This window comes from Mya arenaria, chromosome 16 (assembly GCF_026914265.1).
Source record: "Mya arenaria isolate MELC-2E11 chromosome 16, ASM2691426v1".
In the NCBI taxonomy this organism is placed as follows: domain Eukaryota; kingdom Metazoa; phylum Mollusca; class Bivalvia; order Myida; family Myidae; genus Mya; species Mya arenaria.
Window position 1 is genome coordinate 42,620,172 of NC_069137.1, and position 72,089 is coordinate 42,692,260.

General features: G+C 33.9%; 2 protein-coding genes across 5 annotated transcripts in view; both read left to right on the forward strand.

The window, feature by feature from the left end:
* Positions 1-5,540: 5,540 nt before the first annotated feature.
* Positions 5,541-53,375, forward strand: LOC128222131 (colorectal mutant cancer protein-like). Of its 2 annotated transcripts, XM_052931000.1 has the most exons (20): positions 5,541-5,793; positions 8,436-8,562; positions 8,969-9,113; positions 9,746-9,921; positions 30,982-31,095; positions 31,990-32,132; positions 32,791-32,885; positions 34,275-34,423; positions 35,025-35,201; positions 36,192-36,281; positions 38,651-38,757; positions 39,250-39,379; positions 40,269-40,665; positions 41,811-42,027; positions 43,222-43,456; positions 43,736-43,897; positions 44,485-44,616; positions 45,498-45,598; positions 45,956-46,058; positions 46,486-53,375. In XM_052931000.1, exons 1-20 carry the CDS (start codon positions 5,642-5,644, stop codon positions 46,561-46,563), a joined length of 3,030 nt encoding a protein of 1,009 aa, XP_052786960.1. In that variant the 5' UTR covers positions 5,541-5,641; the 3' UTR covers positions 46,564-53,375. The 2 variants fall into 2 exon arrangements, with proteins under 2 accessions (XP_052786960.1, XP_052786961.1); XM_052931001.1 differs by lacking the exons at positions 5,541-5,793; positions 8,436-8,562; positions 8,969-9,113; positions 9,746-9,921 and adding an exon at positions 24,487-24,914.
* An 11,853-nt stretch (positions 53,376-65,228) lies between these two features.
* Positions 65,229-72,089, forward strand: part of LOC128221245 (uncharacterized) — a 69,551-nt gene continuing 62,690 nt past the window's right edge. For 2 of the 3 annotated variants that reach the window (XM_052929786.1, XM_052929783.1), the window contains exon 1: positions 65,333-65,510. The gene's annotated coding sequence lies outside the window, so the exon portion shown is untranslated. Of the gene's footprint in view, positions 65,511-72,089 lie in introns of all 3 variants that reach the window. The other variant, XM_052929784.1, reaches the window with a different exon arrangement.

The following is a 72,089-nucleotide window of genomic DNA, read 5'->3' on the forward strand; positions in this document are numbered from 1 at the left end:
GGTTTCCTGCGCCCCGTATATCCTATATAAGGTCACCTACTAACCCCGTAACGTATATATCACGTCGAAAACCTGTTTAAATGTTTAAATGTAATTTATTTATCGGAATATTATTCGGAATAGAAAAATAGACGATACGATATAAATGGTAATATATAAATTTGGTGACCCAATATGGAAAAATATAGGTCACCGCGAGACCAGTCATGGACCAATGGCGTTGCGTCATTCATGTTTGAGGCGTGATATAATAGCGTTATTTGTACTGCGTTTTGATCCGGGAGATTGTATACGACTCGGATGTATTTTTGCAGATTTTGCTTTCACTCGGCGCATTTATACACATTGTTGGTTAGATGATTACTTAGAAGCCACATGTTTTCATAATAAATAGCATTTTAACGACGCATTATTTTGTTTTTACGGCGTCATTTTAATACGATACTTGTTATGACGTGGCGTCACAAGAGTGGAATACGGCCATATTGCATTGGAGTGGAACTACCGTATTTTGCGATATAAAATAAAATAAAATGCTATACAGTATATGCAAGCGATGTTTTGTATGTACGTTGGGCTAACCCTATACCAGTCGTTTCTCAGTATTGCATGGACCTCAATGCCCAACAAGGTTAAATAAATAAAATATATTATTTATTTATTATATATATTTTATATAGATAATTATTATTTCCCTTACAAATATATAATTTATTTTTTATTATATTAAACGCTAAAATATAGAAAACTGTGATAAAACATTTTTAGAATTGTATCTCTTGTTTTATGTATTGAAAAATATGTTTAACTTTATGTGTAATTGAACGTTAAGAAACATATTCACATTACCAACTAATATATCACGAAACACATCAACCTATAATTCGGTTGGTGAGGAACAATTTGAAACACCGACTTTAACAGTCGGTAATTAAACCTGCTGATAATCTATCCCATAATCCTTAAAAATAATAGGGAAAATATAGGAAGATGCAATGTGTAGTTTCTTAAAAATAATGATGAAAAAAGCAATATAATTTAAAACACACACACACGCGCACGCGCGCACGCACACACAGAGAGAAACACACACACCTTATAATTCCTGTTTGTACGCGTTTGATGTAAAGTAAACATATCATAGTTAAAGTGTTGGAAGCCAATCTAACTTTTACAAATAAAGCTCCACTCTCACTCGATATGGTTTCCCTTATATACAATATCGGGTCACCTTCTAACCACGTTACTGATTATGCTTTCCCTCATGAAAAATATTGAGTAGATTATTATTAGCAGATATAACCGGCTGGTTAAGTCGGTTTTCAAATTTATCCCCATCAACCGAGTTATAGGTCGATGTGTTTCGTGATATGAAACTTGGTAATGTAAATACGTTTCTTAACATTTAAATACACATATTGTTAAACAAATTGTTTCAATAGTAAAATAAGAAATAAGATTATAATAATGATTTATTACAGTTTTGTATGTTTTAGCGTTTAACATAATAAAAAATAAAATAAGTATATGTAAGGGAAATAATAATTATTTATCGCTTTGTAACAATCTGCATACAGCGGCTACCTCCCTTCGCTATCAACACAAGGGTGAAAACCCTCTATGAGTGCATTCGGAACTCCTTGGTCATTTCTATCGAAAACAACCTCGGATGTATGCCGGTACATCATTAGAAGTAGTTTATAAAATTTTGAATTATATTAATAATTAAATGTAGTGTTTAGGCTTGAATTTGTAGATCTAAGTTTAAATTGATTCCCAGTGAAGTATGTTATTGCAAACATAATTAGATTTTCAAGAGCTAAGTCATTAAGTTTAACTGCTAAATTGAAATTACTATGCGATCTACTTGCAGCGTAGTTAAAGTGTACCGATAGCTGACAGCGTAAACCGTCCATATACATCCGAGGTTGTTTTCGATAAAAATTGCCGAGGAGTTCCGAATGAAATGAGTGATGTGTTTTCGACATAAAAAGTAATATGTATATCAAATATATGAACTAAAATCTGCCATGATAATAGTGAAAAAGCGATACTAACTCGATCGGATTAATATTTAAATGTGAACAATGTTTTATTGTACAGATTGACAGCAAAAACTGAACATGAGAATAATTTCTACGCGGCCTGTAAACGACTTTGCTTCTTATTTCCCGACCCTATTGTGAACGGCAGTTTTAAGATTATGCCTTGTTGGGTATGGAAGTCCGCGCAATCAGTGGCTGAGAAACGAATAGTATAGGATGAGCATGTGTCGCGGTACTAGTGGTACGCGGTGCTCGGGGTATAAGGGTTCACACACAGGCGTGCTGAATAAAATCCACGCAAAGAATAGGTTTTTTGGAGGAAAACAAAACACGCATACATTACAACTCATGTACTGTTCAGATTTCTAATCACGAGTGCCTTGCTACAAATACACAATATATTACATAATACAAACATAACGTGAAGTTTACCTAAATAAAGGCCAAGGTTTTGGAGGCCTTGAAAACGAAAACACGTCTGTACAGTTCAGATTTCTATTAACGAATTCGCGGACTCCTCGTGCAAATCATGGTAAGAGGTTAACGTCAATTAATGTTATTTACGTAATACGTAAGTAAAAATGAAAGTGAAAGTAGGATTAAGAAAGTGAAAGAATGAATACAAATAGCAGGCTGAAAGTGAAAGCTGAAGGTTAGTTGTGAGATTAGACACATAAAGAGACAAATAACAATGACAAACACATAGACAAAGACACTGCGATACAAACAAACTATCAAATACATAGCATAATATGCCCCAGGGTACGATATGATCGAGGCACGCCCCAATTATTTTTCTTTAAAATCCGTAGAACCAAATATTAATGGTGTGTAGCCTAACTTGCATTATATACTAAAATAATGTTATTATGTGTGTATTCATGGTATGTGTATTATGTTTTGCGTAATTTAACGATGAGCTGTTCAGGCTTTAATGAAAATGAATATTATGTTCTGTATTGTTCTGTAGAATAATGAAATAGAATGCCGGTTCCTTCAATGAGTGAGTACACGACAAGAATATAAATTGATAACTTCTTCATTCATGTTTATTTATCAAAGGCGCACAATACTGTATAGGTTGATGATTTTTTTTTAATTCAGTCTCATCATTATCTCATTCGGTTTTCATGATTAAAACAAAAAAAGCATATGATTTTGGTACAGATAAAAAAATAACCACTATAAGGTTGTTGTTTTTTTTTTATTAATAGCTACGTGGCTTCCAAGTTAAAAATCTCCCAAACATCGCTAAATTAATGTTCTTTTTCATTCAGCTGCTGTACCTTAATTAATCATATGCACTTTTTCGTTTTGATCATTAAAGTCAAACGAGAAGAACACGATAATGCATTGAAATAAATTTAAAAAAAATGCATCAGACTTTATTGTGTGCCTTTAAAGGAAGTTAACATTCGTGTACCGATTTTTAGCTGGAATTTAATTAATCAAGTCCGTCATGGTTGTCGGTATTATCTCCCTTAAATATATTGTACTTTTTTGCTCAAAAGATATTTTATGATATAAAAAGAGATAATAATTAACCGTATAACTTAATCTAACTGCGTCTTTTCTTTTTTGCAAAATGGTATATAAAAAGTTATACTTATACTTACAGAACTATAGAATCGTTACCAAGTTTGAGAAACGAAACACGTCAACCTTCATCTCGGTTGATGATGATAAATTTAGAACCAGCTTTACAAGCGGGTGTTTGATTGACAATTATATTTAAATTACACGTGTTTAACATAATCAGGCTGGCGAAAAACAAGTGATATTATCAAATATGTGATGTTAAAGTTTAAAACGGCTTATAAAATTTGTAAATGACAATTTCATTATGAATAGTTTTTGATATTTTTTTATTTAAAAATATGTAAGGTGACCAACTAGAATTGCATTTGAAATGTATAGCTGTTCATAAGGAACTTGCCGTTAGTTTTCTTGTTAGAAAATTCAACACCTTGGCTCATATAATTGCTAAGTATTCTATTGATAACAACAAACAGAGTAACTTATACTTGCTTCTTATATTTTATTTCTGCCATGTCATAATGATTTTATCCAAAAAATTGAAACAACCGGAATAAAATGCAAATGCAATTCAGACAAAGACTATACATATCAAATAGAAAATGCATGAAACAGCAATATAAATATTTGAAAATAACATTGTATGGTACTTTTCATTCATTAAGATTTATGCATTCTTTTGCCTCATAATTAAAAACCCCCACAAAAACCAAGACATTTTATGATGCTTTAATTGTGAGGATTTTTTGCAATTTCGATATCATAGAGTAAAATAATGATGACATAAGTGTTTCAGATCCATTAACGGCAAAACAAAGTTTTCGTCCAAAAACATGAGCGAGTCCCTGTTATATCGATATGAAAGAAAACTTTAATGTTAACATGGTATTTTAACATTGCTTACAGTTGCGTTTGTTTAAAGCTACTTGCAGTGTCACTGAGGACATGGGGAATTCGATTCTGGCGGAAATGAATCAATGAATCCATTGTCAATTTACGCAAACTTGTCAACACAATTGTTATAAGTTACTGGTTGATCAAACTTTATAACAGTTCATTCTTTATTCATTTACCGGTTGCACTCATGACTTTTCTTGACTATCGTTACTTTAGCAACTTCAGTGATTTGATTAAATTATGCATACCGTCTCCGTGGCCAAGTGGTTATGGCGTCCGCCTACGGAGCGGGAGGTCGTGGGTCCTATCCCTGGCCGCGTCATACCAAAATACGTTAAAAGTTGGTACAAGTAGCTCCCTTGCCTGGCGCTCGGCAATTAAAGGGTAGTGCTTGGAAAAGTGGTGTACTCAGTACTGGTTTAATCCAGGAAAGTTGTACTCCGTGTATCGGTGCTTTACACCGAGCACGTGAAAAGAACCAAGGGGTCTCTATTTGAAAGGAGCTAGGGTATCGCAACCGGACTTCCTTGTATCCCACCACTGTACGAGTCTTCCGCGTGCTGTCCCTTCGGCAAAAACAAAGGACCCCGTTGGAAATAAGTGCTTGCACTTTTACGGGTTATCCTTGACCGCAAGGTATAAAGAAATACATACATACATTCAATTTGTATTTTAAAATGCAAATTAATTTTTATCTTATGAACTGCTGTCACTATAAACTGATGTCTTGTTGTTGTATGTTTATTTGACTTCAATATCGCATTGCGTGGTCAGGCCATAATGCAGCCAATTGGCGCGAGAAAATCTTTATAAACACTTTTTAAACTACAACATCTACTGCAATTTAGCGACAGTTTGTAGCAATTTGAAACGTTAAGGCGTTAAATATTTCAAAAAATAAAGAGGCCAAACTGCTCCCAAATTACGTTTCTCATTCGCCTATATGAAAAAAGCATAGTGTTGTATAACCAAGGTTTATCAAAATCAGTTGAATGTAACCTAACACTGGTTCTTGATTTTAGCTATACAAGCTTACGGTAAAGCCGAGACCCAAAATAAAAAGCCATTTCCGGAATTTGGAAGCTGCAAAAATGGAAATGCTTTAATAAAAAAACTTCACGCAACAGGCAACGCATTCGTAAGAAGATGAGGTTTTTAGTATTATGGAGTCCTTGTGCAAAACAACAACCACTCGGGACAGGTCACAGGATTCTTGCTCAAGCTCAGACTCTAATTCAAGCAGTACGAGTGAATCTGAAAGATTGAGAAAACTATTTGAAAGTTGTGACGATGATGGAGATGGATTTTTAAACAGGTACTGTATTGACAACCTTTTGTGCTATTATAAGAGGTTCAAACAGGGTTTCTACTTTTTTTGTAGAGGATTAGGTGGAAGGTGTATATTTATTTACCATACAGAGGGAAATTCATCGACTGACCTAGTGTAGTCTGAAATAATAGACGTGTTATATGGGATTCTTCTAATCCCTAACGTCTAAAAGGGTTTGTGCAAAAAAAATGGGGGATGGGGGAGTTGAAAAATATTGAAATTGTATTTAGAGAATTATTTTATGTTTGAAAGAGATAATAAAGGTTTATATTCATATTTTACTTTGTAAGTTCAAAGATATGTTGCACAAAACAAGCATTAAATGCATTAAAACACAGGATTTACCTTTCCAATAAAACTAAACTTGACTGACACAGACAACAATTATGCAGAGCATAAACACTCGACCATCTCCGGCAAGCTTCGATAGACCTCGTGAATACAACCATAACAACTAGGCCATGGCCGAAGTGTTCCGATTGTTGTAAAACTGTGCAGGGCTTTTTCTATAGTACCCACGGGTCCGACTATCGGACCCATTCCCAAAGCAAAATATAAGATATTTTTCCCAATTTTCATAAAAAAATGTCCCAATCAAAATTAATTTTTTTTTTTTTTTTTTTTTTTTTTTTAGAAAGTCTTTTTACATGTACTGGATCATTTACAACATCATATCAATTATGTGATGTTAAGTTTTTTTGATAATTGAATTCGGAAATCATTGATTTTCATCACATTCAGATATCTGTATGAAATATTATCTGTCATGATCGATTTATTGCAATAGATATTTACACCCAAGGATTGATATTTCAGCCATTTTGGGTCTTTTAAAGGGAAATAAACTAATATAAACCCTTTCCTAATTCGCTGGAGACTAGACAGATTTTTCTTTTAACTGTAAAATTTCCCAATTTCGGCATTTTCACGACGCAAAATTTCCCAAAATGTCTAGGGTCTTTTTCCCAAATTGGGCAGAAAAAGCCCTGCTGTGAACCGCAGCCTTGCAGGTGCCCTTCATGTATATATCGTTACATTTTGTCAGTATGAAATGAAGAAAAAATGCATCAAACTCATTATAATTTGTTGGGTATTTATTTTTTTGTGTACGGAACTTATATAAATTAACATTATCTGGTAAAATTTCTTGTTTTTATGATATTTTATAGACGCAATATGCTTTAACCAAGAATCCCAATCGGAATAACTACCCACTTTTGGTACAAAACAATTTGTACGTGAAGGATTTGCCCAATCAAAAATTGTAAAAAAAAGTCTGTCAACGTACAATTATTTGGACTAGACCTAGTGAGAGTATTAGAACCCCCTTGAAGTCATGTGGTTCCTCACCCTGGAATTGTTTTCTATGTAATTTCTTACAATCGAAACTTCAACTTGAATTAGCACTCTTGACTTCGGATACTCAATTGCATTGTGCAAATAGTATCAATTTTACAAGCACTGTCAAGAAATGTAGGTTATAAACACTGTTTATTTATTCATATTAAACTAATTATTTTACGTAAAGGTTTTTTTTTTTTAAAGGTTGTTTTTAAAAAAAACAAAGACAGGTTTCATGACGACATCACGTTATATTATATATCTGGCTCTATAGGGACTATACACCAGATTGGCACCAAAATTATTTTTTTCTGTAACGAAACTCGAGACAAGTATTTAATGAAATGTTTTACTCTTTGATATCATAATTGTAAAAAAAAATACCAAAATGTAAAATAAAACCAGTCAGAGACCGGGTTCGAACCAGTGTCGCCAAAATTGCAGTCCAGTGTTGTATCCACTGTGCAACGAAGGCTTACCCTACTGTTGGAATATTTAAGCTATATACCTTACTTGGTAATATCACGGACCTATAAACCATGGATTGGCAACTCTCGTCTGTTTTAATGCGATTTGCTCAAACTCACGCGTGCAGCGCTATTTCATTCTGAGATCTTACCGTGTGGTCGTTTTCGAGATGTCCGACATCGGCCGAATATATACATGTAGGAAAACATTAATTAAAACTAAATATAAATTTAATCAGGAACATATTAGGTCCTGATTAATACTTCGATAATTGGAGAAAATACAATAACAACAATCTACAAACATATTACATGCGACATGTCGATCGGTGTTAAAGATAATTATCAGCCGTGAGAGCTGGTGGAAATAACTGAAGATCGCCATTAATCACCGATCGGAGATTCGGCAGAATTTGCCGAGCCCGCGCTAACGATTGTGGGTTAATTATTATTTCTTATCGTTTCACCGATATCGGGCAGTTGCCAATCCATGGTTTATAGGTCCGTGGTAATATCACATGATAACATTGACTAGTCAATCAGGCATAAGGAATGAATTCTACAAGGTAGACATACCTAGTAATCGTTTTTAATGGCAAAAAAATGAAAAACTGCGAAAAATATATTAATTGTAAACTATGTGGTACTTCAGTTAGTAAGTTTTAATGCATTGTACACATCGATACCAAGTTTTTGTCAGTTTCAACAATTTTCTTTTTTTGCTATTTCATCATACGGAGTACAGCCCCTTTAACCAATCTCAATTACTCAAATTTTCACTCCAAATTTGATATATAAATCAATATATATTATTTTCAGAGACAATTTTGCTTTTATGTGCAAGCAGCTCAGTTTGGAAGAGTGGACATCTGACATTCTCGACCAGCTTGGAATAAACACAACCTCCCGCATATCATTTGAAGATTTTCTGCGCTTCAGAGCTCAGGTAATGATATAGGTTATTACAGGATACAGAGTGGTCCAGCCTAAAAATAATACTTATGGTTCAGGTAACCTGACCAAGCTTACGAAATAGGCGCTGACCCTAACGTTTTAATTGTCAGTCTGTAAAAAATTCAAAAAAAATTGATTTTTGTTAGTGTGTGCTTTATAATGAAGATAACTTAAATGCCATTTCCCAATGATGAGAATAATATTCTTACAATACATATATGGCATAAATAAAAATAAAGCGTATCTTTCCTACCTGTATCTGGACAAGATGTAACCCTAGCATCGTGAACACTGCACTTGGTTATCAGCTGGATACCTAAATAACACAATTAGTGATGTTTGCTGGCACAACACAACATTTAATTATGCTCGCTGACAAATGTGTTTCTTAAAAACAGGTGTTGGTTCCTGACACGGTTATCCCTGAAGATAAGGACACGGGGCTTGTTACCCAAGACGAAACAGACACAGGGATTGACCTTAATATGAGTCGGCCGCATACGCAAGTTACATCATGGCCAACAATGAGCAGCGACAGTATCGGTATGTTATATATATATACCCATCATAAATCCATGTGCAATAAATATTGCAATATGGTAGTAAGTATTCCACTCTGCTGAAGTCACCAGCAATTTACATTTATAATACAGGGTTTATACACCTATATGTCATGTAAGTGCTTTTTGGTCTAAAAAGTTGTATTCAATTCTCTTGGATTTTTGTCCAATTTGATTTCACGAGGCACTAGCCAATCAGAATCTAAGGAAATTTACTTAAATTTGAAAAAACACCTCCCAGATCAAAATGCAGTACTAAAAACCCAATTATTATTTTTAAGCAGGCGAAGATCAGTGTTTTTCAATCAATTTTGAGACATTCTGATTGGTTTTAACATTTTTATTGACAAAAAGTATGCAAGTAAATATAATAACGTATTGCAATATCCAGAATAAGATTGGTAGAAATTAACTTATAAAGTTTGTCTTGTTTTATCCTTGTTACTCTTAACTTAATAATATAATTATAGCTATTTCACTGATTTGTAGAATCAAGTTAAAATAAATAATTTTGTTTGTAATGACATAAGATACTTAAACAAGTTTTTTTTTTTTTTTTGGGCCAAGTACTCACATACCTTCATTCTTACCAACTATCATCACCTCTATCTCCAGGTGCGTTATCCGGCCGCCCAGATAGTCTAGATTATGACAGTGGAGCCCGGGACCTCCAGAGCCCCGACCCTGCCCCAAGTCTGCTCCGATTGGTTGAGGCTCATGACCCAGCCCTGTACCGTGAGGTCAGCGAGATGTCACCTGTCACTCAACAGTTCCTAGACCTGGCTAATAGGGTAAGCAAACTTGTGGCTTGGTCTTCGTGCAACCTGTATAGCATGGCAAATACATATGGATTACTTTGGGATTAGTTATAGTGTAAGTCTTCAAAGTTGGTAGTCAAGTTAGACATGGTTGAAAGATGACCCCTTTATTTTTAGGATCAGTACTGAGTAGGTCAAAGGTTAAGTTGACCCTCACATCCAGAAGAAAATGAGTGCTTTTAACTGGAGACAAGTCCAGTTTGCAGGATTTAAGTTTTACCTGTAGTTTCACAACCTTTAATGATACGATTAATGACCACAGGCCACCAGACTTGAGTACTGCAAGTTTAATTAAATATTGTCGGGTTTACTTTATTACATCACACGTTAAAAGAATTAATGCACCAGGGTAACAAAATGGGATGTATTGTTTTATGTGGATTTGAATAGAGTGAATTAAAATCCCGCTTTATTTTGTATACGTTTAAATGATTGCAACGTTAATGTGAAAAGCAAGCATGCCTTTTGAAAGCAAGCCAAAGAATCTTGGCGAAGAAGAGAAGGGAATAGATTATTATGTGAAATAACAAAGAAAATGGAAACGTGTTGACTAAAAGACCATGACTTGACCTATTACAACTAGATGAAATGTCCTCGGCCAATATCGTGTATCATTTAATGAAGTTTACGCTAGCAATACACTGGCGAGATGAAAGCAATGTTCATATATCCTAGTTCATAATAGGTGTATCAGCAACTGTTATGAAACTAGCTAATTGTATTAAAAATCTTTAATTAATATTACCCATTCCAGGGCTTTTTCTATAGTACCCACGGGTCCGACTATCGGACCCATTCCCAAAGCAAAATATAAGATATTTTTCCCAATCTTCAGAAAAATAGCCAAACCAGAAATTCTTTTAACCTGTACTGGTGCATTTTCAGCATCCTAACAAATTATGTTATGTGAAGTTTTTTTTGGTAATTGAACTCAGAAATCATTGATTTTCATCACTTTCATGATCGGAAATATGAAATATTATCTGTCATGATTTATTGATATTCACACCCCAAGGATTGATATTTCAGCCATTGTGGGTCTTTTGAAGGGAAAATAAACTAATATTAAATCATTTCCTAATTCGCAGGAGACTAGACAGCTTTTTCTTTTAACTGTAAAATTTCCCAATTTCGGCATTTTCACGACGCAAAATTTCCCAAAATGGGCAGAAAAAGCCCTGCATTCTAAGGACAGGCACTTATTGCTTTGAGATAGGTGCCACTCAAAATTTTAATATTTAGATTTGATTTTTATTGCCTGTAAACTGTTTTGTAAAAAATGTAAAATCACTCTTGTCAAGCCTTCAAATGTCAGTAATTTTATTATAGACATGTGACATGCAAGTCTCATTATCCTAAAGCTATAATAATTTTCAATTAATTTAGAAAGTGCTCTTGACAATTGGAAAAAATCAAGTTTAAATCTTCACAATAACTGTTCATGCTGCAAACTTTTCATTGTAAGGGAAACAACAATATTTGGAAATAAGCAGATAGATTGAGTTGGCTCCCTTACCATAAATCTGCAGTATAAGTACAATAAAAATTATAGCAAACAGATTTATTAGCTGATCTGTTATTCAAAGAATAAAAAGGATTTGGTCAGGAAAAAGGTCAGGGAATTTTGTGGGAACTCTGTTTTTAAGGTCTAATAGATATTAACAGGGAATACTGGGGAAATATGTAACGGCTACCTGATAGCTAGAAAGTAACACCTCTTATAGCATGTAGTAAAACATATTCCGAATATTAAAAGTACTGTCTTTGAATGTATGACACCCATGGACAAAACATCCCATGGAAATTTTGACAAGGTTGACTAAAGATTCCACATCTTTTTGACATGTTGGACTAAATACTCCACATCATTTCAACAGTGTTGAAAAAAACATCCCATACTTAGGTTTAATTGTCACCACAGTCAAAATGATGTGGGATGTTTTGTCCACCATTTCAAAATGAAGTGGGATCTATTGTCCACCTAGTCAATAATGGCATGGAATGTTTTGTCTAAGGGATGTTTAGTCTATGGGATGTTTTGTCCAAGGAATCAGTTTTATCCTACAATCAGCGTAGCCCATACTTTATTGAAAAAGAGCCAAATGCGATTACTATCTCGTATTCCTACGCCTAATATTTGCATAATCAGATCATGGCTGTTCATTAATGCCTGTCTGTTCTTTACTGTGTTATTTATTCTGTGAGTCAAGAGAAAGCATTCAATACATTGATTTGTTTCTTAAGAGATGGCAGATTTTGTGGCATTCTATCTCCATCAAGTCTAGAGAGTGGTTAGAATATGCTTTGATGTCAAAGGCATTACGAAATCAAGTTGAATGTGGTGAAGTTTCATTTCGATTTAGTTGGACTGTATTTAATTCACCAACGTTGAAAAGCTTGTATTTGGGTCCTTCTGAACTATTGAGTAATATTTTTTTGACAACACCTGAACAAATAGAATTGAGTATATCCTGTAATGCATGGGTTCTAGTTATGGCAGATTTATTCACCATTTATAAATGGTACGTTAGAAGATAGTTCAGAATGCATAATATATACAAATTAAGTTTTTTTATGAGCTACATTGAAAGTTACGGACGTTACTCAACATGCTTTGACATTGGTTTGACATAAAAATAAAGTGCTAAATTGGAGATGAATGTTAATTTACAACAAGTTGAATGCACAGTGTACATGCCCATAGTGATCATTTCTCAAACATTGTAATGTAAAAAAGAATAAAACATTAAATTATAAGTGTTACGGACGTTACCCAAATTTTTGGACTTTACATTTGTTTCTACATATCAGATTTGACTTCTAAACTTATATTAGCTTTGTAATCTCTTCATTACAACGTAGACTATAATGTATGTACTTTGTAAATGTTTATTTGAAGGTAGGAAACAATTCTGGACAAAATAATGTTCGGATGTTACTGTTGACAGTTTGACCAATATTCTGTTTGGACGTTACTATTGACATAGGGCATTGGATTAAAGCACCATATTATATTAAAAACCAACAAATTACATGCCCTATGGGTAAGAGGTACCTAAAATGCATGAGAGAGAGAGAGAGAGAGAGGAGAGAGAGAGAGAGAGAGAGAGAGAGAGAGAGAGAGAGAGGAGAGAGAGAGAGAAGAGAGAGAGAGAGAGAGACACCTGACGACGGTACTACTGACCTTTATATGAACCCGGTTGGAAACATGTTATGACAATTATCAAGGTCACATGTTCTCTTGGGTGGACACAAAATAAAAGCTTCATAACTTTATTATTTTTCCCTCACCGTTTAAATATATTCTTTTGGTGGGCGAATTGGTGTGCCGCAACGTTATATATATAAAAACACTTCTTGAGTTCGGCATTGGAGAAGTTTGGTAATCTATAGCTCTAGGCTAACAAGTATTTCTCCCTAATAGTCGATTTGCCAGATAGAGATTATTGTGCAACTTTATCTGTGATGACATCATTTTCATTGTTACACATCATTGCTCACCCCGGACAAGTTGCACAGTGATCTCTATCTGGCAAATCGACTATTACCCTCTAGGATGGACCCTGCACACGGACCTGGCCCCAACGTTATAAACGATACTGAAGTATTTCCATAACTTTATTTGTTTAACTGAAATCGCCTAAATTATAATAGAAAAAATACCACAACAAATGATTGGTTCTCCCCTGTGATAAAGTCAAAGTCTAATTTAACTTAAAAATCTGAACACGGTTTGAACTCTTCTCGATGTCAAGAACAGGGTTCTCCCATACATGTGATAAAGTCAAAGTCTAATTTAACTTAAAAATCTGAACACGGTTTGAACTCTTCTGGATGTCAAGAACAGGGTACTCCCCTGTGATAAAGTCAAAGTCTAATTTAACTTAAAAATCTGAACACGGTTTGAACTCTTCTGGATGTCAAGAACAGGGTTCTCCCCTGTGATAAAGTCAAAGTCTAATTTAACTTAAAAATCTGAACATGGTTTGAACTCTTCTGGATGTCAAGAACAGGGTTATCAAGGTGGCGAGTAACTGATGAATGATGCTCCCAGCTGACATCTTCAACTGTTGGCCATTTAAATCCACCTCTGGCAGCTTCCATGTAACGAAACAACACTTCATCCTCCTGGACATCAATAACCTGAAGTCAGATGAAGACATTGGATGAATAATTAGTCAGATTGACACATTCAATCATTACAAATCAGTAATATAGTGTACTTAATGCTCATTTTTATCATCATCATCATTATCTATAGATGTAAAAGTAATAAAAGGCACTAGAGTGCAGGGGCTGTATTCACAAAGCTATTTAGGAAAGACATTGGACGTAAGTGAAAATTTCAAATATGCAGATTTCTAATTCATTTTCAGATATACTTCAATGAAACTTGTCATAAAAAGTTTCATTGAAGTCGTATAGTTAGTAATAGAGAAGTCTGCATTTGAAATTTTGACTTAAGTTTAAGATTTTGTGTGAATACAGCTCCTGCACATGTCTTTTAGTACTGTTACAGCAGTTGTAGCATTCTGGTGTTTGTTGACAACAATATAAAATAGCTGAATGGAAGAAGGCAGTCATTCATCATCAACTTCTGATTTCATCATCATCATCAATTGTAAAGCAACACTCATGATATGAGTGTTGCACCTGCATGCCTTGATTGGACATTATACCAATCATCATCATCATCATCATCATCATCATCATCATCATCATCATCATCATCATCATCATCATCATCATCAGAAAAGCAACAAATGGTATTCAACTAAGGGTGATGCACCTGTCTGTTAGTATTGTAACAGCATTTGTAGCATTCTGGTTTGTTTGTTGACATCATCATACTATTGCTGAATGAAAAAGGCAGTCACCATGATATCATCATCACCATGGATAGGTAGATCATCATCATCATCATCATCATGGATTGTTAGAGCTAAGTATAACTACATATATCCCTTTATTTACTATAAAAGGTATGTTACATGTACATCATACGACTATGTCTGGATTTAGGTGTTTTATACAATAAATTCATCTTATACAATAAATTCATCTTATGATTGGAAAAGAGTTTTGGTGGGTTAAAACAAAATTTACTTCAGAATGGAGTTGATAGGCAGGAAAAACACAGGACATTGTAGGTCATATAGGGCCGATGAGTATGATTATCATGAAAATCAACATGAATAACATCCTGTCCAATGAAGCGGTGTTCGGAAACTAATAGAGCCCGCCCTCCGGCCGGATCGAACACGGGACCTACCGCTTCCTATCAATGTTTGTGAATCCAAGAATAAGAAAGTTCTGTAACATAACAATGTTTCAAACACAAACATATAATGTGAACAATAACTATTAACAAGAACAAAATAAAGAATTCGTTCAAAGCAAGAGACAACTTTGTTTTAAGTGTATACCTCTGCTACAAACAGTTTTCTGTTTTTACTGCATGGCAAGGCAACTTCCACGAATCCACCCAAGTTGAAATTCAACCTGTATATATATATAATTATTTATAATATGGACAGACTGAGACAATTGAATGAGACAATATGAGACAGCGTTTTTCGACGTCATGTCAACACGGATCAGTCGTCAATAAGCTTACGACACTAATATCATGTCAAATTTAACGTCCGTACACAAATGTTGTTATTTATATGAATTCTGTTTTATTCAACTTAAATGTTTCATGTGCAATCATATTTCTTAAATAAACATACGTATTATTCATTCATACAAATTTTAGCACAAGATTGTTTATAGATATAATCAAAATCTATTTGGACGTTATGTAGAACACATTGACATACAGTTTAGGTGTAGAAGTAACGTCCATACATGAAAACAGTTTTATTCCTCTATAATATTACTTCGGATCTGGTTTGTCTCATTTACTTGATCATCAAATCAAATGTAACACATCTTGCAAGTAATGAAACAATATTCTATCAGATACATTCGGAATGTAGATCTGTATGTACAGATGTTATGGGTTGACGTAACAAAAAAACAAAAAGTCATTGTCCAAAATAACGTCTGTGATATTCAAGTGTTTCATGTACTTCAACGACATTCTCTCAATACACTGTCTGTACAGATACATTATGTGAAACATGAAGTGTTTTTTACCAATAAGATGGTGATTGTAAACTATAATACAATGCAAGAATGATAATATAGTATGTGGACGTTACGTTGGCAGTGTAGACTCAATGCATAGCGTTGTCCACGTGTAACGGGAAAACCAAAATAATGGTCCAAACGTAACGAGCATGCTCAATACAGACGATAACTATCGGGAGGCCCCCAGTATGCCGAGTGAAAACATCGAAAATCCAAAACATTGTCATTTGTCATGTATAAGGAGGTTAATAAATCACCCCAATACATGAATACAGTAGAAACACAATATGACAATTATTTTCGGTTTGTACTACGCCCGTTATGCGCTTAAGAACATGATGGACCGACACCAACTTACCTCCTTTGCATCCATGCTAATTTTCGTTGTGTACACCGGGGCCCACAATTGATGACGTAGTACACAACACTGCGTTTCCGAAGTATAACATGTTTATAAAATTGCGTAGTTTTGTATTTAATGATAAATAACCGGACGTTATAGGTTGGACCGACACATTAAACTTTGTGAATAAAAGTTTATAGTGGCGTTTCTGATCATCAGATTCAGGTGCAACGCATAAATATCGCGAAACCAGTGTTTCTTCTTGTAAAATACCGCTCACATCACACAACATTATATGCATGGACGTATCGAGATTCCAATGTTTTCATGCAAAAAAATGGACCGACATAGTAACGTCCTAATGCACTTGTTTATCGGGACAGAAATACAAGAAAACAAACTGATTTAATCAAACTATTTGCGTATTTATATACATACTTTATTGTTGTATTGTTTGTTTCTAATTGCTGTAATTATGAAGCAATATTTACTTTTTTTTACAGTTTGCATGATAGCACTCGAAAATGTCACAAATAACGTCCCCAAAATCGTCGTTTTTTAACAAATATTTAAAGTTTAAAAATTATTCCTAATAAACAGGACATTTTAGTTATCGTTTACTATATCCTTGATATAAGTTTTGAAAACACAAATGTTATTTATTTATATTCCAAGTATAATTGCAATTTTACAAGCATTTTTAAAAAAAAAAAAAAATATTACTCAATAGCTCAGAAGGACCCATTTATGTTTTTTCCAAATCACTATTTGAACTAAAATAAAGATGAAAGAATAACCTTTAATTAATTTTATGTTTTTGTAACTATGTTCACAATTTATATTTTATTTGTCAATACATATGTTCATTAATCCAAGTAATTTCTAGTAATGTTCTTTACAACAACTCAACTTTGCTATATACACAATATAGTCTTTCTATCTGCGCTCAGAACTCCGCGAAAATAAATGTGCTTAATAATTATGATCTCCGTTCAGATGGAGACATCTCCGTCCGTTACAGACAGAAATACAAGTCAAAGATTTTGACGGTATGGCTGTGGGCGGGAAAGCGAACTATACCACATTCATAATTATTATACATGAAACATATAAGAATGATTTTAGTGTCAATTGTTGTCTTATGATAACGCAATACTAACTATCAAGCATTATTTATAATATAGTTTATTTTGTAGAAAAAAATCGCATTCTTCGTGACATTGTATTCTTAAAGAGGCTCGTTCATGATTTGTAAAATGCACTTTCCTTCATGACCAAATTAAGAGTGGCAACCATTAGAAGTGTAAAAACTAAGATACTGATAGCTAGAACTCTTCAACAAATGTTGATATATGCTCAAATATTTTTTTTGAAGTCCACTATTTTTAATAGCATTTAAAAAAAGTATCGCTTTCCTACAGAAGACTTGAAGTTTAAATTAATATTTCTGATTTTCATTGCCATTTATTCTTTATGCTGTAAACCAAAATATTTCTGCTAGAATATAATGTGAAAGGAAATATCTATTTCTAATGTTACATTTTATTCTAATGTTACATTTTATAAAAAAATAGATTGGAAATTATATGATAGGATGCTTTTCTGATGTCCTGTATCATGTCTTAACATGCAAGTTTATACACAGACTGAGACCTTGTCAACAAAAAAGCTTTCTATTTTAATATACTATTGTTCGGGGTTCTGAAAGTTTGGAACCTCAACCGGTCATACATTTTCGCGATGTGTATTCTGTAAATTATTTTCGCGATGTGGCTATTCGTTTTAGTTAATACAAAAGCTGTGCTTTAGAGCCATCATAGCGGATTTAGAAAGTAATTGATACAAAATTATTCCTTAACAGATATATCTATATGCATAATTGGGCCTTCTATAAGTTTTATATCAACAACGATTTTTTCATAACATTTTCTTAAAATGACGTATGTGGCGCTTCTCAGCTTTTGAACTCTGTAGTTAATCAAGCGTGTCTCTGTTGATATTAGAGCATGATTAGGTTAATTTATTTGGAATTTTAATGCTTTCATGGATTACCAATGACAATTTCATTAATAATATAATGAAAAATGATAGTTAAAAGTGTGTCAATTGTTTCCACGAGAAAATGAAGGGCGAATCACTTTGATGTAATGATAACAACAAAGTCAATTAACACAGACAGTATTAACGCCCTCAAGGATATGTCCCCTAGCTACAATAGGATGTCCCCTTGTAACTAAGGATGTGGTATCAGTCATCGAAATTAGACTTTTGGATGAACAAGCCCGAATGCTTATACTAAAGCTTGGCATCAAATTTTGTAACAAGCCCTGCTATATAAAATTCAGAATTTGAACAAGCCCGAAAGACATTTTACCAGTGCAGGGCTTACAGGCTTGTGCTAATTTCGACCACTGTGGTATGACAAACACTGTTTGTATATATTACAATTTCTGTTTTTTATACTGACTTAGACAATGATAATTGGACCAATTTTTTAGCCATTTTCTGTAACTGCAACCGGTATGGCAAAGTCAAAATCGGTCCAGACCGACAAATTGCCGGTTCAAATCAACTTGTATCACTATTGTTGAAAAATTTCAATGTGAATTGGTCTAATTTAAACATGTTCACTGCAACAATACTGAAAAAATGCGCTCTTTTAAAGACATAATAGAAGGAAAAAAAACCTTACGGCAAGAAAAGTGTATGGTTGGGCTGAAAAACAAGGATTGGGACGCGTTCGTTGAAACATTTTAATTTTTGTTGAAACGCTTTATATGCCTGTGCATTAATTCCATGTTTTAAACATACCATTTGTAGTAATTTAACCAGCAGAACAGCACTTAGCTTTTACCCAACATGTCTCAGAATTTCCATTCCGGAAATGACGTTATAAATCAAATACATTAATCGTTAAGTGCACTTTATTTTTAAAACTCAAGTCAGCAGTTTAATTCTTTCAGAATAGTTTTCGTACAAAATACAGTGTGTTCCTAAAAATAAGTGTTATTGATTCATAAATATCGTAAAACTTAAATGTGTTACAGGCAGCACTCAACACTCTACACAAAAATGATATATATAGGGCGTCCGTTAAATGAAACTTGGAAGTAATTCATTCCCTAAAGCGGTGCCAAAACTTCCGAAATTCGAAATTGAGTCCTTAGAAGTACAAAAATGTTACTTTATGGCCACATTTTCAACAAGTCTTGAAGTAAAATTAACTTTGTGAAGTTATGGTTATATTTTTTTAACAGAATTATCTAATAAATAATTGCACAATAATGGAAAATTCTTAAAGTTCCTGTGGCATAAACTTTCATATTTCAGAGGAAAACTTTCAATATTGATCAGTAAGATTTGGTGTATAGTAACTGTTCTATATGAAAAAGGATATTGATAATATAACAGTGGTCGAAATAAGCACAAGCCCTGCACTGGTAAAATGTCTTTCGCGCTTGCTCAAATTCTGAATTTTATATAGTAGGGCTTGTTCAAAAATTAGTTCGGGCTTGTTCAAAAATTAGTTCGGGCTTGTTTATCCAAAAGTCTAATTTCTATGACTGATATAATAAATACCGAGGCAATTGTATACTTATGTATTTCTCTTTTATACCATGTTAATACAAAATAAAATGTCTCGAAATAACAGGGCTCGAATTGAGCTGGTAAACACACATAAAATGATGACATTTACCTAAGCGTGTTACACTAAGCACACATTGTAGACATCGTTTTTTGTGTTGAGATTTTAGGCGGCAGTATTTGGCTCATATCTTTTTGACCTGGGTTTGATTCCCGGCTTAGGTGCATGTGAGACAATACAAGACCACAACCTCACATAATAACGTGCCAACGAGAGTGATGAATATTTAAGGAATGAATTGCGGGGTTGATGTCATTATCGGGGATATGAAAGCAATTGGGTTGGTCAATGTGTGTGGAGTCCAAAGGACTCCACGCGTACTTTGACCAACCCAATTGCGTTCATATCCCCGATAACGACATCAACCCCGCAATTCATTCCTTATATTTACACCAATAAATCATTATTTCATTCAAGAATTGTAAAAAATACTTCATTTCATTTAAGAAAACCTTTCAGTAATCCGTTCTTACCCATTCTGTAAATAAAACGACCCGACTATAACCGGAAACATTTTTTTCAAATGACGTCACAATAACGCGGGAAAAGATCAACCACATGAAATCACTTTAAAACGTAAAATTGAAACACTTCTGGTACCGATATATTTAAAATATAATAAACTAACACTTTTAAAAATGTTGATCTATATTTTACGGGACCTGCAGACACAATACAACCAATCAACAAGATCAATAGCTTTCATGTATATTGTTATGCAATGAATTACGATCCGAACATATCCAAAGATGTTGCGTTCATCGATTGATGAACGCAATTGCCTAAAGGCAGTTCATTTAAGGAATGGAAGTTGAGGTGTAAATATGATGTTGTAATAACTTGTTGAACAATCGTAACGAAAATTAAATAATTTTAAAACAATAGTTGAACAATAAACCAAAACTATAAAATTCATCAAATTTCATTATCATAACTCAACTTACAAGAACGTTACAATGAAATGAAGATTTGCAGTTTTGCAACTTTTTAAGTCATAACTCAGATTTAAGACTGTAACGATTGCCTCTGATCCCTGTATACCAGACTATAATAACCATTTGTCTAACCAATTAATAGGAGAACTTAATTAACCACAATTTCCACACCCATGAAAAAGTACAAATTTTTGGAATATTTTCCGGACACTTATTCAGGGGGCTGTTAGAATCTTAGCATAAAACCACTTGTAACACAGATGTATTGGAAAAGAACGGGCAGCATGGATGTTGGAAGATGTCTAGAAAATGCCGATAACCTAATGTTTGGCTGCTACTGTTTTATTGATAGCTGTATTTTTGGGAGATAAGTGGAGTTCTTCATAAATTGAGATGTGTTATGGATGTTGTATATTGGAGTATGTGATGGGTTAGGGTGTGTGTGTGTGGTTTTTGAAGAATTTTTGATAGATAAAAAATGAAAGATTTGATAGATAAAAAATGAAAGATTTTAGATGTGAATGAAGATTTGGGGTTGAGTTTTAAAGATATGAAAAAAATCTCTGTGAAATTAGTTCATTTCTTTATTGAACTTGGAACTTGGTTGAGTTATTGATTCTATCCAAGTGTTTTGAATTGATTTGAAAAAAATATTGAATTGATGTGTAAATACCAGGATTATACTGATCAGCTGGCTCGGTGGATATGCTTTTTGAGATTTTTTTTTAATAATTTTGTTTCAGGTAGTTTAAGATAAATAAAGATCAGCTGATTTATAAAATACTTTAATAGAATATGTGCTTAAAATCTAAATGATGGATATACAATTGGCTTCTTTTTGTACTTAAAGTCTGAATTTGTATGCACAAACTTAACTTTTTGTGTTTAAAATGTGAAGTATGAATTTACAAGCTACATAATGTACTTAAAGGGACTATACACCAGATGATACAACTGCAAGAAAAAAACAAAATTGGCAAACTTACATAAAATTGATATCGTTGTGTACAACACAAAATATTTGAATTTTACTTACTGATGTATCATATCATAACGACACATGTATCTTTCGCCATTTTAGCCGATTTGAAATTTACTGGGTTTGTCTATCACGTAAATACCAGTAAATTTATAATTAGCACTGGAATATGTATCTGTACTAATCACATGACTTTCACTACCATGCTAAATAATTATACACACTATAAACGTGGACCATTATGTGTTATTTGTATGCCCCCACAAAGTGGCGGCATATAGGGTTGCCCTTGTCCGTACGTACGTCTGTCCGTACGTACGTACGTACGTCCCGAAGATTGTTTCCGATCTAATTCTTGAAAACTGTTTGTCCAATCCTCACCAAACTTTAAACACATGTTTGTGACCATAATATCTTGATCAAGTTCGATAGTCATGGAAATCGCTTTAGTCATTTAGGAGTTACGGCCCTTTTTTGCCAAAAATACTTCAAAAATATATGTTTCCAATCTAATTCTTGAAAAGTATGTGTCCAATCCTCACCAAACTTTACATACATGATTGTGACCATAATATCTTGATCAAGTTCGATAGCCATGGAAATCGCTTTTGTCATTTAGGAGTTACGGCCCTTTATTTGCAAAAAAAGACTTGAAAAATACGTCCCGAAGATTGTTTCCGATCTAATTCTTGAAAACTGTTTGTCCAATCCTCACCAAACTTTAAACACATGTTTGTGACCATAATATCTTGATCAAGTTTGATAGTCATGGAAATCGCTTTAGTCATTTAGGAGTTACGGCCCTTTTTTGCCAAAAATACTTCAAAAATCATTATGGCTTATTTTTTTATGTGACAAAAAACCGAAGTGGGGGCATCCGTGTCCTATGGACACATTTCTAGTTTGATAGGTAATCTCAGCTGAGACACTGTGACGAATATTCTTTTAATAATGTAAATTGATGTTATATCGACCTCATACTGGCTCATATCGACAATTCTAGGGTCATTTTGAGGAAATACTGTATTTGTCGATTTGGTGTCTAGTCCCTTTAAACCTGAATAATGTAAATTTTAGGAATTTTACTTAAATACATTAGAATATAATAAAAAATTACTCTGGACAGGGGTGAATGTTGTAACATGTTACCAATATGAGCAAACGGTTACATGTTTGAAGGTAGTTTATGCATCAAGGGGAAAAAATGTTAATGTATTTTGCAGCAGTGGAATTCACAGAACTATGAGTAGGATTTGTAAAAAAGAAGAAAAAATATTTTCCTGAAATGTCAGATTTTGTCAGACTGATTTCATATTTTGGTTTGAAACTTTAACTCAGGTTTTGGGTCTGTTACATAACTTTATGAATATCCAACTGATCCATTGCATAATTAACAAGTATATAATTCTTATTTTCAAGTAAATGAAATAAAAACTATCAGACTTAATTCATGGTTTAATTTGGAAACTTTGATTGCTCATGTATATGTTATATATCCAACAGAACCATCGCATTATTTAAACGAATCATCCTGTTCCAAGTAAATTCTTTGAAAATGACTAGTTAAAAGATGCTAAAGATGTTTGTCTTCAAGGTCTGGCTTACATCTTCTTGTAAATGTTTCATCTGATTGGAATAATATATGGTTTGAAAAAAATCCCCTAGAATGAAGGTAGAATCAGTACATATATCAAACGGTTCTATAAACAGGAAGTGACCTCACCATTTTTTAAAGCAGCACTCTCACAGATTGAATGCTTTGACAACTTTTTTATTTTTTTGTTTTGGAACAAGCCAATTAATGCGAAAATGCATGTAAACCAGTCAAATCAGACTGCTGACAAAAAATAAGATCACAGATTTTAATATTAATGTTCAAAAATTGATGTTTAATGCATTTTTCTTAAACCGTTAGTAACGCTTTAAGCCATAAAACATAAGTTTTGGAGCGGAAATATGAAAATCTGCAGTCTGATCTTTTGTCAGCAGTCTTTTATCACTGGTTTGCAGATATTTACGCAAAAATTTGCTCATTCCAAGACAAAAAGAAATATTTGTAAAAACAGTAAATCTGTGAGAGTGCAGCTTTAACTGACATAATACAGGATTAACTGGAAATGGTCGACATCATGCCATTATTATAATTGGCCAATCCACAGTCATTGAAATTAACAACTATTTTGACTCGTTAAATTTGAGTCACATTGGCAATAAATATTTCAGCCCTCTGATTTAGTCAGTATATGGATCAAATCTTCAATTATAATTGACCACTCATGTTCATTATAATTGTCAATTTTATTGATGTAGATGAACCACTTTTTAAATAAACAGGAAGTTTAATGGGATGAGTGTTTTACAGAAATTGAGATCTTTATTCTATAAATAAGTGACATAATTATACTGAAAAAGATATGACATCATCACACCATAACAAAGATGTCATAATACATGTATATATCTGTGATAGGATTTGTAAAGAACTGTAAAAATATTTAAACAGGAAGTACTATCATACCACTGGTGCTATAAATAGAAAGTGGCATAAGTTGAAACCAGTCATGATGCAACATTAACAGGAAATTACATCAGCACTTAAAACATGAAGTGACGATTCATTCATTGGAATTTGACATTCTTTAAAGTTCTAAAACAGGAAATGATGCCATGTAAATGGAAGTGACATCATTCTACTGCAGCAGGAAGTGACCTGATGATACAACATTATGTGAAAGAAAGGAATTATCATTTTAACAGGAAGTGACATCATACTACATCAACAGGAAATGACATAATACTAAGCAGGAAATGATGTCATGTATGGCAGGTCACCCAGAAAGCCCAGAGGAGGGCCAATACCTCGTTTTAAGGGTCGGGGATCTTGAAAATCTGCCTAATAACTGTGATATACACAATCCACACTGCCAGGTAATATTAAGTTGGATTTGATGACACCTATTCTATGCAAAGATATAAGGATGCTAACAGTCCAAAAATCACCCTTCTCCCTTGCAAATTTTAGTTTTGTTTTTGCGCTGAAAAAATAGCAGGGAATGGGCCTTACCTAGGATGTCCCCGGGGTGTGGGGGCATTTGGCGGGAATTTAATTAACAAGATTTTACCTGGGATTGGCTGGACATGAAGTCTAACAAAGTCCCAGCTATTCGCCGGATGTCAGAGGGGCCGTGCACGTGGTTACGTTAATTATTGACTGGTACAACATTTTTTGGATCGACCAATAATGTGCGCCTATTGTACTGGCTAAAGATATTTCACTCAAATATACAGCAAAATAACCAATGTATAACACTGAGAGAATTTTAATTTACAACTAAAATCAATGAAGATCTTGATTCAAACAGCCCCCAGTTACAGCTGAGCTTGCCAATTTTCAGATTTTTGTGGTGTTTTAGATTTTTTCATTATAGCATGCAGTTTTCAAACTCTAAGGAAAGTGGAAATGGCAGTAAAATGGTTTCCAATCAATAAACAAAGCCTGGCAACAATCAATGGTAATATGTCTGCCACACTGCACATTTTACAGGGATAAGATCGGAGCTTTATCAAATTACCAAAAAATTATGTACTGAATTCAATAAAACTGTTGCATTGTTTTGTAGGGATTTGCTTCCTGGATAGAACTTTTGATGGTTAGCCCCAATTGTTAACTATCAAATCGGAAGTTTTTTAGGCCTGAATACATTCTTGTTTATGAACGTTTATTGCCCCTACCCACATCTTAGATTTGTCAGGTCACCCCTTAGTGACCCACCTGAAACAAAGACCGCCACCCCCTTAGACTCCACCCACTGGTCGAAATTAACGCAAGCTTGTTAAAAAAAATTGATGCTAAACAATAATATAAGAATTCGGGCTTCAGTTTTTGTTCACCAAAAATTTGAACCCAAAACATACCCCCCTTAAGCTCTATCCAATAATAGACCCTCACCGCTTATAGCTCCATCCTAAACATTCACTCCAACCCCTTAAAGCTCCATAGACCCCATAACTGTTCAGCTCCAGCTAAAATATAAATCCCCAGCAGCCCTTATTAGACCCGCACCCCCTTAAGCTCCACCAAATATAGTGAACCACACACCCTTATGCTTCATCCAAAACATTGACCCCCACTCCCTTAAGCACCATTGTCACCCTACCATTAAGTCCCAACCAAAACTTTGACCCTCACCCCATAAGCTACATTGATAACAAAAACCCCGGCCCATCAAGCTCCACAGACCCTCACCCCTTAAGCTGCACCCAAAACATAGGCCTTCATCCCTTTGGCTGCACCCAACACATAGACAATTGCGCCTATAGCTCCATAGACCCTATCCCTTAAACTCCACCAAAAACATACACTCTCACCCTTGAAGCTTATCCCAAAACATTTAACCTCACCCTTTAAGCTCCACCCAAAAAACAGACCCTCACCCTTTAAGCTCCACCCAAAACATAGACCCTCACCCTTTAAGCTCCACCCAAAACATAGACCCTCACCCTTTAAGCTCCACCCAAAACATAGACCCTCACCCTTTAAGCTCCACCCAAAACATAGACCCTCACCCTTTAAGCTCCACCCAAAACATAGACCCTCACCCTTTAAGCTCCACCCAAAACATAGACCCTCACCCTTTAAGCTCCACCCAAAACATAGACCCTCACCCTTTAAGCTCCACCCAAAACATAGACCCTTACCCTTTAAGCTTATCCCAAAATATAGACCCTCACCCTTAAAGCTCCACCCAAAACATATAACCTCACCCCCTTAAATTAAGCTTCACCCAATACATAGAACCCTGCCCCCTTCAGCTTCACCCATAATATAGACCGACACCTCATTTAGCTCTACACATGCAAAGACTCCCATTTCCTAAAGCTAAACCCAAAATATTTATCCCCATGTCCTTTAATATCAGAACCGCCCCCTTAAACTTATCATACATAGACCCCCCACCCCCTTATGCTTCATCGAAAGCATAGACCCCTTCCAAAATATTACATATATTGCAACAATTGCTATATTCTTTATATCTTATGCCAAATCTAGTATTGCACATTCCTATCCTCCCATCGGTATTTTCTCTCTCTGTATCATATATTTTATTGCTGCTATAATGAATAAATCATGAGATCTTGGCAATAAAATTTACATATTTCTTATTTCCATGTATTCCAAATATTCAAAGGATATATATATACTTTAGGGAGTAGTTGAAAGTCTGATCAAAATCTTTCGGTTAAGTCTGCATTCATTATTCATAGTGAAAAAAGTTCCTTAAATTGATAGGCCACAATGTGATATATTTTTGAAAACTTCATTTCCTAAAATAAATGTCCAGGACATGATCAGGGTAAATTCTATGTAATAGTTACATGACCTGAAGTAAATTCATAACGAATAAGAATGGGCGGAGTGAGCATAGCGAATGAGCCCATTCTTATTCATTAAGGAATTACTTCAGGTCATCTAACTGACTTAGATTACAACCTCATTGGCTGATACATTGACAACGCAAAATCTGACACAAGAGAGTGTGTATCTGATGAGAGGCAGTAGGCGGACCTTTATACACCTATGAAAGGTGATAATTTCTTAATGATTAAGTCTTGTACTTTAATAGTGATTGCCTATCTGCAATTTCATTGGCTTAAAATGTAGGTTATATACTATGTCAAGATTTTGAATGAGAGAATTGCTCCCCTTTGTCCAATATTGGCGAGATAGTTTGAGATTTTTAATAAGAAATGGACAACGTTTTCTGACCTGATATTTTGTTAGGTTTTCAGAACGCTTCTGATACTAAAGAAGATTATTTAATTCAGGTTGAATCCTGCGTAAATAAAACTAACCTGTGTCTCTAAAAGGCATTAAAACCAGGGTTCCCGCTGGCGATCGCCATTGTCGCCATTTGCGACAAAATCGCAAAAGTGGCGACAACTTTTCAAATTTGGCGAATTTATGGCGACAACGATTTTTTTCTAAAAAAAATTCTTAAAATGACGTAAGTGGTGACCATGCGGCCTGCATGATAATCGATGTGTGTAGACAATATCGATGAAACAATTTGATACACAGCGCAGGCAGACAAATGTCGACAACAACATCGTAATTCAATAAACAAGTGAGGCAATAGGAGATGACGACACTGTAATTTGATAACGATAAAAGGTACAAAATACACAAACTGCAAGAAAGCACGAAAATATCTTGCAAATATGTAGTTTTAATGCAACTGCAGCAATTTTATGCGAGAAACTGCGAAATTTACTTCCTTGAATTATATCCCTGCATGATCGATGCATCATGTACAATGTTTTTGATAAGGTTTGACTAGTGCTTGCAAATAAAATTAGCTAAGCCAAATGAGGTTTTGTCATAGTTAAACAATGAACAAATCGCGATGCCATTCAATGATTTTGCACCAAAAAATGTCATTATGGATAACACAGAAATTATTTTGTTTCCTCGGTGTTCAAAAAAATTAAAGTTTAAACTGAATGTTTGACAGGTTACTATGTCAAAAATATGTGTTATTTGGATAGACTTTGAAAATATGTGTTAATATTTGTTATTTAAGATAATTCTTTAAAATCGAATATTAGGGTCCTTGAAAACTCCTTGATTCTTTTGCCGGTCGGGCTGTATGAACCCTGAATTACAATACCTACCTACCAATCCATTTTTTTCTCAGACCATAACCAGACGCAAACCTATTTTTTCTGGTCTTAACTAGAAGATCAATGTTCAGGAAATGTCCCAGAGTTTTGGCTATTTTGTAAAGATTGGAATTCCCTTATTGTTGTAGTCACATGGGACCAGTTGATTGATCGATGGGTGATTGAAGATACGCATGTTCGAAGAAATTTGAGAAATTATTTAACTAATCCCCTATTGCATTGGTTTGTTTAATATTTTCTAGTTTGCCTTGGGTAAAAATTCCAAAAATTTGGTGTTCATTTTACTGTGTGTGTTTATATTGTTCATGGTGACTTAATTGGACCTGCCCGATTAGTTGAGTTTATTTGTTGCATTTTGTCTGAAAAACCTATATTTGATCAGTCAGGGTGATAACAGCGTTCTCTCTGATAAACTCAAGTTCATTGTTCTGGAAACAGTTTAGAGTTTCTGCTATTTAGTGATGATTGGAATTATCTTATTGGTTTAACACACAAGGGACCAGTTGATTGATGTCTGATCAAAGATATGCATGTTGGAAGAATTTGACTGTTCAATGTTTTGAAGATTGTCTAGGGTAAATTTAAATGTCCAGGCTTTGCCTTGGCGTTGATATCAGTGGTCTCAGCATGGTGACTTGGCCAATTAATGAAGTTGACTTGTTGCATTTTGTCTGAAAAACCTATAACTGATCAGTCGTGGTGATTATTATAAGTGTTCCCTCAGATAAAATCTGGATCAATGATCACGAAATGTTTTATTAAGAGTTTCTGCTATATGGTGAACATGGGAATTCTATCAGGCCTCATTTAATCTTTGTTTTTGTTTAGGAGTAACCCCACCACACAGGTTATTTCCTACCACAGGGCTAATCATTTATTATTATGATTTTTTTTTATTTTTGAACATGCAAATCCAATACCAACCTTCCAATCTGCATATTTCGTTCCGGCTGTAACAAGAAATGTTTTTTTTTGTTTTTCTTTTGACTAAACTGGTGGATCAATGGTCAGGAAACATCCCAGAGTTTCTGCTATTTAGTGAGGATTGAAATTATCTTATTGGTGTTCTCACATGGGACCAGTTGATTGATGTCTGATCAAAGATATGCATGATGGAAGAAATTAGGTAGTTTTAAGTCATCTTTTGAAATGGTTTATTCAATGATTGTTGTGTTTCACAGATCTAGATTATAATGTCCCAGCTATTCCTTGGTGTTGATATTGGTGGTTCAGAGTTTTTTTATCTATTAGCATGGTGACTTAATTGGACCTGCCCAATTAATTCATTTGAATTGTTGCATTTTGTCTGAAAAACCTATGATTGATCAGCCATGGTGAAAATAGTGTTCTATCAGATAAACTCTGGATCATTGATCACAAAATGTTCCTTTGGTGAAGATGGGAGTTTCCTATGAATTGGTGTACCCACATGGGAATGGGTGATGGATGGGTGATGAAAGATATGCATGTTGGAAGAAATTTGAGAACATATGTAAATAGTCATCTACTGAATGGCTGGTTAAATGTTCAATGACTGTTATAAATATCCTGGTTTTGCCTTGGTTATTGATATACTTTGGCCTAAAAACACTTTAGGTTCGGGTTACCAGATGTTTTTACGAAATAGGGACTGATTGAGCTGTCTCTTTCAATTTTGTAGTCTGAATGTTGGGTTTTTTTAACTTTGTTTAAAAGGGTAGTTTTATATAAAACCTTTAAAGCTTTATACAGATTATTACCTAAACACAATTTCCTATTGATGACAATAACTCAACACAACTCAACTTCATTGTGAATTAAGGCCACTGGCCCGGAATACAGCATAAAACAATGTATACAAAAATGTAATAATGTAATAAATGTATAACAAATAAAGTTGCTGCATAAAACCAAATTGAATAGGTTACCTTTTACCGACCTTTTTTTAAAAAGGATGTAACACTAACCAAACCATTTTTGGGGGATTCCTTGGTGCAATAATTTATGCTATGCTTGGAGGACAATACATAAAACGTACATAAAACTTGGTAGAGCTGTTAACAATATAAACATGTGCATTGTTTTACAACAAACTGGTGATGTTTGTTCTATAAATAGTGTCACTAGGTGACCTTGACTTAACTGAAAGGGGAATGACTAACCTGAAAGTGAAAGTTTTTAGTTGTTTAGTAGTTGTGATAGTTGTTTGAAAAGGGATTATTATAATAAAAAATAAGTCTACAACAATCTTATTTCATTCAACATATATGGGGTTTTTTAACATACATATTTGTTTAATGAATTTAAAACTCTTACATAATTGTTCTATTTATAGCTCCACCAGGCGACATTGACCTCGCTGAAAGGGGAGATTAATGAATTACGGAGTCGTCTACAGCGAGATAGTTTGGAAAGGGACAGTTTTGAGAAGCAACTGGACAAGCTACATGTAAGTTGTAAAATATTAAACCCATATTTAAGGTAGGCATAAGGCCAATATAAATTAATTGCTAGATTTTCAACCTAGCCTTTCTCGGATGAAATTTATTTATCAATCATTAGCATAACATGTTTATAGGATGCATTTGCAACTACTGAAGTAAGACTGCATTCTTGTGGTAGCTAACTTCATGCAAAACGGGCAGAGGAAAAAGAATAATAGCAATTTACTGGAGCCATCGTAATCGGTTAAAATTTTAATTAAAATAAAATAACTTTAGCGTAGTCCACAGAGTTTCGCGGATTTAACCCCTTTGAGGAACGCCGAGTTCTTTATTCTTTGGTTGACTGATCACCCTCTGAGGGCCTTAAATTCAAATTCCGAGGAACGCGGTTTAGTGTACTGTACTCTGAAGTATTTCTGTTTGTTTGTCAGGACAATGCCACCATGTGAAGTTCTAATTGTAAGCCATAGTTTAATAGAATTGTACACTACCAAAGGGAGGCTTGATGAACATAAAACTTGAGCATTCGGCTTAGGACAAGATATCATTTGGCAAATATAAAAAATATTTCGGACAATTACAATTGCTGCCTGTTTATTGACAATGGGCAATTTGGCCGATACCTGGCCCCAGTTTCACGGAAATTTTCTCGTATTGAGTTTCATGAAAATGAAACAATGTTTAAATACAAAGAATTATGCAAGAAACATCAGCTACCCACTTTTAGCAATAGTCGTATTTCTATTTATACCAAATGTCTAAAAATAACTCCATTAATTTCTATTTTTAGGGGGAAAACCCTTACCTCCAAGATGACTATGATGAGTGAATAGATAATTCCTGATACTATAAATAGACTCATATGTTCTAAAAATAACTCCATTAATTTCTATTTTTAGGCGGAGAACCGTAACCTCCAAGATGACTATGACGAACGTATAGATGAGCTTACGTTTCGATATGAGGAGAGGATTACAGAGCTACACAGTGTGATAGCTGAACTGAGGAAGAAGATAGAGAGACACCAAATTAATGTGATCAGGTATGGGCAACATGGGGGTAGCTGGCTTGCTTTAAAAGTAAGCGTATTATTCATCCAAAAACAGATGATTTGAGCAAAGTAGACTTGCTTGAGGCATGCATTCCACTCCATGCCAAAATCCCACTTCCCACTGATGGTTTTTGTTATTAGAAGTGCTGTTGATTGCCACATAAGAATGCGGTGGTGTTCTTAATTCGACCATCCACTGATCGGTCAAGAGAAAATCAAACACCTGGGAACACAGATAGGTCATATTTACATTTCATGTCTGTGATGCCAAAACTCCGAAGAGTGTACTGTATTAAGTACTCTGTACTTAACTCGATAACTGACCCCAAGTACTTGAACTGTCATCTTCAGTATTCGACCAATTACCCTTAGTACTTGAACAATTCCTGCTCTGCTTTAAGCACAAAGAGCCAGGGTTGAGGTAATATTTATAGAGGGATGGTACTATTATAGCATTCTGTTGCTATTTTTAGTGTTGAAATTTATAGCTGTGTTGCTATTTATAGCACTATGTTACTATTTATAGGTATGCATTATTATTTATAGCCCTGAGTTAGTTTTTATAGATCTGTGTTACTATTTATAGCTCTATTTTACCTTTTTTTGGGATGTGTTACTATTTATATACCTATCATGTTACTATTTATAGAGAGGAGGATGAAGATGAAGTTGACGCTGCCATCAGCACAAAGAGCCAAGATGGAGGAAGCTTTAATGAGGCCACATCACAATCCCATACACATGGTAAATGGCACCTTCTGGTCTCAACACTATGTTTAGGGCTAGAAAAGTCTAGATGGTATAGGTAGTTGCTTTTCGCCCCAGAGATTTATATTTGTGTTGATGTATCCCCAATGGCATGTTCACTTGGCCTGTGGCCTCTCAAAAACGTGAACAATACTGGTCAAAACTGTCTAGAAAGAGATTTATATAAGCTTACAGCTTTACAATCAAACTAAAATATTTACATTTGCCTATTCCTATAAGTGTGAAATACATCATTACAAATATTCTTTTATTTAAACGTTTGTTGTAGGCTACATTACTTTTAAAACAATTACTCAATTGCAGAAGATATTGATATTTTTTAATTGTAAGGAATCATTATTTAAAAATGTACATATAAGTATTGGTCACCTTTTTCTTGCGTTTATGCTGTATTCACGCAGTAGAGCTAGCGCGCTTCATGGAACTTGCTTGTATGCCTACTGCGTTCACACAGCAAAAACACAAGAAAAAAGGTGATCAATATATAAACTGGTATAAATGAAAAAAGATACAAAATAAGGTGTGCATCCTTCTTTGGATAAAATAGGATATTCCTTGTCTTCTTCCGAATTTTGCAATATGTAGTATGAAGTTATTCTCTTCAGAATATGATTTTAAAAATTGCCTGTACCCTGAAGATTATATTGATGGTTTAAGATGAAATTGTTTGTTTAATTTTATTCTTTCTGTAATAAACATAAACATTTAAATTTGCTAACCGTATTTTAATAATGTGCTGGAATTTTAATGGGTGAATAGACAGATATTCTAAGAGTTATTTGCATTAGAAATCTGTTTTCACATGTTAAAACACAAAATATTGCAGAAGAAAAAAATATATTAAAAAATAATGTTTGTAAAATTCCATTGTAATTATAAATATAATAAATATTAATAAATATAACCTCACATAGATGAGTCCTAAACTAGGAGGTATATTCATGTCTTGGCAAAGTTTGGGCATGAATTATAAAAAGAAACAGTAATGCATTCATTATTTCTGTGAAAGCTCTAGTTTTCATTGATGTTTGATATCCACAGAGATGGGTAATGACCTAAATTCTGAGTCCCTCTGGCCTGGCATTGTCTGGGGGTATTCTTCATTTCTGTGATAGCTTTAGTTTTTATTGAGGTTTGTTATCCACAGAGATGGGATATGACCTTAACTCTGAGCTGTTCCTGTGGCCTGGCATTGTCTGGGGGTATTCTTCATTTCTGTGATAGCTTTAGTTTTTATTGAGGTTTGTTATCCACAGAGATGGGATATGACCTTAACTCTGAGCTGTCCCTGTGTCCTGGCATTGTCTGGGGGTATACTTCATTTCTGTGATAGCTTTACTAATCATTGATGTTTGTTATCCACAGAGATGGGATATGACCTAAACTCAGAGCTGTCCCGCGTGGTAACGGAGTTAGAGAGTGCAATTCACGAGAGGAAGACCCAGTCCCAAGGAACTGAAACGGAAGCGGGTGCGGAGAATGAGGATGACGATGTGGAAGAGAAAGCATTGGAGGTTAGGGTTATAAAGTTTGAAGTAAAACAGTCAAACCTGGATTAAGTGGCCACCTGTTTTAAGCAGGCACTATGACCTTTTCCAAAAGGTGGCCTTTTAATACAGGTTTGAAAAATTGCCCACAAGCCTAGTGCTGGTAAAATGCTTGCTCAAATTTTGGATTTCTTAAAGAAGGGCGCATTGAGATTTTTTTTATATCAAACTTGTGTATGAACTTGGACTTGTTCATTTAAATTACGATGACTTTCATGCCATGATGATGTCTTCTGTTGTTTCATTAAAGAAGGCCATAACTTTTTGACTATCATGGAAGAATTCAACATCAAACTTTGAATGTACAGTCGACACCCGTTGGCTTGATATCACTTGGCTCGATTTCCTCTTTGACTCAAACTGGATATTAAGGACCGATTTATTTGTACATTCAGTAATCTTATACGCTTGGCTCGATTTTCCCAAAGCTCGAGGTATTTCGGCCGGTGTGCGAGTTCGAGCCAACGTTGTTTGACTGTACAAATTTCTTCTTGTTACTAAAAATGTGTTCCTATTTTCCAGAGGGTTTCAGTTTCTCTTTATATTTTTTATGACATTTTATGCACAGATCTGTAAGAAGATGGAGGACTTTAGTTTTGAGCCAGTGTCTGAAGGAGCCTTATCTGGAGGTCTACGCCCGGCGACCTTCCATCCACCCCCTCCCCCACCCCCTAATGAATTTCCTGATCCTGGTTATCTTCAGGAGGAGATTACTCTACTGAGAACAGAAAACGGCTCACTTCAGGTAAGGGAGTAATGTTCGTTTGGCAGATTCTTTGAAATATACTGAACAACTCGATAATTGCCCTGACAAAAAAATAACAGAAAATCGGTTGGCGTTTGATCCACGCCATACTTGTTGGTGAATAATTTGCATAAAATCAAAAGAAAATTGTTAGTTTTATTGCCAGATTTAATTATTCTTCAGCTTATGAATATTGAAGTAAACATTTCACTCATTGAGAATGGGTCAGAATAACTGACTCATGGAATGTCATTAAAATGGCTTTGGGCCCTATCGCCAAAGTAAATAAGGGTAAATTTTGAACAGATTAATTGAAAGAAAATTAAAAAAAAATTAGTAAAGAATATGGAAATAAGCATGAAAATCGTCTTATTAATAAATGCATATCAGTTAATATTGATTAAAAGAAGGAGGTATTTAAAATTATTTCGTTAAACAGTGTATTATGCGAAACTAGAAATTGTCTTTAAATCTTGTATGACTAAAACCACTTTACAAAATTTTGCTCAATTTAGTTTGAATATGATTAACAAAATGTACAAAACTTAAGGAAATATTGTGCAATATGTTCAGCTATGTCAAATTAAAAGCTACTTTGTCGTTGCATGCACCAACAAAGCTAATTTACAATTCCTAGAAAGTTACTTTGTCGGAGCCCAACAAAGTTCTTTTATATTAGTTATAGTTGAAAATATTGCACAAAATTACTTTTGGTTTTGCACATTTTGGTTGTGAAATTTACAAGTTTGATATGCAAAATTTTATGAAAGTTAACATTGACTTTCTAGATATAATTTTGGTTTCTAATTTTCAATTATAACATTTTAATTAAGGTGAATAGGCTGATGGCCACAAGGTTTGCAGACTTTTACAGACTTTTCTTGGAATTTACGATCCGCAGATTGACATAACATTTTTAATTTATCACAGCCCCTGTACCACCAAGACCTCATTCACCTTGGTGTAAATGTAAGCACCCTCTTTTTACAGGAGCAAATTTTCAAACAAGAGCAGGACCTTCAGCATCTAAGACTCGCCTTGGCCAACATGACAGAAGAGAAAAACAAGATTAAAAAACAGGTGAGTGATCAACTTATCAATCCAGAGTAATGCCCCTTTTATCACATCTTAATTAAACTTTGGGATATATTGTACAAGGATGAATCAGAGTTATGCCCCTTTTATGTTAAAAAATAGTGAAATAAGTATTTATGATCCAATCTTCCTGAAACTTTGTGACATAATGTATCAGTAACCAGGGCTTTTTCACCAAAAATAGTGAAGAGGCCTAGCCTTTTCATTTTGGGAAATTTAAACATGTGAACTTCTGCATATTGGGAAATTTAAATGCCTAAACGTCTCAAAATGGGAAATTCCACATGAGGATTGAAGACACCGTTTAAACATGGGTCAAGGTATCCATATGAAACTTACGTTACAAAAAACAGGCTCATATCTTACATGTATGTGAGTCTACTTCTAGCTGAATTTTTTCAATTATGACCTTTTTAATCTGAATTGTGTACAAACACTCCACAGGGTCAAGCTTGAAAAGTCTTAAATGTATGGACTTCCAATTGATACACATGTAGATCTTATTTGGGGAGAAATCATGTCTTTGACGCTTTTTTAACATGACGCAATGACAAGAGAGGGAGAGAGATCAGTTTTATTCTTCATAGAGTTGATTCTAAATCGAGGGAAAGAATTGATAACAATATATGGACTAATTGGTCCTGGAATAACATTTAAATTATACAGCATTCTTCTGTTGTTAACTTAAAAGATTACGAAAGAATAATTTGCTCAAACATAATAAATTGTTATTGTAAATTTTTGAAGTAAGATCTTCCTTTTTGGGAAAAATATCTGGGAATTGTGAAAAATATATCTGGAAATTGTGAAAATATTCAATTTTTCCCAATTGTGAAGTAGCCTAATTTCGGCCCCTAGCAAAGAAGGTGAAAAGGCCCTGGTAACATTTGATCCAAGGATGAATCAGAGTTATGCCCCTTTTATATTAATAAAATAGTGAAGTAAGTAGTTATGATCCAATCTTCATGAAACTTTGTGACATGATGTATCAGTAACAAATGATTCAAGGTTGAATCAACTCAGGTACTCTTGGAGTTATTCTCCTTTTATGTTAAAAAATAGTAGGTTTATTACTTGTGTATGCAAAAAGGGCTATTCCATTTAAACATATAACCCCCGGGGGATATCACTTTTAAATAATCCCCCCCCCCTCCCTTTTGCAAATTTACCCTTGTGGGGTCCAAATTAACGAAAAAAGACACCCACCTATATACTATTTAACGAATTGCCTCCACCCAGGTGGTAATATGTTTTACTGGAATAACCCTAACTTCAGTATTCCAAATCTTGATGAAACAAGTAACTATTAATATTTGCTCCTTTTACAAATTAGTTTATTTGACAACAAAATAGGTTGTAAAGCAGGATTTCCATCATGCCTTTTCCAGGCACTCGACATGTCATAAAAGTTCTGCAATTAGCCATGAAATTGATCTAAATCTGCCTGCTGGAAGGCTGTAAAGACTTTGCCCCCAACTTCATCCATTGAATGAGTGTTAACTGATTAATTAGTGATACTCCATTCATTAAGGATCAAGTTAATTGATTAATTGCATCATTAATTATTTGCAAACTAGGAAAGCAATGTGTTTGAAATTGATGCATTAATTGAGATCAAAGAATGTGCTTTAAATAAGATTGCTGACAGATCATTTAATTAAGTTCACCTAAATTGTTCACCTTTATATATTTACATTCCCCTAGTCAACTTTTTATATTGTTAAACACACAAGGTATTATGACATCATTGTTTATTTCAATATTGCACTCCAATTGGGTAAGCGTGATGTCATTTAACCAATGATATACGACGTTACAAAATCAGCTATTCTTTTAAACAAACGTGTCTTGTCTGTTACACTTCTTTAAAAACAAATACTCAATTGCATAAGATACTGCTAATGTTTAATCACAATGAAGATTTCTTTTAAATATTAAATTTAAGTTGATCACATATTTTCTTGCTTTTATGCTGTATGAACGCAGTAGGGCAGGCTAGCAAATAACCAAGAAGCGCTAGTGTGCTTCATGGAATTTGTTCGCGTGCCGTACTGCGTTCATACAGCATAAACCCAAGAAAAAAGCTATCAATCAGTGAAATTTAAAGAAAATCCTGTATTTTTCAAAAAAAAAAATGAGGAATAATCAAAGTTCCCAAAGACTGGCCATTCATGGAGAGTGCTCACCCCACTCGGCTCGACATTCCTTAAATGAACCCTGGGGGAAACACTGGTTTTGCTCCTGATATAGAAATAGTACAATTTTTTTCATTTCAAAAAGGGAATTTCCGTTGGTATTGAATAAGCTTGAGATAAAAAGAGATGTTTAATCAATGCCATCTGTTTTTTCTATAGGTTACAGACCACCAATCTCGTCTCCAAGGTTACGAAGGACCAGGCAGTCCAGTCGGCAGTAGAACATCCACACCAACCAAACAGCCACTATCTACAAACTTGGAGAGGTATTTTTTTGCTAGTGTTTAAATAAAATTATTTAAGTAAGAAAAAACAGCACAAAGTGCGGTGTTAATTTTTAATGTTCAGGGAAAAATTATTTTGAAAACAAGAAATATAACTGTAAAGGCAAACTAAAAGGAACCTTTTTTGTTGTCATTTGTGATCCACATTTCTTCTGTTATAATAATTAAATGAACTATGTATGTAACATTGCTGTTTTGTGAGATTTGCTAAGCTTGTCTTCTGTACCAAACAGAATATTCATTTTTTTTTTTTTTTTCAAAAGCATATCATTCTGTTTTCTGATTTTTTTTTATATTGCCTTGTTGTTCTTGTCATCAATTTTAACCTTGGCTGTTACTCAAAATCCTTTCTAGATATTTAATCAAAATTTATTACACACGGCTATATGATCATATCATATTCTTCAATTCACATGATGTGAATATGGATGCTAGCCTTTAATGTTAAAATTTCATTTCCTTTCCAATTTGCAGACCTGGTGTCAATATCACTCCCATGAAGGCCTCGGACAATTTCCCAGTGGCTAAAGTGGCCGAGTTGAAGAAGCTGAAGACGTCCAACAGTGAACGATCTATCCTAGGAAGTGAAATGAGTAGTGTTGGGGTAGGTCAATAGGGGACTCGCTCACAGATTATGATGAAATGGAGATGGTTTAACTTACTTTTTATTATCATCACACCAAACATCAACCCAGGCATATACTCATTGGAACAGAATTTTGTTAATCCATTCCTAATGTCACAGTATCGTTCCTATACAGGTGTTGTAAAGGTGTGAAAGAAGATCCGGTAGCTTAGTTGGTCTAGCCCCAGTCTTGCCGCACATTTTATTCTCACTGTAACAAACAGAGCCACATGGGGCCCGTGACTGTACATGTACTCAATATCGTACCAGTGGTTTCGTCGAGGTCCTGTTAATATGGGGAATTTCCAACTAGAAAGGGTATTATGTCACGGGATCGTTACCTGTTTAGGTGTTGAGAAAGTGTGTAAGCGGTCTGGTAGTTCAGTCAGGAGAGCACTCGCCCTGTCAGTGTAAACACTTCAATGTGCTAGTTGAGGTTGTTCGGTTAGCGCAGTGGTATGTGTACTTGCTTCTCACCTAGGCGACCCGGGTTCGATTCCTGACTTGGGCGCATGTGAGTTTGGTTTGTGGTCACCAAGCCTGAAAAGTGGGTTTTCTCCGGGTTCTCCGTTTTCCCCCACAACACAAGACCACACTTGCGTAAAATCTTATCAACAAGAGTGATTAATATAATGTTTTAATAACTTTTTCCACAATCATTGTAAAATAAATATGTTTAAACTATACTAGTTGACTTTGGCAAACACCATTACACTTCATTGGTTGAAGATAAGGTGTACAATTCACTTTACAAAATTACATATTGGCGTACAATACACTTTTAGTAAAACGTTGCCCGTAGCACTGAATGATGACAGTATTAGCAATATAAATAGATTTTTAACCAAATGTTAAATTTTATTTTCAGATGCCGAATACAAAAGTAGCCGAGCACCTTGTTCAAAGTTTATGGAAAGGCTCAAACCTGCAGGAAATCGTTCAAAACGCCACGGAGAAGTCGGGACTTCTCGACGTTGATTCTAGAGTTACAGAATTCGAAATAGAATTAGAGAGACTGCAGTCTCAGATTGACAATTACAAAGCTCAAATGGACGTGTTAAACTTGACTTTAGATGAATCCAAAGCGAATTGTGATAAATTGACAGTGTTGATGGGGAAGTATGAGTCGAACAATACGGCGTTACAAATTGTGTTGAACTATGGTGGTTTGTGTATAGAGACTTACGAGATCATATGTGCGCTGTTGGAGAGTGAATTAGGTGTTGTGTTAGCGAACTGTAGAGCAGCAGGCATTGGATCTTTAGGTAAGGTTTTACCTTTCTAAGGTACGTTCTGTCACTTGTAAGAGGTATATAATCCCATTGCAGGGCTTTTTCTATAGTACCCAAGGGTCCGACTATCGGACCCATTCCCAAAACAAAATATAAGATATTTTTCCCAATCTTCAGAAAAAAATCCCATTTCCAAAAAAACAATTTTTTTTTTTTTTTTTTTAGAAATTCTTTTTACCAGTACCGGTTCATTTGCAACATCCTAATAAATTATGTGATGTGAAGTTTTTTGGTAATTGAACTCAGAAATCATTGATTTTCATCACATTCACAGATATTAAATATTATCTGTCATGATTTATTGCAATAGATATTTACACCCCAAGGATTGATATCACAGCCATTGTGGGTCTTTCTTTTCACTGTAAAATTTCCCAATTTCCGCATTTTCACGATGCAAAATTTCCCAAAATGTCTAGGGTCTTTTTCCCAAAATGGGCAGAAAAAGCCCTGCATTGATATTGAGCTCAACTGTTCGAAGAATATATTCTTAATCTAGATTTTATATAGCAGGTCTTGTTAAATTTGATCATTAAAGGCAAAAGGGGAAGAACTGCAGCCTTTACAATGTAGTTTGATTTATTAAAACCTTAATGCTTCTCAAAGAGAAAGATGAGAAAGATCTTTCTTCCTGCAGTGAGACCAACCGTCAAAACTGGCTTAAAAAAGGATATATTTGGTTCGGGTTATCTGACTATCCCTACAAAATAGGGGCTGACCCCACTGTTCTTATAATCGGTTGGTTAAAAGTTTATTTTATCCATAAATGAGGGGAGAGTTTCTTAGACACGATCCTGAGACAACATGCCATAATTCAAGATGTGCATTGGCGTTTTTTGTCTTAATTAATTGAAACCTAAATATTTCTTAAATCTGAAACCCAGGTGGGGGAGTTTCTCGGATGAGAAAGGGGAGATTACTTCTTTTGTACAGCAAGCCAACTAGTCATGTTACACGGCAAAAAATGTCAGAATTAGTATATTTCTTTTCTTAGAGGAGGAGAGAGTTTATTGGACACAATCCTTGAACTCGCTGTTAGTCTTGATGATCATTGGAATTTGTCAGCTTATTTTGTTTGATTAATTGAAACCTTAACATTTCTTTTTTCTAACATCTAGGAGGGGAGAGTTTCATGGACGATCAAGGGGAGATCACTTCGATTCTTCAGCGAGCCCACCAGTCTAGGCGCGCGGCAGAAAATGTCAGCAAGCATCTGATACATAAGCTTGACCGCTCGTTTAATGTCGGCACTTCGTTTACAACGAGTAGTTCTGGGCGACAATCACCGGGAAACAGATCGTGGGATGATTTAAACAGCTCGGGTAGATTTACTAGGTAAATATGGTTTCTTATAACATCCAACATTTCATTACCTCAAGTAAGTAAAGCATGCTTGTTACTGGATAATCATGTTTTGTCGGACAATAGCTTGAAACTAATGTTACCTTGTGTGAATGTAACCAATGTAAATAAAGAGTATCTTTTCTCCCACCTCAGATAAGTAGATCCATAAATTTGACCCTGCTAGAGATTCTTATCTTGCCCACGGGCAAAGATAAAACAAGTGCCAGTATGGAACTCTTTTTTATTGTCATCACACAATTACCTCCCTTGTTGAAGATCCTCACGCAGGGTGTTCTGTGGAAACTCGGTAAACCTCGTTTCCGCTAAACACCCTACGCTCGGGTTTGGATGAACCTATCTTACACTCTCAGCCATGAAAAATACTTATAATCTTACCTTATCTTAGCTGCAATGTTCCTTCAGCGCTCATTCAATGATCAGTTTGGGATGACAGTCATTGCATGGTTTAAGCAAGGATTTTAAAATGACAGGGTGCTGTATAAGATGGACAGTGCTAAGGGAGAAAAGTTTTGTGAAGAACATTATGAATTTGACAAAAAATGATAGGAATTTTGTTTAACTGAAGTAAGATTTGGTTTCCATGTCGATTATGTGAAGTCTGTATGTACTTAAAATCATATTATAAGTTTTAAGCAAAAAAAAAAAGGGAAATATTTGATTTTATTTAGAATTTAATTCTACGACAGCAGAAGGGTGCATGGCTGCAACACCCTTCAATAAATATTAAGCAAAGATCATGTCCATCAAAATATAACCATTTATAGATATTAATGTATAAACCTAGATTGGATAAGAAACAGAAACAGTACTGTCCGGGAAGGACATTTATTCATACCAAGAGGTGTCGATGTACACATTCACATTTAAAAGGAGAATCTTTACGATTGAGTTTGTGGTCTAGAATAACATGAATTTGGTCCCTTTTACAATAAGAAAGAGCAGGAGCACATATTCAAAGGTGAAACAGTCATCTAAGAAAAATAAAAAAAAATGTCATGCCCCACCCCCATATAAAAAAATTTTAGAGGAAAATTTTGCAAATAATTTATATTGGCTGAAGTGATATTCTCTTTTACAACTGAGTTATAAACCTAGACTGGGTAAGAAACAGCGGAGTACTTGGCCGTTAGTGATATTCTCTTTTACTTGTCGTTTCTTTTTCAGTAACAACAGTTCGTCAGGTTTCTGTGATGCTGAATTCACTAAGACTGACGAACGTCGCCTACGAGATTACATACACCGCCTTAAACATGAACAATCCAAAGTAGAGCACTCCGTACAGGAGCTAGAAAGCATACACTCGTACACTGATGCGCCCCTAGAGAGGCGTGGACACTCTGAGGCCCAGAGGCTTGACCTGGAGAATGCTGTCATCATGCAGGAGCTCATGGCTATGAAGGTATATGTATTTTTGGCTCGCCTGTTGTTTTTTAAAAAATAAAAGAGTTGAGGTATTATAATAGACTTGGGCACTGTTTCATGAAGGTATTTTTGAGTATTTATGCTGAGAAAAAAGATTGCCTCAACCTTTTTATGCTGCATGGATATATGGTAGTATATTTTGAGCTTTTTATTTTTACGCAGAACGTCATATCGGAAATATTAATTTTATTTCACTGATAAATCTCGTTAAAAGCTGGAAAGCATATAATAAACCTGCATATTATATGTTTCACAGGAGGAAAAGGCTGAAATAAAAGCCCAGAACTATCTTCTGGAAAAAGAAAAGCGCTCTCTCGAGTTAAGACTCAACAGCATGGAGTCCCAGGAGCATGCGTATGTTGTTCAAATTGAAACTCTTAAAACGGAGGTGGCTCGGACACGTGATTTGGAGGAGAAGGTTTGTGTTACTATTTATAGATGTTGACATTTAAATGTGACTATATTGAGCAAAATGTTACCTTCCGACGTAGCATATATGACGTAATTTATCACGTGGTATGCACACACTGTTTATAAAGCTGCAGTATCGAATCACAGGAACATGCTTAAACATAGTAGGTCCTTGATACTACAATATATGTATATTTAGATGATGCTATATTGAGATATAGTTTTAAGAGACAAGAGCATGCCCAGTACCAGTTTTCCAGATTGAAACCCTGAAATGACTTGAGTACAAGGGCATTACTATTTTTAGTTTGTTTTTTCTGTTTTTCAAAGGAAAAGGCGAGGGTTTGTTCATAATGTTGTATGAAATGTCCATTTTTCATCCCTTGGTCATCAAAATTTATTTTATTAGTCTGGTAGTTACAGATCAACTTCATTATTACCTTTAACCCCTTTGCAGACTGTTTCATTACATGATAATACATCTTAGCTATTATATTCCATCTATTTATAGTCTGGCAGTTACATACCATCCCATTGGTTCACAATCAGTCATTTAACCATGCAGGCAACCGATCATATTTCTTCTTTTTATAGTCTGGCAGTGACAGGTCCACTCCTCCAGTCTCATTGGTGGACAGTCTGTCACATGACCAAGCAGGCGACCAACCAGAACTGCTGAAGGAACTCACTGATGCATTAAGAAGAGAAAAGAAATTAAAAGCACAGGTTTGTTTGATCTTAAGTTAGTGGTAACACACTTGACTGTCAATCCAGGGGTCGCAGTTTTGATTCCCCGCCACACCACTAAAAGAAATACTTACCATCTTCCAGGAGGGACGTTAAATGGGGCTCCCTTGTGATAGTGCTACACTGGTGCACATTAAAGAACCAGGGTAGCTCTTACCAGGGTTACATTCTGTCTGCTATTTGCACCAAAAAAAAATAAAATGACTAACAATCTTATCGGAGCACTCTCTGAATGGGCAAGGCCCAGGTGCGAGTATAAATAAGCTTACATAATACATTTTAAGTTGTAAGAGTTCAGTTTTAAGAATATGTGCAGCTTTTAAAGACGCGAGTTTTTTTTTTCTTATTTATATTTCTTAGATGGCTGTTTCACTGTTGAATATGTGTTTATGAGCTTTCTTATTACATAAGGGACCATATACATGTGTTTCTTGCTGAACCACGTACACTCTCATAATAATTCTCCTATTTTACATGTGAATGTTTTACATCAGCACAGTAAGGAGGAATAAATGCTGTTCTTTGACAGTACTGGACCGATATGCAAAAACAGACCCTAGTTAAACATTTTAATTTGAGTCAATTATATTTAAGGGGCAGCCTAAAAAAGAGGGGGCAGTTGGGGATGAGAATCTAGCGATTTTATTATTAGTTACATAAAAAGAAAACTTTCAATTTTTTTTTTTTTCAAGCAATTTTGATAGAATTCAGATACTTTCAAAGCCTTGCATTTTGTAAAGTTCTTTTCGAGCATTTTGATATGTTTGTTTAATTGTGTTGCAGTATTTTTATCAAAGATAATTAAAAACTAAACCATATTTTTCTCCACAAGTCTCATGTTATTCTCTTGTTATTTTTAGGTGGCGGAGCTGGTAGGAGCGTTGGAGAAACTGTCCCGGAATTCGGAGGTTCGGCACCAACAGTCAGCAGAGTTTATCAACGACCTGAAACGAGCCAATAGGTGAGAATTGGTGACAATTTAGTTCAAGGATTATTATAAACATTATTCAAACGAAGATTGATTTGACTTTTTCATGCTATACTGATAAAAAAAAAGCACAATTCGGCACCCCTTCTCTTGCTGTTTATCCCAATTCTTGCATCATATTCATGTATACCATAAACAAAAAACACAGTTTTCGCAATCAGAGCCTTCGTTCTCTTTCTGTTTACCCAATTCTTGCATCTTTTGATCCATATTCATATATACCATAAACAAAAACACACAGTTTGTCATTCAGAGCCTTTGTTCTCTTGCTGTTTTCACCAATTCTTGCATTTTTTTTGCTCTATATTCATATGTTTGTTCTCTCTTCAGTGCTTTGATATCAGCGTTTGATAAGGCGAAGAAGAAATACCAGGGGAAACTGAAGAAACTAGAATCACAGATGCAGAGTCTAACTGAGAGATACGAGGCTCAGGTATGAAGTTATTTGTTTTTTCAAGGTCAGGGAAATTTGGGAAATGGGCAAAAGTCCGGGAAAAGACAGGGAAATTCGGAACCTGAGATCGAGGGCCATGGAAACTGTTTGTAAAGTAGCAGAGATGAGGCTAAGGTTGCTGGGTAACACAAGTTCTAGTGCCGAAAGGCTGCTGATAGTTTGGTCTGGGAAAAGTCAGGAAATTTCATTTTCTTTGATTTGTGGGAAGCTTGAAAGAAGCAAGAGCACAGTGGAGCCAATGTAATGCTTGCCTGTTTTTAGGTGTATTTCTTGTTTAGTAAGTTACCTAAACTGAAAAAGAAGCGTGTATGTATCAATATGCTTTGTGTGGTTGTTTCGGCTGTTTTACAAGTTGATAAGTTTATAGTATGTTTAAAATTCCGAACATTTTCCTGTTTGATTTCAGATTCGGATGATGAAACAAAAACTGTCAAGAATAGAGGATGAGACTAAACAGAGAGTCGCCAATGAAACGTCACTTTAGAATGGGGTTAATTTGAATTGTCCAATCAAAAGTTGTGTTACATTTATATTCCATTGTTTGTAGCCAATGAAAAATTGGTTTAGAAAGTGTTCAGTTGGGCTGTCCAATCCAATCTTGTGTTACATTTTATATTCTAGTTTGCAATAAAACATTGCTTTAGAAAAATGATATTTTGGATAGTCCTTTCAAAATTTGTACTACTGTTATATTTAATTGTGTATAGCCAATGAAACATCGCTTTAGAAAGTGTTCAACTGGACTGTCCAATCAAAAGTTGTATTAATGTTCCATGGTTTGTAGCCAATAAAACACGGCTTTAGAAAAATATTATTTGAATTGTCCAATCAAAATTGGTGTAACATTTATATTTCATTGTTTGAAGCCAATGAAACATTGCTTTAAAGAAAATGCAATTTTTGATTATCCAATCAAAAGTTGTGCTACAATTAGTATGTTCCATGTGTTTAGCCAATGAAAAGTTGCTTTTGCAAAGTGTTTATTTGGACTGTCCAATCAAAAGCTGTGTAACATATTTATTTCATGATGCCAATGAAGCTTGGCTTAAGCAAAGTGTGATTTTGAATTGTCCAATCAAAAGTTGTATTATAGTTATATGGTTCAAGACCAATGCAACTTGGCTTTAGAAAAGTGTTTGTTTGGTTCAACCAATCAAAATTTGTGTTGTATTTTATATTTTATGGTCCTTAACCAATGAAAATGGATGACACAAAATTCTTTATCAAAGTTCTTTAAATGATTTGTTTCATTTAAGTGATGTTATTTAACAGTGAAATGACCAATATAAAATTTGGTATACTGCTAAAATAAGAATCATCAGAGGTGTAATATTATTATACAAATTGTGATAACTTTCATGTTGAATTTTGCATAAATGTACATGAAGCTAAGAATGAATGGTACATTTTACCATACTAAAACAGTGTTCTTAATAAGAACCGGCTGCTATCCAAAATGCACTGTTCAAATGGCAATCGGGCTGGTGCGAATTTGGAAAAATAAGTGAATCTTAAGTAGAATAAGGGCTATTCCATTTAAACATATAAACCCCAGGGGGAAGGCACTTAAATTATACCACCACCCTACAGAAGCAAATTTACCCTTTTGGGGTCCAAATAAGCAAAAATAGACACCCACCCATATACTAAGAAAATAATGGAATAGCCCTGAGTTGTAGCCAGTCAGTTACTTTACTATTTGAGAAGGTTCAACCGAAACTTATTGAGAACCCTTTATCATCATTTTTTTATAATTCGTCAATAAACCATTGAAGTATTTATTTACCTCATTAAGTAAAACAAAATACACAATGTCAAGTAATTTACATTGACTATATATGTGTGCAATTTTGAATGTGCCAATGCTGTCTGGGCAGAGGTCAATAATTATTACAGATATTTTGTCAAATTTGCAAGATCTGATTTTACTATCATAATTGTGATAACCACAATGTGTTTGAACCCAAATTCCACTTTTTATGTGGCCTGTGTAGCATGGCAGACAGGGATCGTGTTGTCCAGAGTCATCTGTGTCTGCAATTGATAACAATATTCAACTTTACTCAACTCAGAGTTTGAGCCTAAGAAAAATCACATTGTCCATCCAGGAATTATGGTCCATGAATTGTCAAAATTTGACCAATTACACTTTGTCCATTCTGTATTTTGAGGATCCTTTCTCCAATCTTAACCAAACTTATATTGCTCATGTATTGTTTTATGGGCATAATATCTCCACTAAGCTGGATAAACAGCCAGATCACATTTTAACTTGAGAGTTATTGCCCTTGTTTTGTAACTAAATAACCATATTCACTCGTGACAGCTCTATAACTAGTATTTCTTATACAATCTTTTGAGCAACAGCTAGATCACACTATTGACCACATAGTTATGGCCCTTGAATTGGCAAAAATTTACCAAATTCACTTTGTCTGCTCAATATCTTGAGCAATTCTTATCCAATCTTTACCACACTTGTTAAATACCTCCAACAATAGTTATCAACAAATAGATGCTATTTATTCTGAGTTCAAGTGAAAAAAATAAGTTATTGCTCTATTTTCATTAATCCTACTCAAAATAAATTATAGTTAAAATTAATATTCCATTCCAAAAAGTGGGCAAGGCTACCCAAACAGGCGATATTTTCAGTTTGAAGAATTTTGGTTGCGGTTACATTAAAGTGGATTTTTTTCTAGACTAAATAGGGAATCCAAAGTTCAAAATTGAAAGCTTGAACTTAAAGACTATTTTACAAATGTATAGATTGTTTTATTGCTCTGACATTTGCATCAAAAACAGTGGGAAGTACCTTGAAATGAGTATACAGTCAAACACTGTTGGCTTGAACTCTCAGGTAACAGTAAAAATACAAAGAGCCTCATGGTATTCGAGCCAAGCCAGAATGCTTTCCTCCAGTAGAAAGAGATCGGTCCTTTATACATCCAGTTCCAGCCAACGAGGAAATCGAGCCAAGGGAGTTCAAACCAACAGGGGTTTGACTGTGAATTATTTTGTAAACGATTTTAAAAGGGGTCTAAGCTCCTTTACCGCGATTTCGGCATGAAACCCTGATACACCAACTGATGCCTGGGTATTTTCAGGATTGACAGATATCAGCTGTTAGATCCCCTGATAAATGCTCTCTCCAGTGCCAGTAACTTTTTCCTTTGCCAAAATTGTATTTAATTTCATGTTTCCTCACTTTGTTGTTTTCTTCATTGCAAGTTTTGTAATAAGAATTGTGTGTGAATTTTGAATTGAAATGTTTAAAGTTATAAATTATTTTTGCCAGTATGTTTAACACTTTGCAAAAAGGGTATTTTTTTACTTTTATTTTATTTTTTGCTTCTGATGCATTGATGTATTTTAAGGGGTGAGAATGCTTACCATATTATAGATTTCTTTGGGGGGTTTTGTCTCCTAGGTCAATAAAAAAAACTTTGGATTAGACACCAGATGATACCATTACAAGAAAAATATAAAATAGTAAAAAAATTACATAAAATTGATATCATTGTGAACAATGTATTGAATCTTACTTACTGATGTGTTACATCACTTACGGCACATGCTATCTTTGCAGTTTTTGTATAATTTTCCATTTCGAAATTTACTTGGTTTGTCTACCATTTAAATTCCATTAAATTAAAAAAAGGTGTCAGTTTATTTATCTGTACTAATCATGTGGCTTTCACGTGCTAAATGTACACACTTTAATCAGAGAATACATTAATTTTTAAATGGGTAAACTCTCTAAGACAGCAACAAAATATTATTTTAGTCAGTAAACAGGCGTATTATGGGCATCATACTAGCTTGTATTGACAATTCTAGGCTTGTTTTGAGGAAATACTGTATTTGCCGATTTTGGGACCATCTGGTGTCTATTCCCTTTAAAGGGACTGTACACCAGATTGGCACCAAAAAAAAGTTTTTTCTGTAATGAACCTCAGGACAATTCTTTAATAGAATGTGTTACGCTTTGATATTATAATTGTAAAAAAAGTACTTAAAATGGAGACTGGGTTCGAACACGTGTTGCCAAAATTGCAGTGGAGCGCTGTATCCACTTAGCTACAAAGGATTACTCTAAACGAGTGGTATATTTAAGCTATAAACCTAACTTGGTAATATCATGTGATAACATTGACTAGCCAATCACGCATAAGGAATGAATTCTACTAGGTAGACATACCCAGTAAACATTTAATTGAAAAATATGAAATAACTGCTAAACTTAAATAAATTGTAAACTATGTTGTACTTCAGTTAGTAAGTTTCAATGCATTGTACACATCGATGCCAAGTTTATGTCTGGTGTCTAGTCCCTTTAAGTGCAATCTGAGGCTCTTAAAATAATTCCAACATATATACAATTGCGACCCTTGGTATAAAATTCAGGAATTTTTGCTTTCAACAATTCTCACCCAATTTACTGCTGATTTTGAATTGTTCTGTTGGTGCTAATTTGCCTTTTATGTGATTATTATTTGCAAATGTTATGCTGTCATATATTTTTTTATAATATATTATGCAAAGGATATGCATAGATTATTATGTTCTTTTGTTGTGCTATTTTTTTTAGATGGATTACTTTCTTGTATTCTTGTAAACAGTATTTATACAAGGTTTTGTGAATTTTTTGTTCAAATTAATAGAAGCTCAATTATCATTTTTAGCTCTCCTGGCCAAAGGCTAGGAGAGCTTATGTTGTGGTGCTGTGTCTGTCCTCTTATTAGTTTGTCCGTGGGTACTTAAGCATTTGCTTCTGAATGCAATACAGTCTTCAGATTTGATTCTATCTCAATCAAACTTATACAGTAGTTAAATATTAATGAGAGCTTGGTGTTCCTTTCTTAAACCCATGCATGACCAGATTATTGACCCTGAAATGCTGCAGCCCTAGCTAAGGGAGACAACCTATACAAAGAGTTGCATTAAGTTTTGTGGTGGTTCATTCCCTTTGCCCTTTGTAAAACATATGGTTAACTGATTGCTTTCCTTTGAATGTGGGTTTACCATATTGGCTATTACTAGAATGTACATGATTTGGATAAAAACTACAAAAACAGTCATGCATGTTTTTCGCATTATTATGTTTTCATGTGATCGAGACATCAAAAGTATGGTAGGTTTTTTTTATATTTAGCTCAAACTCTATATTATTTTGTTGGGCTAATATTAAGCTCATCTTATGTGTTAAGGAAAACAGATGAAGTATTGTCATAACCTTTGTGAAGTTGTTGTCTGTGATGGTGATGGCATCGGTTGTAAGTCAAAAACAGCTCTTGATATTTAAATGAAACTTTGTACACATGTTGCCAGAGACAAAACTAACCAACTTAGCAATGATTGTTGAGTTAAAAAACAACAACAGCAGACTGCCTTCGGCATTTGGCATTCACTCCATGGCACTTTTGTTGAGCACAAACTCTGTATCACTACTTCATGCTTGTAAGGGCTGATATTTAGAATTCACTTCTTCTTTATTGATCTGACTGTTAATGGTTTTGTTTCATGAACATAAATAATTGTTAGTATTATGCACCAGTCAATTGTAACCACGGCCCCCCAAGGTCCGGGGATAGCCGGGGAAATGGGCCGTGTTTTTACCTTTCAGGTGGCCCCGCAGTGCCGGGTGAATGCGGTGGTTTTGCTTCGCTTTAAATATAGCAGGGAATGGGCCTTACCTAGGGGGTGCGGGGGGGATTTTACCATCAGTTTGTCGCAGGGCGGGGATTTTTTGCCAGGGTTGGGTGGACCGAAAGTCAAAATCCCCACTATTCCCCGGACCTGGGGGGGCCGTGGTTACAATTGACTGGTGCATTAGTTCAACAGAAACAGAAAGTTTCTCTATTTTATCTCTTTTGATCTGAGTTTTCTTTGGTGATTCTTGTCTTGTTTAATGAACATAAAGAATTGTTTGTATAAGTTAAACCGATACAGTAAGTTTCTTTTTTTATTTCATAATTAATCTGATTGTTCAGGGATCTGGCCTTAATTGATAAACATATATAATTTTTCTTATTAGTCTAACTTGGCAGATTTTAAATCTTGCAACCATCTTGTAGCAATAAAGCGTGAAAATAGATTCACACATGATTGCAATAGTCTACTGATATCATTGGAGATTATGCTTTTAAACTATTCTGAAGTCCCTAAAAATGTATTTAAATATCCTCTAAATCCAATTAAATTTTTGTATCTGCTTGGGGCTTGCATCCCCTATATTGAATTGAATTGAGGTAGATTATTCAGGATGCTATTTTTGCTTTTTGAAATAGTAGCAAGTTTAATAACTTGTATAACATGCCTGTAACTTATTGTGCTAAAGATGATAATTCTTATAAGAAGTAACAAATAAATAAACAAAATTAATGTTTTCACAATGCTTAATTTTGTATGCAATTGTTAAACGAGTGTTAAAAGGGCACACTACAGGTTAACACTTTATAGATTGCAAAAAGAGATATTTAATTTTTTTTATTTTAAGATAAAGAAAATCAGATTAAAAAATATATTATAAATATTTTGGTGTGTTTTTTTAACTGGGGAATATGTTTTTTTTTTCATACATGCCTTATTTCTAAGAGGCTTCCAAGGGGATTTTGGTCTGAATTCCGGGGGATTTTGATATTACACCAGAGGATTTTTACGCGACGAAAATTTGCGCAATATCTGCATTTATAATATAAGAATAAATACAGAAATACATTCAAATTACAATAATTTTTCGACTAAGTCATCATGGTCCTTCATGGAATTTCACACTATTATTAATATTATTGATGCTTTCCACTGTCAACCTTAAGTTTTGTAGAAAGAAAAACAAATAATTCCAGGGGATATGGATCCCCCGATGGGGAACCAGGAGATGGGTCGAAATTCCGGGGGATTCCCCCTCCCCCGCCGGGGGATATGGCATGTATGTGTTTTAATTGTACACAAATCATACGCTTTTTGTTGTGATCATTGAAAATAAATGAGTTAAACATAATAATGCATGTCAATTCAAATAATGATGTTGCATCTAGCAGAACATGAGAGGTAAATTCAAGAAGATTATATCTTCTTCTTTATTTAATATCATTCATTCACACCTTAAAGTGTAAACCTTTATTGTGCCACTTTAAGACGTTTTTTTATGAATGTATTTCTGATCATAGTTGAATATTTAAATGTGCTATTATACTTGTGTTCATTCGCCTTGTATTCATTTCATTTATTGCTGAATATTTTACATGCATTCTACTAGATATTTATACAAATTATTTGCATAAATAATGAATAAAAAATTGTGAATAAATAAGACATTGGCTTTGTTTCTCAGTGTTTCGAAGAACACTACATTTGAACACCGTTAATCCGAAATCGCAGGGACCCAACAGTCAATTTCGGAATAGTGATATTTCGGACTAACTATTTTCAGAAATGACGGCGTTCGCGAACTATAGATGACGTATTATTTGCATAAATAATGAATAAAAACTTGGTTTTGTTTCTCAGGGTTTCGAAGAGCACTGCATGTATTGAAATGAAAAGCTCTTATTTTTAAAGACCTCTGAACTTAAAATAGATAGTATGTTTTAAGAAATGTGTAGGATGTCCGAGTTGAAACTTGTGAATTGATCAGATCATGAGAACGGGAAACCTTAGTACGGCGTTCAAACGTTGACTCAGAATGAGAACGTTTTGACCAAATGGGGGACTTTTGACTAATATACGTTTTGATAAGGGGACGTTATGACTAGAGGACGTTTTGAGACGGGGTCACTTTGACTCAAGGACGTAGTGACATGGGAGCGTTTTGACTGGAACGTTTTGACTAGAGGAAGTTTTTACATTTGGACGTTTTGACATGGGGTTGTTTTGGCATGGGGCGTTTTGACTAGATGACGTTTTGACATGGGTGCATTTTGACAAGAGAACGTTTTTACCTGCAACCCCTTCAGACGAGCCCTACTTTCCCTTCTTTTTAGTTAGGCTCCTACCAATATACCTACCTGTTTGAAAAGATAGTTCGAGAAATGTAAGAAAAGTTAAAATGAAATGCTTATATTAATATTATCTATATTTTGATCTCATTAAAAGCAATTCTGCTGATAATTGTATAGTGTTAGATTGATGCAATGGTTATCCATTGTAAGTGTTCTGATATGACTAAATTGAAGTAAAAAAGGCTGCTTTTGGTACTTTTTGGTTGTTTTTAAATTATGTAAAAACTGTTAATCTGTGAGAGTGCAGCTTAGCATGTATAGCAATATAATAAAGATCAGTATAAAACAGTGAAAACATTGAAGTCAAGCATTCTAGTTAATAAACTTAATGTAAAAAAACATGTAAACAATTTACATAATTATTCAATTACGTCTAGATTAAGATTCCAATAACTGACGAATTCATTAAAAGTAATTGTTATATTATGCATTTTTGAACATGCAAAATAGATCGATTTAGCTATGTTGTTGACATTGCGAACAGATGTTGAAGACATAAGATTATCAAAGGATTTAAACCGCAGTTGGCGGTAATACGCCAGAGATGGTATTAATATCTCTAAACACATATATATCTTCATCAACTCTGGCTGATATTTTTGCCCATAATTGAAACATGGAGGGCGGACATCATAAAGACGTTTGTAAATGTGTTGTTTGTCCAATAACGATCAAACATGGATTGATGCAATGGTTATCCAGTGCTTGCAAGAGAGCGCTGGTTTCTATTCTAAGCAACATTCATCAACAGTAATAACAAAAGGTTCAGTAGCCATTTATTTGCTTCAAATGGTAAGTAAAGAGCCCTTCAATCCCTAAGTTTGACCCTTAACCCCCTTCATCACCCTAAATTTTGTTATTTTGTCACTTGACGTCAGCACTTGTATAGTCTTCATTTTCATACCAGAATGTGAAGACGCTAAAATTACCTTGAAAACAATAAGGGGTCCTTCGGTCTGGTTATATGGTCTGTTGGCACCTTTAGTAATACGCGAGGTAACGGTGAAGCTTTGATAAGAAACGTAACTCTTTCCTATCTTTTCATGTGACATATCGCGTTGTGGGGACTTTAATTATTGTTGCAAAGGATGTATGTTTTACTCCTGAAAAAGAGTGTTCCTCAAAGTTATGGTGTGAGACCACAGTTATTTTTACTATATGTTTCATATAGACACTAACCTGGCTTTTCACTTTAAAACAGTCCCAATTGAAAAACAAGTAACTGGCTGCTGTAGAACAATCCAAGACACAATATTTAATCACAAGAAAACATAGGGTTGACCATTGCGTTTTCTCACCAAATTGAGTAGTAATACATGACCCTGAGGTCAAGACGGAATAAGGCTACAAACAACCAATTTACATAGTTCCACAGGCAATGATTTTTCCAATTTTTACACTGAAAACTATCAGTTTTTGCAATACAGTGTCAAATTATGTTAAGCTCTATGCAAAATGACCACCTGTTTATTCTCTTTTATTCAACTTTAATAAACTATTAATACTTGAACACAAGCACTCTTTTTTCTGTATTCACATCCGGATCTTGGTCAACGAGGGACAGCGGGGGGCAGATAACTGTGGTCTTGAGCCTTATATAAAACATAAACTTTTGAATCATTTTAATTGTTGGCCCTCTCCCCCAACTCTTACACCCTTACAATCTAGATCATATCGTACATGTATTTTGGCATAGAAATCGGAATCTATTACTTGTTAAAGACCGTGTTTGATATAGAAGTGCTTATTTAGGTTAGATAAAACATATATGTTTTACTTAAGAAATGGGAATTTATATAATTATTATTGAAACAAAAGCTTGTCCAGCGAATGGCATCGCCTTTCGGTCTTCAAAAAGTACCACTCTCACTTGCAGTTGTACAATTTTACATACATGATGTCATAATTAGGGTTTTCGTTTGTAAACAATATAATCTAAGTCAATTAGAACATGGCATGTACAACTTAATGACTCCTTCGCGATTTTATACAATATATTCGAACTATTGCAAAACCTTTCATTACAAGCACGTTTATTTTCATAAAACATGCAGGTAAAACATTAATTGGCTCAAAAGAAACGTTTTATTTACGTTGTAATGCAAATAGACGTTAAACGCTGTTGCAAAGACCGTTGTGTTTAAATTATGTGTGTATATGAAAGTTTACAAAGGGCGTATTGTTCAGAATTTTGTTAAAGTTACAAACGAGATAAACGACACCGTTGTAAACTTTTAAACGTTAAAAATAGTAGATGATGTGCTCAGTTATATAAATATATTAAGTACAGCTGAAACATTTGTTAAAAATACAGCAGATTAGAGTTTATCCAATATTTGTCCAGAGCAGTAATGATTTGAAAGTTAACAACGATGACGTTAACAAACAACGTTGTTAATTTAAACAGTGTTCTGAACAATCGGCCCAATAATTGTTACAAAAGAAGGATCTTAAAAACGGATTCGCTCATGATTTTGCACCATTCCCCCCCCCCCACCCACCCCACCCGGTAATGCATCTGAAAACACTAAGAGTATAACTGTTTTATTCTTTGATACCGGAATTGCAGAAAAAACACTTTAAGTCTAAAGCAATATTTTGTGGTTAATGGGGTGCGTACCTACGCCGGCACGGGCATTAAAAAGAAAAAAAAACTTAAAACAAAACCTCACGCCCACACATACACTTATATAAGGATATCCTTTACTTTTAAAGCTTTTGTTGGATTGCATTTCTAACTTCATCGTGGACTTCAAAGAAAACATTTGAGCAAATATAACAACATGTTGACCGATTCCAGGCCCCAAATTTCTCGAAACTTCTTAAGTCCCTTATAACAGGATTAAGCCAAGCTCTATTTTTGTTTTCATTTTTTTTAAATATTCACTTCTTTAAGAGCTTTTTTACTTTAGATAGGAATTATCTTCATGATAATCACAATAAACCATTTTTCATTAATCAAAATTATGTATTTTGGCTATTTGAAATACACCACTTAAGCCATTTAAGTTTAAAAAGTTTTGAGAAATTGGTGCCAGCCGTCAGTATTTTAGATTTAACAATCTTAACGATTTCTCACACTTTAGTTCGTCACAAAATGTGCATTTTACGAAACATGAACGAGTCGCTTTAACAAATCACGATACGAGCCAGAATTTGCCAAACTGTTTGTTTTCAAATACTGCCAGTTTTAAAAATATTTTCTTAAGTTGTCATATTACGTGCATTAGTTGTCAATAAACAAACATATAATGACAGCGTTGACCTAAGGCAAATCGTTTATATAAATAATGATGTAAAAATTACCTAAACCAAATAAACTGAAATTGAACATACAAAATAAATCCGCTTTCTCTTAAAAAGTAATTGCTTAAAGAAATAACTAGGATGTTGCAAAGTAGTTTCACATGACAAATGGATTAATTCGCCTAACTAAAATTTAAAAAATAAATCTGTTATTAAAAACAGAACTGGACAAAATTTAGCATACATTTATGAAGACTTCTACAAAGGAATTCGTCTTAAAACATATTTATTCCCTTTGAGTATATGTTTAGGTAAGTGAAAAATTTAGCATCTTTTTGTATAACATCAAGAATGTGCAGTCAAAACCCGTTGTCTCGAACTCACGTGACTCGAATTCCTCTTTGGCTCGAAATGGGTGAAAAGGACTGATTTCTTTAAACTGAAGGTTAGCATTTCCGTATGGCTCGAATTTTCCGAGGCTCGAAGTATTTTCGCCGGTCCTTGGGAGTTCGAGCCAGCGGGGTTCGACTGTATATACAACTATTCTAAAGATAATTCTACAAGGTATAAACATATATTTGAAATAACGCAATAAAGTAGGCGTCAATTTTATATTTTCTAATACTGATAAAACATTAGGATGAACCTCAATATGTTTATTTCATACAATTTGTTGCCTGTTTATCCAAATGTATTTATAACTTATGTTATAAAGCTCAAGGGTTGTTGAGACAGTGGCCTGGCATAGGTTTAATGTTTGTGTAATCATAATTTATTGTGTTGACAGTATAAATAGCATACAATTACACATATACATATACATACATACAATGAAAAAATAAAAATGGGTTAGTACAAGGCCTGGCAAAAGAGTAGTTGACAGGTAGAACCTAATTAGTGAATCGACATTGCAATCTTCATCTTTACTGTACATTTTTCTCATATATGAGTACATTGTATCTTTATACTAGCGAAAGAAGGAACTATTCAAAGTACCAACTTTGTCAAAATATTGTCATGTCTTTCGCTGATAAAATGTTGTGTGTTTGGCACATAAATGTACCTGTGACACAGAGAGGTACTTCATAAGAACGTGTGACAAATTCTATTATGAAGCAATATCTGGTTAAATTTGCATTTGCACTTGATTTTCGATACGATAACATCTGCGTTCATTTTGCATGGTCGACCTCTAAAGGCGGAGTTTCGCAAGGAAGATCTGGGTCATTCATTTGAAAAAAAATCTTGATATCTGTTTTGATAGACGCGAAAAAATGAATATTTAATAATTGGTATATATGTTTGCGAACACTGTTGTTTTTTATTCCGCTCGTTTATATTACAACAAAACGTTTTCTACACCTGTTACTGAATCTGTCACCTATGGGATGAACGGAATTAGAAAGAATCTTGAGGAATTCATTTTATATGCATGTGCATATCTTAATGGCTTGCGGTATTTAAAGCTGCACTCTTACAGATTGACTGTTTTGACAACTTTTTATTTTTTTGTCAACGAATGAGCCAATTTTTGCGTAAATGTCTGGAAACTAGTGATATAACTGACAAAAGATCAGATAGCATTTTTTATATTTACCTTTGCAATTTAATGTTTATGACTAATAACGTTACTAAAGTTTTAAGAAAAATGAATATTTTTGGCAATTTTCCAAAGAATCGTGATATATTCTATTATAAGTTTTCTTATATGACTAAATTGAAGTCAAATTCTGTTGATTTTGGTTCTCCTTTTACATTACATGTATGCCAAAACTGTTGATTTGTGAGAGTGCAGCTTTAATATAACATAACATAATACAGTGCGCATGCCCACTTGAAGAGTATTCAGGGAAAGATAATCGAGTTATCGGAAAGGACAATATCTTATTTCAGCAGTAAAGGACATATACACATGCTTGTAAAGCCATTTAATAAAATTCAATATAGAACAGTGAGAAGACTCAAATTATTTACATTGAAGTCAAGCATTCTTAGAAGTTAATAAACTTAATGTAAAAAACAACAACATGTAAACAATTTACATTTTAAATTACGTTAAAAAAAGATTAAGATTCTGATAACTGTTGAATTAATTGAAGTGTAATTGTTATATTATGCATTTTTGAAAATGAGAAATAGATCGATTAAGCTATGTTGATGATCTCGTGAACAGATGTTGAATACATAAGATTACCAAAAGATTAAAACCGCAATTGGCGGTAAAATGTCAGAAATGATAAAAATATCTGAAATACATGATTAAAACGTAGAGGGAGAACATTATAAAGACGTTTTTAAATGTATTGTTGTCTAATAGCGATCAAACATGGGCTAATACACTAACTGGTTTAAAGGCAAGTTGGGCCACGCCCCATTACTCTACTTGCTCGCCAAATGGGTGGCGAGGGGGGTTAAGCTCAACACTCCTTCCCCCTAAATACTCTCGATAACGGGGGTGGGGCAGGGGTAACGGCATCACCAGTCATTTACACTTCAGGTAAATATTAGTTATATATATATTATCAAGTTCTTAAAATGTTCTTTGAAACGTTGTGCTTTATATGTTAGTTCAGTATATAGAAGAAATAATAACACCACCATCTCACTGTTCACGTTTTAATTTTTTTCCTTACTTCATGGATCAAAAAGTTCTTCTCTTCTGTTTGGGGTGGGGGTGGGGGTATGTTTATTTTACGACGCCACTGGCTATCCTGGTTCTTTAACATGCGCCAGTTTTAGTAGCACTGCCACATGAGTCCCTATTTAACGGTTACCGCACTTACTTCGCACTTAAGTTTTCCTGTGCTCGATTCCCGGTCGGGGCGTGGGTGAGTTTGGTTTGTGTCAACAAAACGGTAAAAAAAGGGTTTTTTATCGGGTATTCGGGATCCGAAACATCGTGACAGCGAGAGTGACTTTGCATAAGTAATTACATCTCCTTGATTACCGTCTCCCTGACCTTGTGGTTAAGGCGTCCACCTACGTTGTGGGAGGTCGAAGGTTCGAGTATCAAACGGGGCTTGTTCTGACATGGCCGGTTGCCGACCCAGGAGCTAGTTGAATCGAGCGGTACCGATTGCCTTCCTGCCTGACATTAGGGATAGGGATCGGGGTAAAGATGTTCACGAATGTAGGTGTCTCATAAGCCTAAAGGGCTGGCCCTTAACTAAGAGGGGTGACACTATAATTAACAAACATTTCACAGTAACTTTACTTTTTACATCTTTCTTCACAATAGAAATATAGTTTATAATAAAGCAAATTACAGGAGGGTAGTGGAGGTGGGGCCGGAGGGTCCGCTATCACTCTAACAATATAATGTTTACAATAATGTGCAGTCAATAATTACTTTTGAAGGACAATAAACACTGGACGATCATTCATTCTGTTCTATACTATTCTTTTCTAATCATCACTCATTATGTAAAGTGTCATAATTACGACATTCAAAAATGCCAAGTTGACAGGTTTTGGTCCAACTATGTGTCATTTGTCATTCAAGCGGGCTAATTTTGCTCGCTAAGGCTCATTCTGCCTGTTCGTTCGTCCAACTGCATGTACACTGCAATCCTCTGCCCCCAATTTCTCGAAACTTCTTAAGTCTCTTATAACAGGATTAGGTTAAGCTCACTAATTTTAATTTTCTATGCATCTCTTTTTAGTTATTTCTTTAAGATTTTTAGACGTTAAATAAGAGACTATCTCTTATATAACTTTAATAATAACTTTAATAATAACTAATGATAATAATAATAATAATAATAATAATGATAATAATAAAAATAATAATAATAACAACAACAACAACAACAACAACAACAACAACAACAACATCAACAATAATAATAATAGTAAAAATAATAATGATAATAATAATAGTAAAAATAATAATAATAATAATAATAATTATAAAATAATAATAATAAAAAAACACATAGAAATACAATTAACCATTTATCCATATCAAATTGAAGTATGAATTAATGCTAATTAAATAAGCTACTTAAGCCTGTTAACCTTAAGAAGTTTCGAAAAATTTGAGCCTGATACTTACAAGCACATTATTATTTCCTGAATACGAACTAGAGAGGCCTTCCGCAATGTCGTTTGTTTTCTTCTAAATTCTTAATCCATGACATGAGAATCAAATTTCAATCGGAAGTTCATGATTGCCTCTGTCTATATTCTATGTAACACGATAATGTATTGGTTAAAGATGCACTCTTACTCCCAAATAAGATTTACCACAATTGATTTTATTGTTTGAATATACCAAAAAGGATGAATAAATGTCGAAAATAATGGGTTCTTTTAAGGATATCGAGTTTTATTTGAAAGAAAGGTGCAGAAAACACGGTATTTCATTTTGAGACGATAAAAGATCACAGTAAATCTTTTAGCATTCACAAATCATTGAATATTTTTGCGTTTATAGGTATTAAAAACACGGTTACAATCTTGTTATCAGTAATTTATATTTTCCATTATGCATTATTTAGTAAGAAGTTTAAGGTTAATCCCTCAAAATGTATGTTTGTTATACATGTGTATGTATTTATTTTGAATAATAGTGACACTTTAAAAACTGCTAACTTCTTTTACATTTTCGCATTTAGATGATTCCTCAACTTAATTAAAAACGTACAGTTCACAATTAAGTAATATGTAATTCTATATATAGTAATCAAGTCAATAAAATAACATGTTACTGCCTATATATAGAAATTAAGTCGATTTAGGAACATGTTATTATCGATACAGTCGAACCCCGCTGGCTCGAACTCACAGGAACCGGCGAAAAAAAACTTCGAGCCTCGGATAATTCGAGCCAAGCAGGAATTCTTACCTTTAGTATTTAGACCTAGGTCCTTAACACAAAGTTCGAATTAACGAGGAATTCGAGCCAACGGGATTCGACTGTATATAGATATTAAGTCAATTAAGGAACATGTTATTCTCTAAACAGTCGGTCCCCGTTACCTCTAACTCACAGGGTTCGGCGAAAAAAAAAACCTCGAGCCTCGGCAAATTTGAGCCAAGCGGGGATGCTAACATTCAGTAGAAGACAATCTGTCCTAAACATCCAGTTCGAGCAAACGATGGAATCGAGCCAAGCGATTTCGAGCCAGCGGGGTTTAACTGTATATAGTAGCCAGTATTTAAATGATAAACCGCAAAAACAAGCCCAGTAGTTGAAAGTCAAGTCAAATAAGTGATATTTAATTTTATGTATATTGTAATCAAGTCAATTCAGTAACATGTAATATAATCTAAATATTTAACTTAACTTAGCTCTTAGTTTTCATTAAACTTATAAACATTCTTATAGCAGGTACAACGTATTCAAAGGATCTAATTTTAGCAGTATCAAACAGTTTTTACCACAGAGCAAAATAATATTAGTATAGATAAAAGGACAAAACACTTCTGGTTTCTTAAAGGGACTCGCTCATGTTTTATAAAATGCACGTTTTTATGACTAAATATAGTTTGGCAAACCATAGACGGTGTTAAAACTAAGATACTCACGGCTTGAACACTTCAACAAATGTTGATATATGCTCATATATTGCCTTTGAAGTCCACGATTTTGAATAGCGTTATTTAAGCTTTTTAACAAAAGGCTTAAGGAAAAAATTATCCCTCAGCTTATGTAAGAGTCCTTGTGAGCGAGCTTTTTTGTCATTTTTCTATATTTTTCTTGACTGTACCGGCGTGGGTTCGCTCCCAACTTAAACTCGATTTTACATTTTACTTTAACTTTAGTTAAAAAGTATTGTATATAGTTTGTATATAATATACACACGTTATATAAATCAATATTTTTATACATTTTAGTAGGGCCACAAAATATAACATCAATAGAAACTGGCCCTCCCCCTTAACTTAAAAGCGTATTTTTCTTCTGCAATTTCGGCATCAAAGAGTATACTATTTATAATATTAGGGGTTTTTTTTCAAATGCATTACCGTTAAAAAAATGTTGGTTCAAAAAACATGAGCGAGTCCCTTTAAGATGTTTTCATAGTATATAATATATACCATTCAAGTCAATGTTACAAGTATATTACGGTAGTGGTCCTTTTGACAATTCAGAAAAAAATAATCGGAAATCGAGTCGTGTCAACCTGGGCGACATATCGTCAACTTAATGGACCCTTTCCCTTTATATTGCTCAAGCTGTCTGGCTCTTTACAATGGTCGATTCTTCTGCGGTTCTCACGCTTCAGAAATGGAAGGTTCGAATGATTGAATGGAGTTTACCTGAGGCGAAACCACTGGAGTAGTTGACAAACAGTAGTACTCGATTAAACTTCAGTCCGATACGGAATGTTTTGACTAAGGTTTAAAACCAAATATGGCCGTTTTGACCAATGTGTTAACTTTTATGTTTTTACCTAAATTAATTGATCATAAATGCCTGAAATAAAATATTAAATGAATCCTTTCCAACGACCGACCCCCCCCCCCAAAAAAAAAAATAAAAAAATAAATAAAAATAAAAAAAAAAAAAAAATATTAATAAATAAAAAAATAATTAATAATAGTAAAAATAAATAAAAATAAATAAATAAAAAGCGGCCCGCCGCCGCAAATATTGTTTGCTAAAAGTGTGATTTTTTTTTGTTGTTGTTTTTTTAATTTTGCACGGCAACAAAAGACTTAAGTGAAGTATTTTTTCTCGCTTAGATCGTTCGCTCGACCCTATTTATGAATATAATTATGATACAAAAACAGTTGTGATTCAATAGTCTTGTAAAGTATTATTTATTAAGTGTATGTATTTTTTTAACCAAACAGTATGAAAACACGATAAAATAAAATAAATTACTTAAAAATCCAGCCATCGATCGTCAAGGGAGAACACTGCTTTACAGATTGTATAAGTCGAAGACACAACCTTGAAAAAAAAATCCTAGAAAAACAACTCTCCTTTATACAGCACTAAACAAAGCAAAATATTTATATAAACTTAAGCATTATACAAGCTCATCGTCATAAAAACAAATATACAATAAAAAAACAAGGCAAAAACTTGTGAAAAACCATGGTAAACTCGTATATTTCCTTAAAAAAACATAAACAGATCAGTGAAAGTAAATGTATATTATCTTAACAAGGTCATAAGTCTTTCTATTTAATGGAATTTTCCTAATGAGTCATTAACACGTAGCAGTGGTAATATTTTATTTAAAGTATTATTATTTGATATTTGATGCATTTTATTTAGATATTCGACATCAGATAAAGTTGATCGTATTTGTTGCATTGCAAAGAGAAGAGAAATACACTAGCGGCTCCAAGGGGGCCGTCGCCCCCCCCCCAAAAAAAAATAAATAAATAAAATAAAAAATAAAATAAAAACAACAACAAAAAAATCGTCCAAGTTTTCTTTTTGATTTTAATATAAAAAACAAAGAGTAATATAATACGCCCAAAATGCACCATTTTGGACCAGAAATTGTTAAAATTTTCTCTGGGGAGTACCCCCCCCCCCCCCCCCACCCTCCGATCACTTTAAAACAAATAACATTCAGTAAGGGAGGGGTGTAATTCAAAAGGTTATGCCCCTTTGTTACGCCCCCTCTCACATCGAATCCTTGATTCGCCCCTATCTTAACAAAAAAAACTCGGATGATGAGGAAGTGTATCGGAAAAATACAACTGACATAATGGAAGTTTTACCAAGTTTACCTTTTGCAATTTGTTTGACAAGTCATAATGGATTTATTGATGACCTATTCGTATTACGATCAGTGATCCTTAGCCGATCACCTATTGTTAAGGGTCGGCAGTCATCGGATATCGATTCGGACTTTTCCGTAATGATTATGAATAATAGGCTTTAGAGATTGACGGACACGCCCGAGTGGTTTTCGTATAATGTCGTGACAAATATTGTCGTCTGAATTCCACTGGCGCGTGAGAGAAGATTGTCTGAAAATCTCGTTGTGATCTCAAAGATTACGAGACCACTGGAGTTGGATAAGACACACCCCGTTACATAGTGGGGTCAGGTGGATTAGTAATTTTAAGGTATTTTTAATTTTGAAAATTGGTAATATATATTTTATTGGAATGTGTTTACAATATTTTTAGAGTGTCTTATTTGGAATAGTTTGCAACCACGTGTGTTATTGAAATATTTATTGGACTTAAATTGCATTTTAATGGATTAAAGGTAGTTGTATTATTTATTTATATAATGTTTCGTAACTTAATGGATTTAGGTGGTAGTGTTAATGTATATACATATATGTTTCGTAACGTTTTGGATTAAAGGCGTGTTTTTTAACAAGAGCTGTTATTAAGAAAATTACAAGGATATGTTTTAAGTATGCTTATATTGTATAAATGTTTCGTTTATTTAACATAATGGATTGAATGTGATGGTATAATTTTGGCTTATGTTTTAATAGGACTTTAATGATCTTTGATCCAAAATTAAATGCGTACCCGAAAATCAATGATAAAGCAAATTTTGTGGTGATGTTGTATTATAAATATTGTATATATGAACCATCATTTAAAGATGCACTCTTACTCCCAAACTAGATTTACCACAGTTAATAATTTTGTTTCAATATTAAAAACACAGATGAATAAATGTCGAAAACAATGGTTCTGATGAAGGATACCGAGTTTAATTTGAAAGAAATGAGGATAAAACACGGTATTTCTACCTTATGAGACTAAAGTAGACCACAGTAAATCTTTTAGCATTCACCAATCATTTAATATTCTTGTGTTTTTTGCTTTTTAATACACGGTTAAATTTTTTTATCAGAAATTAATATTTTCCATTAATGCATTATTTAGTTAGTAGTTAAAGATTTATCAGTCAAAATTGATGTTTGTCATACATGTGCATGTATTAATTGTGAATAAGAGTGTCATTTTAAGAACGACTTTGGTATAAGTATAAAATAACGCTTTCATGCTGCGTTTATAGACTTCAAAAGGAAGCTTGCTACAAAATAATCAACTGTTTGGTAGATAAAGCTTACTGGATTAAGATAAAAGTGACACACGAGAAATTAACCTGTCTGTAAAGTAAATATCAACATATATGCGTGACAATTTCGTTTCAAGCAGTTCGTGCTTCATATAATAGATTAGAAAAGTTCCCTTTTAGTGTGTTATTGTAATGCAGAAGACACGATTTATCAAACGGCTTGGGAGTATATAAAAAGACACGCCGTTTTGGGTAATCATGTTTCTATTTTAAATCATTGTGGATTAAAAGAAATGCATTAGAAAATGTCCGTTATTGTGTGTGAACAATTATGAAGAGGTAATGAATACTAGATTTACAAACAAATCTGCCTCAGATATTGTATGAAGCCATCCTTTTATGTATTCATATTTTTGATTTACAACATTTTAAATGGCTTGGGGAAAGCTCCTTAGAAATGTAAGGACCATAAATAAGCGATTTATAAAACAATTTTGGGGTATTGTATGAAAACGTATCATATTTGGTATTCATGTTTCCAAGTTTGAGGAACATTTGATTATGATAGTCTTTTACGAGAAAACAAATGTATCCTTTTAAAAGTCGTTCAAGTTGGTGCAAATTAGTCACTATATATGGAAGCGTATAGCGTATACACTGATGATTTGATCACATGATCTCGTCGACTTGTTTTATGTCCACCTAACCAGTTATAAGACGATATGTTTCTGAATCTACGTCGACTTATCAACTTATTAGGTAGATATGCCGACTTGATTTGTGTTGACAAAAATCTTTGAACATGTTTTTTTCGATTGCTTTTGTGTGAACTCGACATAATTGTTTGAGCTGAATTGTCGACACAATTTATGTCAATAAATCCAGCGAGTAAGTGAACAGGTCGACATAATATTGACAGCACGTGGAGTTTTAACTGTCGACATAAAACAAGTCGACATACCAACATGCTCACATTAACACTATATACAGTATACGTTTCCATACTATATAACATCCTTTTTGGTTCACATTTACAATATATACGGTATTTGGGTTTACGCCACGTTTTTAAATACATATAAGAATACGGTGCTGCAAAAGGGGGACAGGATGCTAAGGATGAAAATGGCACATTTTAGCGGGCTATGAAGATCTTATTGTTATTGATGCAGAAACTGATAGGAATTGTGATTAATTTAAGTTTTATCAATTTTCAAATGCCAAATACGTCAAGTTTGTATGCATTTATAATCATAACATAAGTTTTAATAAAAACAAAATGAATTGTTGATTGTCTTAAGCATTTAGTTCTATGGATACATAAGGGTGCCCATGCTTCTCTTCATGAGGGCAGAAGGGTACTATAAAAAAAACCTCCATAACTCTTGAGCCAAATCCGTACATTATACGCTTCCATATTATATAACATCCTATTTGGTTCGAATTAGTCACCATGCGCACGGTACGTGCACACGATTTATAATGGTTTCATCTGTCAAGTTAACAAGTTTACTTAAGGTTTAAAATTTCGTTTCTTTCCGCATTCGGTGAGGTTGTATTTTAAGTAATTAAGTGTCTCGTTTTTTATGTGCCGTGCTCAAGATAATTTAGATGAATTATCTGCAAATACTTGGCTTCATTTTTTTAATTTTAGGATGTCTTATTCATCGGTGAATGAACACGAAGAATAGACAGAGATGCATTTTTACTAAAATGTGGGAAATGGGAAGACTATTCAGTTAGGTCACACTTTATTGATAGCCTGTTTAAGAGTTTTCTGACCGCCTCACAAAAGAGTAATCCAGTTAGAGTAATGGTTAGCACACTCGCTTCTCACATAGACTACCCGGCTTCGATTCCCAGCATGGAGGCATGTGAGTTTGGTTTGTGGTCGGCAAGTCACTAATTTAAAATAATTTTTAAAAAATGCTCACAAAAACACCCAATTTATTTCAGAATGTAACGTGCTCAACATAGAATGATGCGGTTATTTTAAATTATAAATTCACATTCACACCTCTGGCATTAGGGACATTAAAGACAAATCTTTATATATCAAGACAAACGAACTTTATATACATCAACGCAGTTGTAGACAAAACGTGTATTATTTAATTTAGTGAACAAAACACCGTGCTCGAATACCGATTTTGTTATTCAAATACCAAACGTCCGATCAAGTATTCGAATAATCGTTTGCATCCCTAAACTCTTAATATTATCATGTCTTACTAATCAGACTTGAATTGCCGAAACAAAAAATAACAGTTAAACATGATAACGCAATTACAAAAAAACACAAACATGTTTTGGCATAAATTTATAATATGCGCCTTTAAGAGGTTAGGGAAGTAAACAGAAAAAGGACACCTTACTACCCACCCATATAGATCTACAAATGTGGGAAGAGAAACGCTTTACCAATTATATATTATATATTATATTACCAATTAAAATATGTATTCTCTGTTTAAGTCTTATATTAAATTTGAGGAGTACCTTAATATTTTACCCAAATCTCTACGTTTTACATTTTTGCATTTCCGCACTAGTAATCATAAATTCACTATCGAAGTCGGTAGATGGAGACAGAATGCTGTACCACATGTCAATAGAAAGTGTGCGTTTTGTAATCTAAACGATATCGGTGACGAACTGCACTATTTACTTACATGTCCATTTTTTAATCCTACCAGAAAACAATACATAAGTAGTCGTTTTTACTCAAGACCTAGTGTCTTACACTTTAGTGAAGTTTTAAATTGTATGAACCCGGATACCTTAAGGAAAACAGCAATTTTTGTTAAAATCTTAGTTAATCACTTTAAACGAATCTGATCATGTACTTTATAGTTTTTCATTTGATATCCCATAACTATATCGATTATATTGTACCCTATTTCAAATAAATGAATTTGTTTTGTTATAAAAAAATAAATAATAATAATATCTAAACTAACCACATTCCCCTTACTTACTAATTATATTTGTTTTGTATAATGATAAACTCTAAACCTGTTGTGTAGCCGCCATTAACCCACATATTTATACCTGTGTTAACATATATATATTGCGTTTTCACATGCTTTTACTTAAATGTAAACTGTGATATAATAAAAGAATATTGAGTTGAGTTGAGTATTAAAAGAGGCCTGGTTGCATATGTTTTAACCACAGATATTCAGATAAAAAATAAGTATTATCAGTCATATCAAAACAAAAATCAGGGGTTATGAAATAACAACGGCAAAAAACCTACCTAAAATATGCGTAATGAAACGCGCCAAAAAACTACATGCATTTATTAATAGTGTCCTTGTTGCATATATTTTTTAGCACAGCTATTCAGATAAAAATACGTATTGGTTTCGTCTTTTCATAACAGAAGTCAGGGGTTATGAGGTTACAACAGAAAAAAAACCTACCTACCTAGGCACGCCTATACATATGCATAAAGAGACACCATGCAAATCATTAATTAAAAATGTCCTTGTTGCATATGTTTTTAATCTCAGTTTTTCAGATAAAAAATAAGTATTGTTTTAGTCTTTTCATGACAGAAATCCGGGGTTATGAGGTTACAACAGAAAAAAGCATACCTTCCCTAGCCACACCTAAACATATGCATAAAGAGACGCCAAAAACTTGTTAAAAATAGTGTCCTTGCACTGGCACCGGATTTTCAAACTCAATCATTTTCTTAAAAAATCAAAATAAATCTTATAATTCCTTACTAAAAATTATAATACCGAATATGTTGAATATTGAATTATTTTTTTTAAATATGCACTTTGTACTGTATAATATGTATGTTAGTATATTATACAGTACAAAGTGCATATTTAAATTTTTTTTTTATAATTATAAGATTTTTTTTGATTTTTTAAAAAAAATGATTGAGTTTGAAAATCCAGTGTCCTTGTTGCATATTTTCTTACCACAACTATTCAGTTTAAAAATAAGTAGGAGTTACATTAAATGGCAAGCTGAAAGAAAGGTCATTGTAAGGTGAACTGGTAAAACTGTTATTTCTGTGACCGCAAAACTTCTTTGGATTGAAATTATTTGGTAGGATTAAGGATAGTACCTTTCATATGGACACACCCTGTTATAGAAGTGTACCTCACACTTGTATTAGTGTTTTTAGCAGTATACAAATATTACATTTTAGTAAACCATTTAAAGGCGCATACAATGGTTGATGCCAAAAAAAGTTGTTGTTGTTGTTGTTGTTGTTGTTGTTTTTTTTTTGTTGTTTTTTTTGTTTTTTTTTTATGCATTAGCATGTTTAACTGACTTGATATTAATGATAAGAAAATAGGTACAACTCAACTCAATATTCATTTATCATATTACAGTTTACATTTAAAGTGACACTCCTATTCATAATCAATGCATACACATTTATAACAAAAATCAATTTTGAATGATGAACCTTTAACTACTTACTAAATAATGCATTCATAGAAACTATTAATTACTCACAACAAAATTGTAACCGTGTATTAAACAACAGAACACGCAAAACTATTAAATGCTTGGTGAATGCTAAAAGATTTACTGTGGTCTACTTTAATCTCATAAGGTAGAAATACCGTGTTTAATGCTCATTTCTTTCAAATTAAACTCGGTATCTTTCATAAGAACCATTGTGTTTGACATTTATTCATCCCTTTTAGAATATTAAAACAATATTATAAATTGTGGTAAATCTTATTTGGGATTAAGGGTGTATCTTTAAGTAAATGCATGTGAAAACTCAATATTACTACGTGACAGTGAACACATGTATAAAGAGGTGGATTAATGGCGGGTTGACACCAGATAAACAAATATATAAGCCATTACTTAGTAAATGCTTTTCTTTTCATTAATAGCTACGTGGCCACAACGTCTCGAGTTAAAATAGCGTCAAAATATCGCTTATTTTTCTTTTACACCGTACCTGCATTTATATCTTTTGATCATTAAAGTCAAATGGGTTAATCACGATAATGCATTAAAATAAAAATAACAATTGCATCAACTTGGATTGTGGGCCTGTAATGTCTTATAAGGTAAAAAAAAACGGCATTACAAGTTTAACAGTTTTACAAGACGAATAGTAGTATTTGTAATTTGATACCATACATTCATTCATTCTTTCAACTTGTAAAATTGAATAACCTGTATGAATTTGATATAGGATATGAAGAAATACGATTTTGAAATTTGGCGAAGTTTTGATTTAATCTGACTTCAAAATCAGTGTGTATCTATAGATGGTTCCGTTCGACCGATTTTTAAATATCGAATGTATTAAACCATGAAAGTTTAACTGACTAACATCGATATTCAGTAATAAGCATGTGTGGAAACTGAGAAATCGTATATTTTGAGACATTTTCTATTTAAGTATTTTTTATCATGAATGCGTGATTTTGGTGTTTCGTAATTCAATAATTTGATGATTTTATAACTTCGTGACTTGTTGAGTCTTGAAACTTATTATTTTCAAGTCAATTCAAGTCAACATTTATTTTTTGACATGTACTTGACACAACAGGGGGCTGTTTCAATAAAGGATTTCAGTCGTAACTTCAATTCTCTTAAACCTGTATAAAGATTAACGATACATGTACATCAATTATTTTTATTTACTCAATTTGGTGTTCATTTTCAATGCTGACTCGAGTTCAATTCACTCAAATATGTAATAAAATAATGAAACTATGACACTAAGATAATTTCAATTTACGATAAAAATCTTTATTGAAATGCACCCCAGAAATATAAGCCATGTATTCGACCGACATTGTTTGTAGG

Coding starts and splice junctions, on each gene's coding strand:
- LOC128222131 (XM_052931000.1), top strand. CDS start 5,642: ATGGAGTCCTTGTGCAAAACAACAACCACTCGGGACAGGTCACAGGAT. Junction 32,886..34,274: donor ATCACAATCCCATACACATG/GTAAATGGCACC, acceptor TGTTATCCACAG/AGATGGGATATGACCTAAAC. Junction 40,666..41,810: donor AGCAGGCATTGGATCTTTAG/GTAAGGTTTTAC, acceptor TCTAACATCTAG/GAGGGGAGAGTTTCATGGAC.